The sequence below is a fragment of the Zingiber officinale genome, chromosome 6A, assembly GCF_018446385.1.
Source record: "Zingiber officinale cultivar Zhangliang chromosome 6A, Zo_v1.1, whole genome shotgun sequence".
Lineage (NCBI taxonomy): Eukaryota > Viridiplantae > Streptophyta > Magnoliopsida > Zingiberales > Zingiberaceae > Zingiber > Zingiber officinale.
Genome location: NC_055997.1, coordinates 72,269,055 through 72,340,932, shown reverse-complemented (window position 1 = coordinate 72,340,932; position 71,878 = coordinate 72,269,055). Strand labels below are relative to the sequence as shown.

Genomic DNA, 71,878 nt, shown 5'->3' with positions numbered 1-71,878 from the left:
TCCATCTTCACGTTTCGGAACAGGTTGTGGATGTTCCCACAGACGACGCTAAATTTGATCCCGTCCGGAAGCTGAGTCGGATGAAGGCAGGCCTTGATGTACTGGAAGTTGACGGAAAGTCGCCGCGGTGTCTGATCTACCTGGCACCCCTCGGAAAGGTTCGCACGGGCGGATGACGAAGGAAGATGACCGGGATGATTACACTGCGGCTCTGCGCACACTCAAACGAGTCCACGAGTCGTTAGAGACCCGAAACCAGGGAAAATTCCCCGGGTCAGGTCCTCAGACGCTCAAGTCAGGTACTTTTTCCCCAGAAAAACACAGAGAAAGGACGAAAAATAAAGACGAGTAAGAAATGACGAGTGAGCATACCTGCATAAGGGACAAAACATCCCTTTTTATACTGCACCAGATGTTTCTGGGGCCTAGCGGGTGTCAGGAAATGTCGGCTGTCAGGGTTTGTCGGGCGGTGAATGACATGCGGCACCTCCTCATACGTCGATGGCAGAATCAAAGGGGTAATGAGCCCCGATTGTTAGCATATTCCCTGACACACTGATTATTCTCTGACATTCTCTGATAAGCAGTTACGATTTCCTGACTTGTTTGTCCTGTAGTGCCTGGACGCTAGGTCTGCATTCCTCGGTCTGTACTCCGACCTGCTTCTGTATGCTGTTATCCATGGTTCGTATGTCCCGACCTGTACGCCAGACCTATATCCCGACCTGCTTTTGTCAGCGGTTATCCATGATCTGTACGTTCCGACCTGTACGCCAGGTCTGTATCCCGACTTGCTTCTGTCCGCTGTTATCCATGGTCTGTACGTTCCGACCTGTACGCCAGGTCTGTATCCCGACCTGCTTCTTTCCACTGTTATCCATGGCCTGTATGCCAGGTCTGTATCCCGACCTGCCTTTGTTGTTATCCATGACTTGTACGTCCCGACTTGTACGCCAGGTCTGTATCCCGACCTGCTTCTGTCCGCTGTTATCCATGGCCAGTACGTTTCGACCTGTACGCCAGGTCTGTATCCCGACCTGCCTCTACTGTTATTCATGGCTTGTACGTCCCGACCTACTTGCTAGATCTGCATTCCTACCCACTTCTGTCTACTGTTATCCATGACTAGTACGTTCCGACCTGTACGCCAGGTCTGTATCCCGACCTACCTCTGCTATTATCCATGGCTTGTACGTTCCGACTTGCCTCTGCTATTATCCATGGCTTGTACGTTCCGACCTGCTCACTAGATCTGTATTCCGACCCGCTTCTGTCTACTGTTATCCATGACTAGTACGTTCCGACCTGTACGCTAGGTGTGTATCCCGACCTGCCTCTACTATTATCCATGGCTTGTACGTCCCAACCTGCATCTGCTGTTATCCATGACTTGTACGTTCCGATCTGCTCGCTAGATCTGTATTCCGACCCGCTTCTGTCTACTGTAATCCATTGCTAGTACGTTCCGACCTACACGCTAGGTCTGTTCTGCGCTAGGGGCCTTCTTTTCCTTACCTTTACCTGGCCTGTGGGCTCAATCCTCAGATGTGCCTGGCCCGTGGTCCCAGTCCTTGATCGCTATCGAGGCTGGCTCTTGTCCGACTTGTAATCCTATCCTTTGACTGCCCCGTCAACTGAGACTTTGACCTTGGCCACGCAAGCTTGACTTCTAACCTCCATAGGGGTTGGACTTCTGACATCCACGTAAGCTTGACTTCCGACCAATCACGGAGGCTGGACTTCTGACCTCCACGCAAGTTTGACTTCTGACCAACCACGGAGGCTGGACTTCTGACCTCTACGTAAGCTTGACTTCTGACCATTCTGTAGTCTTGACTCCTAACCACTTCATCCTACTAACCCCACGATAATGCACCGTATCAATATATATATATATAAAATGAAACAGATTAATAATTATTTAACAAATTCCTCTCTCTTCATATAAATTTTATATTTTCAAAAGATTAATTATTAATAAGTATGATCAATAAATAGTTTTTAATTTATTAGACAAATTTAGTCAATTTAACAATGACTAAAAAATATTAAAAACTAATCAAACCTAAATTATCAACCCAAATTTAGCCATAAAAAATTATAATTTACCCTCCCAATCTAATTTAACTAATTTAAAAAATTATAATAACCAATTAAATCTAACTTTTATAACTTTTAAAAATTTACTCGTCAAATTAAGAAAATAAATATTACTGGTCAAATCCAATTTTATCTATAAAAAAATAAATATTAAATAAAAAATTACACATTAACAACTAAATAAATTTAACTGATAAATATTTAAATATTAAAACTAAATTTAATTTTAATTAATAAAAAATTAATTAGTATTAGTTAAATCTATTCTAATCATTAAAAATTAAAATAAGTACGGGTAATTTCCGTTGTGATAATTGATGAAAAATTAAAAGGAATAACTCATTAAAAGGATTCTGTTTTTTTTTTTTAAAAAAAAGTCAAATGACTTGATCATGTTTTATTTCGAAAATATAATAACATTGAAATAAAGAATATTTTTAAGTATAAAATATCTAGTGGACGTTTTTGATTTTTTCCATTTATTTATTTGTAAAATAAATTTTCTCATTTAAATAATAAGACATCATAGAAATAAAAGGGTTTTTTTATCCGCTAGTTTATTTGTGGCAGGGTTTACAGATTTCTTTAATTATCTGATTGGGCATATCAATGAAAAAAAACAGATAATATCCATCTCAGATGATCATCTCTCGATCTAATAGAAATTTTCATAGACTGTTAGAATAAATCAGAACTTACTCATCGCGAGTGATCTCAAAGCCTAGTATTTCATGGTTACATATTCTATTTTTTAAAAAAATCTTATAATTATATCGTAATTGAGATTAAATCATAAATATTTGGATGATGATTTAACGTTGATCTGTTGCACCCGTCCGGAACAGTCTTAAAGAAATGCAAGCGGTGGAAGGAAGATGATATGTCTACTCAAGACAGCAGATCCTAAGGGCGATGGATTCCTTCTCCTTCCAATTAATACTTCTATATCATCCAATTTACTGACTTTATTAGTCCATAAAGCCATAGCAATTAAACCTTTCACATATTAACGAACAATGTTGAAGGACATGTTTTTTTTTCTCGGACTGTGGTATAATAATAAGAGTGTTCAATTATCTCTATTCAATTTTTAATTCAGATATATTTATAAAAAAAATTTTCCAAATGAGATTTGTAATTAAGAGATGTTAAACTTCTGGACTGCACACCGCAAGTGCTTATCAATTTATTCTAATAACTATTAGAAAATTTCCATGGAACTAGATCAATAACCCCTAGTAACCTATTTATTTATTTACTTTTTTTTTAAGGACATGTTTACCTAAGACAATTTTGACTCACATTGTCTTAAGTTTTTATTTGAACTAAAGAAGTTGAATCATATATACACAAGTGAATTTGTGCCTCTTCTATTTATAAATATAATAATATTTAATTATGATAATAGTTAATCTAATCAAATTAAAAATATATAATCTAATATATAAGTTATAAATATATCATGTAATAATATATCTATTATAATATAGATTATATTATATATTTTATATAATTAAAATCATTAATATATTTTATTTAAAAATTAATTGTTTTTTAATGCAACTAAACAATCAAATTTTGTTTGATTAAGTCACATGACTCATTTATAACTCATCTAATCCTTTTAATTAAATTAGACATAAATGAGATAAATCATTTATAAATGCATTGTGTGTGAGTTGGAGATTTTAAATTGCTTATAAATGGATTAGGATAGAGTTTAGATTAGATGAATTATGAGTCAATGAGATACAACCTATTTATAATTTGTCTACCTAAATTGTCACTCCTATCTGTGATACTGAGACTACAAAAGTTTTTCTCGTTTACTGTGTCTTTGTTAAGCATATAAACTCAACAAGTTTTATGCATGCAAGAGATGCTATTCATTATCGGGTATGGAATAAGTTTTAATCTTGAAATTAAAATATGAAAAGTGATCATTTGATAGTGTTAATTCGTCAACCTTTGAATACGTTCTCATACAAGGTCTTTGCCTAAATTGCTTTCATGAGAGCAGAGAGATGATTTAACAGTTTTGAGGACTCCTACAAGCTAAGGTAGTAATACCCTATCACGTACTATTCATTGTGTTAGATATTGTATACTAAGACATAGACAAACAACTATTATGTTTTACACCTGATGCGGTGATAGGGAGGGGTTCATCCTGTTAGGATTTTCGAGTCGCAAAAATCACTTTTTACGTTGCGGAAACTCCGAAATCCCATGTCACTGGATCCGTGCGAAAATAAAATTTCATGTACATATTTTCTAATCTTAGATATACACTAGATCTACAAGAAAAGGGTTTATACCTTTGAAGCGAAGCCCTTTGCAAATCCCGCTCGTCCAAGTGATGCCGGATCTCGAGTGTGTTCAAGTGTACACACCTCTAGTAGTATCCACACGAACAAGAAGTGATTCTCAAACCACTCTAGATGGAGAAGAGAACACCACAAGTGTGCTAGCACTCCTAGGGCTCTCGGATGGGATTGGAAGAAGAAGATAGAGAAAAGAAAAGATAGAATGAATCTCAAACACTCTTCTTATTCTTCTATGTGACTATCACTATACCTTTCTTCTTGGAACTAAAACTCACTAACCTTCTTGCCTTGCTTGGAGCTCACAGCCAAGAGAGGAGAAGGAGCAAGATGAGAGCTAAGGAGGAAGAAGCATTCAATCACCAAAATCAATGCCACAAATGAAACTCATATTCCTTTATGTGGCCGGCCACACATGGAATGCCAAGGGTCTTTGACTCTTGACATTCCATGCCTCTTGATCTCCTTTGATGATGTGGATATGATGTGGCAAGGCTAGTCATGCCATGTAGGAAGAGTCAACCTTCATGATGTGGCATTTGGTCAAGTCAAACTTGATGTTTCAACTTCCTATTTTGGTCAAGTCAAACTTGACCACTTCTCTTCCTAGGTGAGTTAAATCCAACCTTTGATTCAAGTCAATTTCAATTCAATGAATCTCAATTTATTAATATAAATTGACTCAATGAATCAACTTTAAATTAGACTCATTCAACAATTGAATCTAACTCAATAAGTCTACTTTGGATTACTCTTAATCCAATTTTGATTCATCACATGAACCTAATCCAATTGGTTCATCATATGAACCTAATCTCTATCCACTTGTTCTTTGTGTGTGACCCAATAGGTTCTTGTAACGTTGGCAATATTTCTAAATCTTATTTAAAAACATAAACAATGAGCGACATCTAGCAATACATCATTGCTACCCAAGTTACAAGAATGTTGAGATCCAACATCACCTTGTGACAACTAATTGTGACTCTTCACAATATATGACAATGTCCTTCTATCCTTGACATCTAGATTGATCAATTTGAGGTATAGACGGTGTCATTCTCTGATCAATCTAAATCTTGAACTCCAAGTAAACTCACTATAATCAAATGAGCTCCATATCTCATATTGACTCATTTGGGCATGGCCATGCACTTAGTGGTCTCACTCTATCAAGAATAACGATGTCACTCCCGTTATATAGGAGGGATAGATCCCATCTACATCACTCACATCCCTCCGCATATTTTGTTACATACCCAGTTGATACGGTTAGTGATGGAGGGGCTCAAGAGGAAAGGATTAGAAAAGTCCAGGCTATGTGGCGGTCAAAAGTCATGAGGAGGTGACGGTCAACAGTCATGGCGACTTGGCGGTCAAAAAGGAAGGCTGACAGGGCGGTCAGGGCTCAGCATAGGCAGAAGCAGGTTGGGATCGGCAGAGCTAAGCGGAGTCAGCCCGATCCACAGGTCTGCAGTAGAGGGCCCGGAAATACAGAGCACATAGGCCGGTCAGGGTCGGCAGAGCTGAGAGGAGTCAGCCCGATCCACAGGTCTGCAGTAGAGGGCCCGGAAATACAGAGCGCATAGGTCGGTCAGGGTCGGCAGAGCTGATCAGAAATAGCCTGAGCTACAGACCTGCGGTTGAGGGCCAGGAAGTATAAAGCGCAGGATGCAAGTCGGTATCGGCAGAGCTAAGCAGAGGCCAAGAACTGGAAGCATAGGCCAATGGATCGGAGGCGGCAGAGCTGATCAGAAGTAGCCTGAGCTACAGACCTGCGGTTGAGGGCCAGGAAGTGCAAAGCGCAGGATGCAAGTCGGTATCGGCAGAGCTAAGCAGAGGCCAAGAACTGGAAGCATAGGCCAATGAGTCGGAGGCAGCAGAGCTGATCAGAAGTAGCCTGAGCTACAGACCTGCGGTTGAGGGCCAGGAAGTACAAAGCGCAGGATGCAAGTCGGTATCGGCAGAGCTAAGCAGAGGCCAAGAACTGGAAGCATAGGCCAATGGGTCGGAGGCGGCAGAGCTGATCAGAAGTAGCCTGAGCTACAGACCTGCGGTTGAGGGCCAGGAAGTACAAAGCGCAGGATGCAGGTTGAAGATCAGCGTAGCTATGTCTAGACAGTTAGGGCTGCAGGTCTGCGAGTTAGAGGCCTGGAAATGCGAACCACAGGTGCAGGCTGGTGCGGGGACACAATGAATCGGAGGAGCTAAGTAATACGGGAGCGGAGAATCTCAACGGTCCGTTAGGGGTAATCATTAGATACCAACGATGCGGGCGAAAGCGAAGGTTCCTGAAACGAAAAGATGCCCTCATAGCCAGTAGTAGCCTGCCAGCTGTCCCTCATTACAGGACAAAACCCAAGTGCGAAGGCGGAGGTTCCTAACAGAAAGATGCTTTCACAATAAATAGCAGCGCGACAGGTGTCCAGGACTAGAGGACAAAGTCGGGCGTCTAACGTTTTCTGACAGAAGGGCAGGTTCTAGCAGGAGGACGCATAAAAGGGGAGAAATCCCTTGTACGCAGGTACACGCACACACTCTCTCATCACTTTTTTCCACAACTGTTTTTCTTTCTGCTTCTCTCTGTTCTTTCTGGGGAAAAAGGACCTGACTTGAGCGTCAAAGGGCCTGATCCGGGGATTTTTTCCCTGGGTTTCGGTCTCTAACGTGGGGGGGGGGGGGGGGGGGGAGATCATCTGAGTGTGTGCAGGGTCCTGTAGCCGCATCAGCCACCCGTGGGGAGCCTGCACCGCCCGCGACCTTCCGTCAACGCCCAGTCCACTGCGACCGGCCTTCGTCCGACTCAGCTTCCGGACGGGATCAAATTTGGCGCCGTCTGTGGGAACATAACAACCTGTTCCGGAGCGTGAAGATGGAGGACTCCGGTCGAAGCTCTAGCCGGAGGATCAACGTAACTATGACTGCGGGGGAGTACGAGCTTTTCAAGGAGGTTAGGAAGCAGGCCGCCTCCGAAAGACAAGGCACAGTTTCACAACCTCGCCTAGCCCTTGAGGTATCCAAAGAACTAGCTCCCGCTTCCGACAGGAGCTCAAAGAGGAAGCAGCCGGAAGAACTTCCGTGTGCTTCATTCCGAGAGCCTCGCCGCGATTATCATCGGGCCGGACCTCGCGAGCGTAGTCCAAAGAAGGAGGAACCGCCAGCCTCAGTGGCGGAAAGCTCGCTACACCCGCCTCGGGATTCAGGAAAGGGGAAGGTCGTGGTCATGGCTGAAGATCTGCCCGAAGATCCTGACGATAAGGTACCTTTCTCCGCCCAGATCTTGAAAGAAAGCCTGCCGAGGGGTTACCGAGCCCCAAACATTGGAGAATATGATGGGAGCAAGGACCCAGAAGAGCATCTGAGAAATTTCAAGAACGCAGCTATATTGTATCAATATAGCGATGCCGTCAAATGCCGAGTCTTCCTGCACACTCTGTCTGGATCGGCGCAAAAGTGGTTCGATGGATTGCCCCCATAATCCATCAGCCGCTTCAGGGACTTCAAAACGGCCTTCCTGCGCCGTTTCGCCAGCAGTCGTAAGTACCAGAAAACCGACCACTGTCTTTTTGCTCTCAAGCAGGAGTCAACTGAGCCCCTGCGAAGCTACATCAATCGATTCAGTCAGGTAGCCAACGACGTCCCCTCTGCCACCTCTGAGATACTGATGAGCGCCTTCTCTCACGGATTGCGAGAAGGGGAATTCTTCAGAGATCTCATCAAAAACCCCGCCCGGAGTTTTGACGATATGGTGGAGAAAGCTTCGTGCTACATCAAAGTGGAGGAAGCGCAGGCCGCCAGGCGGAAAGCTGAGAAGACGATGACACCAGGCAACCGACCTGAAAGAAGAGCACCCCAGCCACCCCAGCCCTTTCAACGCGTTCAACCTAGGCCTGCCCTCCAGCCCGCTCAGGGAGCCAGACCAGCTCCGCGAGTCGCCGCCATACAAGCGCCCAGGCCTGGACCAAGGGGAGCTCCATATTGCACATATCATCGGTCCAGGACACACGATCTCAAAGAATCGCTTCCACCCGCCAGGATTCCAGTAGCATGGAGCAAGGCTTGCCCTGGCTAGCGCCCAAATGCAGAGAATGGAGGAAGAACGGCCGCACTGGACGTGTTTCGCAGCCCGCCCGACCTAGCCGTCTGCCTAGCTGGCCGCCCCTGCCAAGACCAAGAGACGCCGAGAACTTGATAATCGGGCAACGTGGTCGCGAGAGATTGGTATGATCTCGTGAGGGCCCACCGACGGGACTCGGCCGGGCCCAGTAGCACATAGCCATGACTATATGGGGGCCGGGATGCGCCCACGAGGCATCCGCCCCGCCCTCGCCTCGGCCCCAAGACTTGAGGGTTTAGAGTCGCCTACGATGACGCCCTCATAATCAGGGCCGTTATTGCTAATAGCCGAGTGGCTCGGGTCTTTGTGGATACCGGGAGCTCAGTTAACATTTTATTCAGGGCTGCATTTGAGGAGATGCAGATCGACGCCGCTGAGCTACAACCTGTAACCACTTCCTTGTACGGATTTACAGGTAATGAAGTCAAGTCCATGGGTCAGATCAAGCTGGCCATTTCCATGGGCACTGAGCCATTGGTGCGCACGCGGAGGAGCACTTTCATTGTGGTGGATTCGCCTTCCTCCTACAACGTTATCCTGGGAAGGCCAGCCCTGCATGAGTTCCGGGCTGCCGTTTCCACCTTTCACCAGAAGATCAAGTTCCCGGTCGGCGAGCAGGTCGGGGAGGTCAAGGGGGAGCAGAAAGCGTCTCGTAGCTGCTACATAGACATGGTCCGAATAGAGGCGCGCAAAAGCCGGAGGACGCAAGATGGGGGAGTACACGCTATCCAAGAGGAACCGCTACCTATTACTGAAGAACCGATCTCTTGGGAGGAGGTCCAGCTACACCCCGACAGATCGGAGAGCAGCACTCGCATCGCCAGTGACTTACCTCCGGAACTTAAAGCGGAGCTGGTACAGTGTCTGAGCCGCAACCGAGACGTCTTTGCTTGGTCGCCAGAGGAGTTGCTTGGGGTCAGACCAGAAGTAGCCGAGCATAAATTGCATATTATACCCGAGGCTAAGCCAGTCAAGCAAAAGAAGAGAAACTTCCCTGCCGAGCAGAATAAAATTATCCGAACTGAAGTAGAGCAGCTCCTGAAGGCTGGACACGTCCGAGAGGTGCAATTCCCGTCCTGGCTCTCTAACGTCGTGTTGGTGAAGAAGCCAAACAACAAGTGGAGGGTGTGCATAGACTTTCGCGACCTCAACAAAGCCACTCCCAAAGACTGTTATCCTCTCCCGCGGACGGTGGTGGACTCAACGGCTGGTTGTGAAAGGATATGCATGATGGACGCTATCGGGATATCATCAAATACCCTTAGCCTAGGAAGACCAGGAGAAAGTCGGTTTTATAACGGTCGACGGTGCTTTCGCTATACCGCCATGCCATTCGGACTCAGAACGCTGGAGCTACCTACCAAAGGATGATGGACAAAGTCTTTCGCCCGATAGGGCGGAACGAGGGTTTATGTTGATGACATCCGATCAAGTCTCAGGCCCAAATCGATAAAAGATGTAGAAGAAACCTGTGAGACTCTGAGGCAGTATGGGGTGAAGCTGAATCCCTTGAAATGTCTATTCGGGGCCAAAGGAGGGAAGTTTCTGGGCTATCTGGTGACCGAAAGGGGGATAGAGGCCAACCCTGAGAAGGTGCAAGCACTTCGGAACATGCAGATCCCTCAGAATCTGAAGGAGACGCAGAAGCTGGTCGGCAGGATAACAACCCTGTCCCGATTTATCTCCAAATCTGCAGATAGAGCGGCGCCCTTCTTCAAAGTGCTCAGGAAAGCGGTCAAGTTTCAATGGACGGAAGAATGCACACAGGCCTTTGAAGAGCTGAAGCAGTACCTGGAATCTTTGCCATCACTGTTCAAGCCTGTTGTGGGAGAGCCCCTTTGGGTTTACTTGTCGGCCACCCCCGAGGCCGTGGGGGCTGTGCTAGTTAAGGAGCAGGATAATGTACAACGACCGGTGTATTTCTTCAGTCATCTATTGAAGGGGGCCGAATCTCGGTATACGACCCTGGAAAAGTTGGTCTATGGACTTGTTCTCATGGCTCGGCGTCTCCGGCCGTATTTCTTGGCGCACCCCATTACCGTCTTGACGAACAGTACAATGGGCCGAGCTCTCACCAAGGTGGAAGTGGCGGGTCGGCTTATTAAGTAGGCAACTGAGCTAGGGGAGTATGACATACAATATCAGTCTCGAACCGCAATCAAAGCACAGGCTCTGGCAGATTTCCTGACTGAAGTATACCCAGCGGACTCAGAAGAGGTCTGGAAAATCTACGTGGACGGGTCGGCTACCCATCGGGGGAGTGGCGTAGGAGCACTGCTCATATCCCCACACGGAGATATTATGCAGTTGGTCGTGCGGTTAAATTTCAGAGCCACCAACAATGAGGTAGAATATGAAGCTCTACTAACAGGCCTGCAAGCAGCTCGGCATGTGGGGGCGAGCCGAGTCATCATATATTCCGATTCCCAGCTGGTAACGCAGCAGACAACCGGGCAATTTGGGGTGAATAGCGAGAGGATGCAAGTTTATAAGGAGGCTTATGAAAAGATGAAGGGAGAATTCAAGGAGGTCACAGTCACAAAGATTCCTAGAACTGAAAATGAAAAAGCGGATGAGTTGGCTAAAATGGCTAGTTCCCTGAGTACATGGACGCTCGACCGATTTATAGCGCAGACCTTCCTTGTAGCCCAGATAGATTTACAGAATAACGCGGGAGAGGTAATTGATTGGAGAGCGCCCATAATGAGCTTTCTTCAGCAAGGAGCCATATCCACTAATCCCGAGGAAGCGCGTATGATCAGGAGGCAAGCCCACTCTTATGCAATGATTGGGGATCAGCTGTACAAAAAGTCTTTCTCCAGACCTCTACTCAAGTGCCTGAATATGGAGGAAGCGGACCAGGCCTTGCAAGAGATACATTTGGGGTGCTGTGGTAATCACGCTGGGGGAAGAACGCTGGCTCGGAAGGTATTGCTAGCTGGTTATTTCTGGCCTACCTTGCAGAAGGACGCACAGAGGTTGGTGAATACTTGTCTATCATGCCAGAAGTACCAGAGCCTGACGCACAGACCTACAGAGCTGCTGAGAACTTCTACAGTATCCTGCCCTTTCGACCAATGGGGTATGGATATCGTGGGGCCTTTCCCGATGGCTACCGGGCAGAGGCGCTTCTTGTTGGTAGCAGTAGACTACTTCTCCAAGTGGGTAGAAGCAGAAGCCCTAGCCAGAATCACTGAAGATGCGGTGATCCAGTTCCTGTGGAAAAACATCTTTTGCAGATTTGGCTTACCCCATAAGTTAGTGTCGGACAATGCCAGGCAATTCCAGGGGCACAGGATACAGAATTGGTGCAAGGGGTTCGGCATAACTCAGGCCTTCACCTCAGTGGCTCATCCTCAAAGTAATGGTCAGACCGAGGTGGTCAATCGGGAGATAGTACGCGGGCTTAAAGTCAAGCTAGATCACATGGGAGGCAGCTGGGTGGACGAGCTCCCAGGCATTTTGTGGGCCTACCGTACGACGCCCCGAGAGAGCACAGGTCTGACACCCTTCCATCTGGTCTATGGTAATGAAGCGGTGGTTCCTTTGGAGGTCGGGATACCTTCTGTGAGAAGGATGATGTACGACGGAGAAAACACCGAGTGGCGGCTGGCGGAACTGGATTTCATCAGCGAAATTCGTGAGCAAACAGCTGCCAGGTTGGAAGCCTACAGACAGAGGATGAGACAGAACTATAATAGGAAGGTGATCCCTCGGTTCTTCGGAGAAGGCGACCTGGTCTGGAAGCAGATAAAACCCTTAGGGGAAGTGACGAAGTTGGCTCCTCAATGGGATGGGCCGTACAAGGTTATCAAGAGATTAGCATCGGGAGCCTACTATTTACAAGACGCTCAAGGAAGGAAGTTGGATCGACCTTGGAGTGCCAACTACTTGCGGCTCTATCGAGTTTAAGGGGGTTGGCTCTGTGGACGTAGGCTGGATCAGACGAGGGGCGTGGAAACAGTAGGATAGTCAAGTGAAAACTCGAAAAGACATATGTACATGTAACGATTTCCCAGTTTAAGTGTCTAGTACAGATCATTTGAAAGGAGCAAAAATCTCATCCGGAAAGCCTTGAATGATTAGGTTGTGATTCAAGAAGTCTGCTGCGGGGATGGAGCTCAAGAAGCCCTGCGCGTTCAGTTGCCTGATAACTCCCGCCGCCGTATATGGCACGGTCATAGCAAAGCGTGCCCCAGCCTGGGATAGAAATTCACAAGGCTGTAGACACTCCCGCCAGAGCCGCCTGAGACTGAGACAGTTCCTCCCTCAAGGCCTGCAGCTCTACTTCCTGGGCTGCCAACTTAGCTGCCTGAGCCTCCAGCCTATTGTCCTTCTCCTGTATCAGGGTATCTCTGGACTGAATCTCCCGAACCTGGTGGGCGAGCTGTTGCTGATATCCCGCCTCTTGTGCAGCTCTTTCTTCACGCACAGCTCGGAGCTCATCTCTGACCTGCGTCAGAGACCTTTTTTGTCGCTCAGTCTGGTTGGTTAAAGCTCGAATCTCGGCTCGCAAGGCGTGGCTGGCTTGATCGGGATCATTCAGTTGTAGCTCTAGTTTGGAGACTTTGTCCCGGAGGTCTTTGCTTTCATGATGGAGGGTGTGGAAGGATTGGTTCAGCACCAGAGACTCTGCGTGAGTCTAGAGCAAGAATAACAGCCTTCAGTTAAAACAAACTCGCATTCAGGAGAAAGAACAAGGTACTTACTTTAGCCCAAGACTTCGAGAACCTATCCATTTGAGCTAAGGGCGACAAGCTACCCATTTGATTCATGCTCTCTGCCCACAAGCTGCCAAGGCAGCCTTTCATAGCCAAGACGCTAGTAGAGATATCATGTCGTCGAGCCTGAGCTGCTTCAGAGGGGATAGTGGTCCTATAACAATGGCGTGCAGGTTGAGAAGGGCCGGCGGGTTGAGAAGGGCCTGCGTCCGAGCCGGGAGGAGCAGGAGGCGCCTTGGGAGTGGGCTCGCCTGATGCCGGGCCACGTTGCTCATCGGGGCTGTCCTCCTCCTGAGGAAGGGGGGCAGAACGAAACGCAGAGGGTCTTCCCCTGTAGGGGTTGGGGGAGGCTGCCAGGGAAATAACGCAACAATAACAAGAGGAAATGATGTTAGAGCCAGCCATGATGACGGCAAGGAGCACTGCGGTGATAAGGGAACAGCATAGAGTCTGCGAGAAGTCAGACCTGGTCTTCGGCGCCGTCTTTGAAGTTGGGGCTGACCATCAGAGCCAGAATCGTCAGAATGAGGTAGACCCTGGGAGGGGGCCGTGGCATCGCCACCCGCAGCGCCTTGGCCAGACGAGTTTCGACCCGCGCGATGAAGAGCCGCGCGACCCCTTCGGGAGGCCCGGGGGGCTCCTCGGAAGACCCGCCTAGCTCGATGGCTAGCCTGAGCATGACCCTGATCCTCGCTCGGGGCGACCTGTGAAGGAGGAGCTTCATGCGCAGTGGGGTCGGAAACGGGTCGGATTGCTGTCCCGGGGGGAGCGGGGCCGGGACAAGGGAGTAGCCGCCTCTCCAAGATTCCTCGGCCACGTCGCATTATTTCCAGATCGTCTAGGGGCAGGGGCAGAACCTCTGAGGCACGATACAGGGCCTCCGCTGTAGGCGTCGACACGGAAGGTTATCTTTGCAGATAAAACAAGCGTAAGCAGAAGAGAAGAGCCAAACGCGGATTTACCCAATGAGCGCGGCGCCCCAGAGAAGGAGGGATTCAGACGGAAAAAAGAAAGCATGTCTTCAGATAGCAGTCTCGTCAGATCCAGGCGCCAAAGCTCCATTCTTGTCGCCGCTACAGCATAGGAGAGGTCCATATGATACTCTTCCAACGCCGGGGGCGGAGGAAGTTCAGGTTGCCAACGCATAGGCCAGCCTGTCTCTTCAGGAAACCGGAGAAAAAGGAATTTTTTCCTCCAGTTGGCGTGAGGAGGCGGAAGACGGGAGAAAAAGGCAGTTTGACTGCGAGCTTGAAAGTCAAAAAGACCATCGGCACGCCGAGCAAGGGCGAAAAAGCAGTGAAAGAGGGGAGCAGACCAGGAAACTTCGCAAACCTCACAGAGTATCATGAAGCCACATAAAATCTTTATGGAGTCGGGAGTTAACTGACCTAAGGGGATGTTGAAGTAGCGGCACACTCCAGATAGGAAAGGATGTGGAGGTAGACGAAGACCAGACACAAATTGCTCAGTGAAGAAAGTACACGAACCCGGCGGAGGATCGAAGTAAAGGTTTGCGACAGTGGGGATGATAGGGCGGAAGCTGACAGGGATTTCATAAGTGTACCGTACGTCATCCCAATCTAACTCGGCGAAGTTCGAAACGCTTGGGAAATGCTCCGCCAACAGAGAGGCCCAGGAAGGAGAGGCCATGAAGGAAGATAACACCTTAGAGGGTGGAGATGACAATCGCAAAGGAGCGCCAAAGGAGAAGGGACGAATCACGGCAAGGTCTCGGAGGAAACTAGTCGGCGGCGGCGACGTTTGAGTGCTCTACTGTGATGATGAAAGAAAGAGTCAGATGATACTTATAGGTATGGTGGGTGCAGGACATTTTCGTAAGACAGCAATGGACGGTAGATGCAGGGTTTGGAGTAGACAAGAGACGCTCTGTGATGAGCTTCGAGAAGGTAACCAGGGGGCATTAAGGGAACGACAAGGGCTCGATATACGAAGCGCCTCCCTAGGAAATTGTTTCAAACAGGACAAAAGTGTACGGAGGGGTTCCCAGAAGGCGGATAAGTCAAATCAGCGAGTTGCACGGACACGCGAGGTAGCCTTTGGCCCAGGCCAGCTCAGTAGAAGGGCAGCGATGGGGAGAGAGGCTACGTAGCGAAGGAAAATAGACAAGGGAAATCTGATCATCGGAGCTCGGCCAAAATCAACGAACGACTGGCCACGGAAAACAAGCTACAAGCACGCGAAGGGGACGCGGCACAGTTGTCGGATCGCAGGGGAAATCGGAGATAAGCAGATCGAGGTCAGTACGATTACACAAATACCACCAAAGAAGAGCTGGTAGCCACGCGTCAAACGGCAAGTGGCATAACATAGTTTTAGTTACACTACATTCGGAGAAGGAGGAGACAGGTTATCAGGAGCCGACTGAGGAGAAGCTGGGTCGGTTGGTTCAGCAGGAGGAGGGGCAAGGGCTTCAGAAGCTTCGGGGAGGGCGGCAGGAAGACCCTGGGGAGACACCTCTATGGGGGTTGAAGCGGCAGCAGGGGGAGGAGCAGCCTGGAAGAAGAGCCCGTCATCCGCCTCAAAGGAGGGGAAGGTGTCCTGCGGCAATTCCCGGGCCAGGCGAGCAGTATCCAAGAAAGCGGCGGGGGGCGCTGCGCGCAAATAACCTTGCTCGAAAGCTTGTCTCACCCCGCCAGCCGCCCCGTAACTCAGCAGCAGGACCATCCAGCGCCCCAGCTTCTGAAGGAAGAAGGAAGAACGAACATAGGCCAAGCGGTAGGCCTTCAGCCGCCCGAGCTCTCCCGCCAGGTACTCTGCCATGGCGTCCTTGTCCTGGGTAGCCTCCGCGCGAGCTGCCGCCAGGTCACTCTGACCCTGAGACACTGCCTCCTGGGCCCGCGAAAGCTCCGCCTGCAAAGATTGAAGTTAGGCCTGGCAGGCTTCCCACTGAGCTCGCAGGGCGGTTTCCCGACCCACAGCGGCACTGGACACGGTTTGAGCTTCAGCCAGCCCCATCTGTAGGAGCTCCCGACCTTGCTTCAGCAAAGCCAATTCCCTGGACTGGGCAAGCAGCTCTGCCTCTCGGTTTTTCAGTTCAGAGGTCGCCGCCTGACGGCGTTCCACTTTAGAGGCCAGAGAGGACTCACTCGCCTTTAAGGCCGCCTCCAATGCCCGCAGTCTGTTGGATGCGGCGTCAGAAAGGGCCCGGGCAGAGGCCGCTGATTCCCCAGCGGTAGGCAGACAGGAGTCCAGGCCTCCCAGGGAGGGCTCAGGAGGAGCTGTGAAAGATGAAGGGGGTTCCAGTTCCCGGAGACGGGCCTTGAGCGCCACATTCTCCCGTTCTAGCTCGGCCGCTCGTTGGACTACGCTCAGACTCGCCAAGCAGGTCTGCAAGTGCCCATAGGAGGGAAAAGGAGGTTATGAAAACACACACGCACACCCAGAAAAAGGAAAGAAGAGAAGAAGGGACTCACCGCGACCAGAGAACAAGCAACCTGATCGAGCTCTCCCAGAGGGTATTCGCTTTCCCAGAACTGCCGATGAGCCGATTGCCAGGAGTTGGCCAAGGCCCCGTGGAAGTCGACCCTGCCAAAAAAAAGGGGATGAGGGAGCAGCCGGCACGTTCGCCGGGTTAGTCGCCGAAGGAAGCCTCCAGAGGGCCCTAAAAGCCCAGTCCGGGGAGTGCGGTTCAGAAGTAGGCACGGCCGAGCTCGTGGGTATCAGAGGGGAGGAGGCTGGAGGAGTCAACGAATCCAAGGGTTGGCCACCAGAAGATGGAGGCGGGGCAGGTAGCACGCTCTGGAGTGGCGCCGTAGTAAGTCGGTCTAACGGCGGGCTTGCCACCTCCAGGTCATAGGCCTGTTCCTGGCCCAAACTTGTCTCCTGAGCCGAGCTCGTGCTCGAAGACTTGGAGGGGGAAGAAAGAATCACCACGCGTTGGCGCTGTGAAGGTGGAGGAGAAGTGGCGGTGACCGGGGCCGTCCGTTTGCTATTGCGCGTCACACGCAGCCGCAGAGTAGAACGGGGAGGAGGAGCCTGTCTAGTGGGCGAGGAAGCAGTCGCCGGTTGATCGGAGGTGTGGGACAATGCTGGGTCTGCAGCGCTGGGGGAAGGTAGCGCTGAGAGCGGCAGGGCAATCACAACATCAGAGTGCGGGGGTGCTGGAAGTTGAGAGCCGAGGGCAGCAGCCAGATCAGAAGGTAGGCCCGGTGTTAGCTCCTGATGCAGGGCTTCCAGGACAGCAACTGCGGGCATCTCTTGGCAGGCGAAGGAACGGAGGATAGCAGCCGCTACAAGAATAAAAAAGAAAAGGCACCTCAGTTAGCGAAGAGCGGCGTGCAAGAATAGACAACTTACCAAAAGGAGCTCTGATTTCTGCAGAGACGGGACTAAGACCGAAGGTGTATAAGATGCCTTCTAGCATCAACACAGATAAGCGAACAAGAACACCGGTCAACTTGTCCGCAGCGGCAAAGCAAGCAGGTTCATGAACATGTGGGGGAAAGGCCGAAGCCGGGAGGGGACGCCACTGAGAGGACCCGGCTAAGGGGGAAGGCGGTTTAAGAAAGAAAAAGCGGGACCTCCAGCCCTTGTTGGAAGAAGGTAGGCCGTCAAAGAACTTAAAGCCCGGCTTGGCCTGAACGTTGAATATCCCCGCCTCGGCTCGCCGGAAAGAATAGAAGTGCTGCAATAGGTGAGGCGTCAAGGGGACTCGATAGATACAGCATAAGATGACGGTTCCACAGATAGCTCGAAATACATTGGGAGCAAACTGGGAGATGCCGATGCCGCAATACTGGCACAATCCTGAAATAAAGGGGTGCAAAGGAAAGCGAAGACCGCCCACAATCTGATCTCTAAAAACAGTGATAAAACCTTCAGGAGGAGACGAAGGATGCTCATGGGGTGATGGGAGTCGAAGCTCATAGGAGGAATCCAATTGCAGAAGAGATTGTAATACCGACAGGTCACGGTGGTCCAAATCCGAAAGATAGCAGGAATACCAGGGGAGGTCCTTACCGTCCATTGTCGCGAGGGAGGAGCAAGCGAGAAGGTTAGAGGCGAGAAGAATCACAGGCCAGGAACGATCAGAAGGGCAGAGGGGTCGCGAGCTCAGGCCGAAAGATGGCAAGTTGCACTAGCAAGGACGAGCACGGAGGAGGAGGGGAGGAGAACGAAGCGTTGGAAAGAAAGCGGCAGATGACCTTTAGGGTTTATAAAGCCCATTCATGCCTGAGAAGCATCAAGAATCGGGCCGAGTATCTTTTTGGGTAACCCGCCTCAAGCCATCTAGAGGGAAGTAAGCCCGGAGGCGTACGAAAAAGGTATGGAAACTGACGTCAGGAAGCGTGGACCATAAATGCAACGGACAGGTGTCAGCATAAGAATAAACCTATTAAAGATAGGCGCGGCGGAGTAATCATAACAAGGTGTGGCTCTAAAAAAGAGGCATCCCTCGGTAAGGTCAAGCGGGAGATTTTACAGAGCTGCAAAGGCCAGGCAATTCAGTAGGGGTCGCGCAGGGAACAGGGCTGATCAGCGGAGGTTAAGAAGGCACGGGTTGGCAGTCAGGAGAGCTGCTTACTCGAAGTAGCTAGGCAAGCATCTCGGTGGAGACAGCCCCCAAGCCGGTTCGTTACCGCACCGGCATGCAAAGGCACGCGAAGCTCCCACAAGCTAGAAGAGCGTTGCGTGCCCAGGGCCGAATAAGGTTCATGTTCCCTCTCTCCCGTCCACATCCTATACTGTTCATGATATGCTTGCAGGGAGACGAGGGATGCGATAGAACGAGCGCGAAACTGGTGAATAACGCCCAGCCCGGTAGAAGTAATGAAGGCGGTTCAGATGAGGCAGATGGAGGCTGAAGAGAGCATCACTTCTGTGCTACTAGCGAGGAGGGTCCGGCAGATCTCGGACCAGCGCCATCGCCACCGGTCTCGGACCGGAGTATCATTACTGGTCTCGGACCAGCGCCATCGCCACCGGTCTCGGATTGGAGTATCCAGACTCTCGCCCCAGTGCGAGTTATAAGTGAGCTCTGTCCTCACGCCCAACGACCTTCTTAGGTCGGCTCCCATGCGAGAATCAAAAGTGAGCCCCGGGCTCACGCCCAACGACCTTTTAGGTCGGAAGTCCCAGACTCTCGCCTCAGTGCGAGTTATAAGTGAGCTATGTCCTCACGCCCAACGACCTTCTTAGGTCGGCTCCCATGCGAGAATCAAAAGTGAGCCCCGTGCTCACGCCCAACGACCTTTTAGGTCGGTAGTCCCAGGCTCTCGCCCCAGTGCGAGTTATAAGTGAGCTCTGCTCTCACGCCCAACGACCTTCTTAGGTCGGCTCCCATGCGAGAATCAAAAGTGAGCCCCGTGCTCACGCCCAACGACCTTTTAGGTCGGTAGTCCCAGACTCTCGCCCCAGTGCGAGTTATAAGTGAGCTCTGTCCTCACGCCCAACGACCTTCTTAGGTCGGCTCCCATGCGAGAATGTGAGCCCTGGCTCACGCCCAACCACCTTTAGGTCGGAGTCCCGCACTCACCTCAAGCAGTTATAAGTGAGCTCATCCTCACGCCCAACGACCTTCTTAGGTCGGCTCCCATGCGAGAATCAAAAGTGAGCCCCGTGCTCACGCCCAACGACCTTTTAGGTCGGTAGTCCCAGGCTCTCGCCCCAGTGCGAGTTATAAGTGAGCTCTGTCCTCACGCCCAACGACCTTCTTAGGTCGGCTCCCATGCGAGAATCAAAAGTGAGCTCTGTCCTCACGACCAACGACCTTTCAGGTCGGCCCCATGCGGGAATCAAAAATCAGCCCCTCTGTGAAAATCATAAGCGAGCTCGGTGCCTATGCCTAACTACCTTGCTGAGAGATGTGCCTCACCTTGAGCAGGGCGTTTTTCATAATCAGGTCAGCTACATCTAACTTTACTTTGCGCGAATTTCAAATATGCAGCAAATACGCAGGGCAAGGGATGCGGAGCCCCATCTACCCTACTCCTACAGCGCCAATATTAACTACGAAATCAGGTTTTACACGTTCATCACAGTTGCAATTTTTAAGCACTACATTGACATTATTATCCAAGATACATGCATGAAAAGAAATCATGAAGCGACTCTAGGCTCTTACACAAGGGCCAATCTCTAAAAAAAAATGTTTGCTAGATGAAAATTGAGCAGGAGAAACTGGGCCAAAAGGGGACGGATCTACAAGCGTAGCAGCACAGTTCAGCAAGGGAGGGATACAGCCTAGGCCACAAGCAGAAGCGCCGTTTGGCAAAGGAGCCACTGAGACAACTATTCCCCAGGCCAGCTTGAACTCGGGGAAAAGATGGGCCCTGGTGAATGAGCACTCCCGCGTGAAGACCTGTCAGGAGATTCAGGCGTGCTCACGGCCCGGGCCAGCTCCGCGTGAAGGGAGTCGATGACTGTTTATTGCCGGGCGAGCGTGTCTTGTTTGTCCTCAAGAACCGCACGGAGGAGAGATAACTCTGTCTCATGCTCTCGTTGCAAACGGTCTTGGCGGCTAATTTGGTGCTGCAGATCAAACTGGTATTCGTCTTTCATCGCCTTTTCTGCATGCACGCGAGATTTTGTAAGACGATACAGGGCGTCCATGTTATGCAAGGCAGCCAACAGACGAGCCCGATCCCTGGACAGGCGCTCTAGTTCGCGTTGTTTCTCGGCAAGTTGCGAGGTGAGCTGATCTATCCGCATTTGGGAAGGTGGTTGATTAACTTCGTCAAAAGAAGGAGAATGCATTTCGGGGGAAAAAGGCAGGTAAAGCGCGGGTGAGTAAGAGGTAGTAGGGAAGCAGGAATGAAGAAGGATAGAGCGAAGAAGTGACCGTGAGGCTCTTTATAAAGAAGGCGGGGGGCCAAGTCAAAGCAAAGGCATGGGCGCGACACCCCGAGCGACTGGCGACATAATGAAGAAGGCATGGTATCCCAAGCAACACGACACAAAAGCTGATGCGTGACGCAGGAAGCAGGGTGCGCAGAGATATGCTGAGATCATAGAGATACGCTGAGGTAGATACACAGAGATCTGCTGAAGTCACAAAGATAAGCCGAAGTCACAGAAATGTGCAGAGGTCTAGTCAGTCAGACTGTCGTCCTCCTTCGACTAGACTTGTGGGGGAGGCTTGTGATACGGTTAGTGATGGAGGGGCTCAAGAGGAAAGGATTAGAAAAGTCCAGGCTATGTGGCGGTCAAAAGTCACGAGGAGGTGGCGGTCAACAGTCATGGCGACTTGGCGGTCAAAAAGGAAGGCTGACAGGGCTGTGGCTCAAGATAGGCGTATGTGTGGGATCGGCAGAGCTAAGCGAGTCACCCGATCCATGTGTCTGCAGAGAGGGGCCCGGAACAGAGCACATAGGCCGGTGGCAGAGCCGAGAGGAGTCACCGATCCACGGTCTGCAGAGAGGGCCCAACACAGAGCACATAGGCCGGGCGGCAGAGCTGATCAAGTAGCTCGAGCTACAGACTGCGGTTGAGGGCCAGAAGTACAAAGCACAGGATGCAAGTCGGACGGCAGCTAGCAGAGGCCAAGAACCGGAAGCATAGGCCAATGGGTCGGAGGCGCAGAGCCGATCGGCAGCTCGAGCTACAGACTGCGGTTGAGGGCCGTGAAGTACAAAGCGCAGGATACAAGTCGGATCGGCAGAGCTGCAGAGGCCAAGAACTGGAAGCATAGGCCAATGAGTCGGAGGCGGCAGAGCTGATCAGTAGCTCGAGCTACAGACCTGCGGTTGAGGGCCAGGAAGTACAAAGCGCAGGATGCAAGTCCAGACGGCAGAGCTAGCAGAGGCCAAGAACCGAAGCATATGCCAATGGGTCTGAGGCGTAGCTGATTAGAAGTAGCTCGAGCATGCACCGGTTGAGGGCCAAGAAGTAAAAAGCGCAGGATGCAGTGAAGATCGCGTAGCTATGTTCAGACAGCTAGGGTCGCAGGTTCGCGAGTTGAGGCCGGAAATGCGAACCACAGTGCAGTCAAAAGGGACACAATGAATCGGAGGAGCTAAGTAATACGGAGCGAGAATCTCAACGGTCCGCTGGGTAATCATTACATACCAACGATGCGGGCGGAGGTTTCCAAACGAAAAGATGCCCTCATAGCCAGTAGTAGCCTGCCAGCTGTCTCTCAGGACAAAACCCAAGTGCGAAGGCGGAGGTTCCTAATAGAAAGATGCTTTCACAACAAATAGCAGCGCGACAGGTGTCCAGGACTAGAGGACAAAGTCGGACGTCTAACGTTTTTTGACAGAAGGGCAGGTTCTAGCAGGAGGACGCATAAAAGGGGAGAAATCCCTCGTACGCAGGTACGCGCACACACTCTCTCGTCACTTTTTTCCACAACTGTTTTTCTTTCTGCTTCTCTCTGTTCTTTCTGGGGAAAAAGGACCTGACTTGAGCGTCGGAGGGCCTGATCCGGGGACTTTTTCCCTGGGTTTCGGTCTCTAACGTGGGGGGGGGGGGGGAGATCGTCTGAGTGTGTGCAGGGTCCTGCAGTCGCATCAGCCACCCGTGGGGAGCCTGCACCGCCCGCGACCTTCCGTCAACGCCCAGTCCACCGCGACCGGCCTTCGTCCGACTCAGCTTCCGGACGGGATCACCAGTAATCACCTTTATAGTCCACCCAGTTACGGGTGACGTTTGACGAAGTCAAAGTATGCAACTCCTTATGTAGGGAACCATGGTGACTTCAGGTCCAAGGACTAATAGTCATACTAATAGCCACATGAGAAAGTATATGACACTCATATAACAATCCATGATACTTTCTCATGGCGGGTCATTCAGTATACATTCTCCAATGCATACTCATGTGTCAACTTGATATCTCTATATCCATGACTTGTGAGATCAAGTCATCGAGTTGACCTACATGCTAGTCTCGTTGCATTAACATTGTCCCTGAATGTTAATACTTGACTAGGAATGATTAAGAGTAGTGTTCTCTATATCATCTCACTATCGATTCAACCAATCGATTGATATAGATAAGAACCTTCTACTCAAGGACGTTATTATACTTAGTTATTTAGCACCAATACAAGTAAGTATAATAACCAAAATAAGATGCCTTTATATACATAGGAATATGATACAATTAGTCCATACAACAATCATCATATGATTGGCTCTAGGGCTCTAACTAACACATCCTACAGGGGTTAGTTGTCACGAAGGAGGTCAATGTTAAGGCGGTCAACATTCTGGTATCATAGAGCCAAACTGATGAAAATCGTATTGGCCAGTCGGCCGATCTAGACCCCTCGACCGGGGAAGAAAGTTTCGGTCTGATCTTACCTTTGACTTGGGAAGGTGCATCAAACAACTGACGCTCAATGAGGCATTGGACGCCAAAGGGAGGAGACGGTATGCAGAATCCTGGCCGAGCAGCTAGTCCGCTCGGCATGGCGACAGGACGCGGTACAGGCGCAGCGGAGTGCTGGCCAAGCGGACAACACACAGGCGCAGCGGACTTCCGGCCGAGCAGCCGAGACACAGGCACAACGGAGTTCTAGCCGAGCGGCTAACCCGCTCGACCCAACGATGGGCCCACTGTGTTAGCTCTCGGCATCCTTTTAGGAGTTAGTGCCACTGACATTAGGCATGGTTGGCAAGGAGATCGTACGACGGAAGCTTCCACTGTCACATCAGAGATATGCTTGTCTTGTTAAGATATTATGTCAGAGACACTTTATTGAGAATTCTTTTCAAGGAAAGTTTTTTAGAAGCGTGCTTGCCTGGGGAAGCGTGCTTGCTTGGGGAAGCGTGCTTGCCTGGGGAAGCGTGCACACGTGCTATAGGAACTCTATATAAAGGGGGGTTCAAGCATCGACGGAGAAAAGGCGATATACATTACTTGCTCTACAGTGTTCATTCTTGTTGCTTTGCTTTCTATATCATCGCCGGTGACTGACTTGAGCATCGGAGGGCCAACACCGGGGACCCCTTCCCTGGCTCGGCACCGACATCATTTGTTTTGCAGGGCAGAGCGGAGTCTACGGTCAGTCAGCAGGAGCGCCACATGCCCTATTTTCCATTTCATCGACTTTTAGACAGGATCATATTTGGCGTCATCTGTGGGAACTTAACCTGCATCCTAGTTGAGAAGATGGAGGATGTTGGACGACTCACAACCGTGACGCTCACCAGGGAGAAGCTCGACATGCTCATGCAAACCCGAGCGACGAGGATGGTCGAGCAGCAGCAACAGCAAGTGTTAGCTTATCGACAAGCACAACAGCTAGCGACGTCGGCAACAGGAGGGCAAGCGAGATTCTAAGACCGATCAGAACAAGTTTCTGTTTAGGGGCAAAACAAGGGGACGATTGGCATGCAAGGGGAAGTGCCACACGCACCGATCCCCTTTCATCGTGCCTTGTTCCAAACGCCCTCAGAGCTAGCTCAGGTGTACCAAGAAAGGGGATCATCTTTGGATGATGCGCCCATTCGGGATGCGCGAAAGGGCAAGACGCCCAGAAACAACGCTTCGTTCGAACGGATCAATCTGCAGTTCTCTCAGGAGATCTTGTGTGACCCTCTACCCATGCATTATATCCCACTGGCGATAGGGGAATACAACGGAGCAACCGATCCAGATGATCATCTGGATAAATTTAAAAACGCAGCCATGCTGCACCAGTACACAAATGGGGTAAAGTGCCGAGTCTTTCTCACTACTCTCTCCGGATCAGCGCAGCGATGGTTCTGAAGACTGCCGGACGGATCAATACGTAGCTTCAAAGACTTTCTAGCTACATTCCTACATCATTTTGCCAGCAGCTGAGGCTATTAGAAGACGAGTGTCAGTCTCTTTGCCTTAAAGCATGGGCCCAAGGAAGTGCTTAGAACATACATTAGGCGCTTTAACCAAGTTGCCATGGACATTCCATCGGTCTCTTCTGAGATGCTGACGAACGCCTTCATCCAGGGGCTCATCGAGGGAGATTTTTCTTGTCACTCATTAGGAAGCCGCCTAGGGACTTCGACCACCTGCTTAAGAAGGCCAATGAATACATAAACGTGGAGGAAGCCTAAGTAGTGAGGAAAAAGGAAACACCCTAGCCCGTGGCGGCGTCCGAGCGGTGACCGTCAAATAGCCACCTGCAGCCCAAAGGGCCAAGAGCAGAGAGAGCAAGGCCACACCCGAAGGCCAGAACACATGTCGTGCGGCATGTGGCCTCCAGTCGGTAAAAGATGACAAAAGGTAAGGTATGAACGTCAATATTCTGCTCCTTTCATCAATCGGTGACGCACAACACGTGCGACTGCTGTGATCTGACATCGATCATCATCCGACCGGCATCGAGAGGATACCGTCGCCGATTTCCATCTCCCGATCGGTGACATAGACCTCGATCCACCGGACGATGAGAGGACGAAAGAAGGGCGCCCAAACGACGCCATCAACACCAACGGAGGGATAGCGTTGATCCCTCTCGAGTCTCAACTGAGCGAAACATATCCTTCACTCGGGAAGAAGAAAACAGAAGCAACGCCACTTGTAGAGAAATAGGCATGATCGCTGGAGGGCCGATCGGCGGCGACTCCAACAGAGCCAGGAAATTGTACACTCAACGACTAGAATTCCATGTTGTAGGATGCAGCAAGGAGAAGGCCGAAGGGCCCGAGATCAGCTTTGGCCCCAGAGATTTGGAGGGAGTGGAGATCCCTCACGACGACGCGTTGATCATCCGAGCGGTAATTGCTAATTATACTATTCGCCAAACTTTTATTGATACAGGAAGTTCGGTGAACATCATCTTCAAGAAGGCGTTCGATCAGTTGCAAATCGATCGAAACGAGTTGCTGCCTATGACAACCCCTCTATACGATTTCACGAGCAACTAAGTATCGCCGCTCGGACAAGCTCGACTGGCCATCTCACTCGGGGAAGAGCCATTGAGGAGAACCAAGACCACAAACTTCATAATGGTGGACGCACCGTCAGCCTACAATGTCATATTGGGACAACCGGCCCTCAACGAATTCCAGGCGGTGGTATCAACCTACTGCCAAAAGATAAAGTTCTTAGTGGACGACCGGGTGGGCGAAGTCAAAGGCGATCAATTGGCTGCTCGGCGATGCTACGTCGAGATGGTCAAAACCGAAATGAGAAGCGCTCGGAAGAATCCGTGCTTGGAGGTGAACGCTATCACCGAGAGGCCTCCTGCGTTAGTTTATGAAGAAAAGGAGAAGGTTCAAATTCTGTTGGGATCTAGCGCGCCAAAGACGCGGAAACGCAACGAAAAAATACTAGATCCTCTTATCCAGCAGATCCATGTGAAGGGAAGAAACAATTTCTAAAAACTAATCTATGCTAAGCTACATGATAGAGTTATACCCTTGAAGCGTGCACACAATCTCCAAACAGCTCGGATCACAGTACGATCTCACGTTCGCGCCTCTACGGTATCCACACGAACAAGCCTTGTCTTCGTTTGTCTCATAAACTCAACAAGATAGAGAAGAAAACACACAAGGTTGTGCTAGCAACCTCAAGATGTGTTTCGGCCAAGAGGGGAAAGGAGGAAGAATAAGAATGCCAAGGGTCTCAATTCATGAAAAATATCATCCAAATGATATTTATAACCATCCCATGGAATACCAAGAGTCTCCACCCTTTCATCTTCTAATCCAATGGCTCAAAATCAACCATTCAATCCAATGGTTCAATTTTGACCATTCAACTTCCTTGGTGAACTCAAGTTCACCCAATGAATCTAACCCATTGATTCTCATGCAATTCGACTCAATCCATCGATTGGATCCATTTGAGTCTAACTTAACAAGTCCAATTCGGATTACACTTAATCCAATGATCCATCATATGAACCTCTCTCCATATCTTCTTGTTCTTTGTGTGTGACCCTGTAGGCTCTCGTAACGTTGGCAATGTATCCAAATCAACATTTGTGATACATAAGAAATGAGTGGCATCTAGCAAGGCATCATTGCTACCCAAGTGACGAGACAGTCGTGATCCGACCTAACCTTTCCGTGGCTATCATGTTGTATGACTTGGTCCCTCTATCCTTGATATCTAATTGATCAATGAGGCATAGACCATGTCATCCTCTTATCAATCTTTGTGTTTCTTGATCTCCAAGTAGACACACTCAATCAAATAAGCTCAATATCTCATATTGACTCATTTGCGCATGACCATGCTTTCTTGTGTCCTACTAATCAAGGGGTCCATAGATATCGCTTCCGTCATATGAAAGGGATAGATCTCATCTACATCACTCACATCCCTCTGCATAATTCATTGCATACCCAGTGATCGACTTTATTGTCCACCCTGTTACGGGTGATGTTTGACGATACCAAAGTACACAACTCCTTATGTAGGGAACCGTAGTGACTTCAGGTCTAAGGACTATTCATACCAATAGTCACATGAGAATGTTTATGACACTCATATAATGATCCATGAAATATTCTTATGGCGGGTCATTCAGTATATATTTTCTAATATATACTCATGTGTCAACCTGATATCTCATATCCATGACTTGTGAGATCAAGTCATCCGTTGACCTACATGCTAGTCTCAATGTATTAATATTGTCCTTGTATATTAATGCCCGACCAGGAACAATTAAAAGTAGTGTTTTCTACAACATCTCACTATCAATTCAACCAATTGATATATTGTAGATTAGAACCTTCTACTTTAGGACATTATTATACTTATTCAATCGGCACTGAACTGAAATAAATATAATAACCATAACCTTTGCCTTTTATTAATAATGATATATGATACAACATGAGCCCTTTACAATCATCTCATAATTGGTACTAGGGCTAATACTAACAAATTCACCCAAGTCGGATGGAGGCAACCACCTTCATCGCCACCGATCTGGAAAGCAAGAAGAAAGCAGAGCTGGTAGCACGTCTCATAAATAATCACGATGTGTTCGCTTGGTCGACACATGAGCTTCCTGGTATCTCCCCGAGTGTGGCCCAGCACGAGTTTCATGTCCGACCAGACGCTCGGCCAGTGAAGCAAAGAAAGAGGAACTTCAGCACAGAATAAAATTTGATCATCCGGGCGGAAATAGAAAAACTGCTGGAGGTCGACCATATAAGGGAAGTCTAATTCTCGAGCTGGCTCGCTAACGTCGTGCTAGTCTCTAAGCTGGACAATAAATGGCGAGTCTACATCGACTTCCTTGACTTTAACAAGGTGTGTCCAAAGGACTTCTATCCGTTACCTAGGATAGACCAGATGGTGAATTCAACAGCTGGTTGCGAACTGATCTGCATGCTCGACGCGTACCAAGGATATCATCAAGTGCCGCTCGCCCGAGAAGATCAGGAGAAAGTCAGCTTCATTACGGCCGACGGGACATACTGTATAACGTCATGCCACTCGAACTGAAGAATGCCGGCGCCACATACCAGAGGCTGATAAACAAGGTGTTCAGATAGTAGATCGACCGTAATATGGAGGTATACGTCGATGACATATTAATAAAATTCCTTCGAGTTGTTGACCTATGCATAAATATCGAGGAGACCTGCCAAACTCTGAGGGCTTACGGAATAAAGCTGAACCCAAGTAAGTGTCTGTTCGGCATGAACAGCGGTCGCTTCCTGGGTTATATCGTCACCGAGCGGGGCATCGAAGCCAATCCGAGCAAGGTTAAGGCGCTACAAGACATGTCGCTGCCTCGAAGCTTGAAGGAAGCTCAACGCCTGACCGGTCGGATTACGACACTGTTTAGATTCATATCCAAGTCATCCGACCGAAGCCTGTCATTCTTCAAAGTGCTTCGCTGAGCTACAAAATTCTGGTGGGACGCCAAGTGTGATCGGGCGTTGGAAGAGCTTAAGGAATATCTAAACTCTCTATATGTATTAGCCAAGCCGATCGTTAGTGAGCCGCTCTGGATCTATCTAAAATCCAACGAGCATGCGGTTGGGTCGACTTTAGTAAGGTAGAACGGCCAAGAACAATAACCTATGTACTTTTTAAGTCATATATTGAAGGATGCAGAGTCTCGTTATACCGGTCTGGAAAAATTAACTTATACATTGATACTCGCCGCTCGGAGGCTTCGTTTATACTTTCTAGCACACTCAATTATCATGCTGACTAACAGTGCCTTGGGGCGAGTCAAGCGTCGGAAGGCTAATCAAATGGACGATCAAGCTAAGCGAATTCGACATACAATATCAACTCCGAAAGGCAATCAAGGCTCAGGCCTTGATGAATTTCATCACAGAGGTCCGGAATATTGAGCCAGAGGCAACGTGGAAGATATATGTTGATGGCTCATCCACTCGACAAGGTAGTGGGATGGGCATCTTGCTCATTTTACCACGAGAGGATCGGATTCAGCTTTTCGTTTGGCTTGACTACTGCACCACCAACAATAAAGCTGAATATGAAGCATTGATAACCGGCTTACAAGCAGCCTGGTGTATGGGAGCCGTTAAAGTCCTCACTCACTCAGACTCTCAGTTGCCCGCGTAGCAGCTATCTGGGACGTTCGAGATAAGCAATGCCCGACTCAGGCTCTATGCGAAAGCCTTCGAGAAATTGAAGACCAACTTTTAGGAGGTCATTATACAAAAAATCCCTCGATCGAAAAACCAGGCGGCGGATGAGTTGGCAAAATTAGTCAGTTCGTTATCACCAATCGTTATAGGGCAGTCAATCGATCAGATCTCGTTCGTGGTGCATATTGACAGAATAGAAGGGTTAACCTTCCTAAATGACTGGAGGATGGCTCTGATAGAGTTCCTGCGATCGGGAGTGACACCTGCCGATTAGGAAGAATCTCGCTTACTAAAGAAGAGGGTCGGATGGTTCACCTTGGTCGGAGAGCAGCTTTGTAAGAGAGCCTTCTCTAGGTCTCTACTCAAGTGCGTCAGATTAGAAGATGCCGAATACATTCTGTGGGAAGTGCACCAAGGCTCCTGTGAAGGCCATCCGAGCGGCCATTCATTGGCCCGAAAGATACTCCTAGCCGAATATTTTTGGCCGACCCTCCAAGAAGATGTCTCTCGGACGATAGCCACCTTCCTGTCATGTCAAAAGTATCACAACCTTCCGCACCGGCCGACCAAAGAAATGAAGGCGTCCACAGTATCTTGCCCATTCGACTAATGGGGCATGGACATTGTTGGGTCATTCCCCATGGCGACAGGTCAGTGGAGATTTCTGCTCGTCACGGTGGACTACTTCTCGAAGTGGGTGGAAGCCGAGCCGCTTGCAAGAATAACCGAGCATATGGTCATTAAGTTTGTTTGGCAGAACATCATCTGCTGGTTCAGCATCCCACGCCGGCTCGTATCAGATAACGGGAGATAATTCGCTGATCAGAGACTTAGAGAGTGGTGCGAGAACTATGACATCTAGTAGGCCTTCACCTCGGTGGCCTAACCCCCAGGGGGACAGGCAAGCAGAAGTCGCCAATAGGGAAATCCTCAGAGGGCTATGGGCTCGGCTCGACCACGCCGGAGGCAGCTGGGTCGACGAGCTCCCCAGTGTGCTATAGGCCCTTAACATGACCCCGAAGGAGGGGACCGGCATAACTCCTTTCCACTTGGTGTACTACTGTGAAGCAGTCGTCCCTGTAGAGGTTGGAGTAGAATCTGATCGGTGCAATACTATGATGAAGGAAACGCCGAACGGAGGCTAATGGAACTCAACTTGGTGGACGAAACGCGGGCTAAAGCAGTCGTTAATCTAATTGTGTACCGGCAACGGATGAAGCAGAACTACAACTGGAGGGTGATCCCGAGGTCCTTCCAGGTCGGGGATCTCGTGTGGAAGAAAGTGAAACCGGTCAGTGACATCACTAAGCTCGAAGCCCCATGGGCGGGACCTTTTAAGGTCGTGCAGAAGCTCTGCTCAGGCGCCTACTACATGGAGGATGAGGGGGGGAAGGCAGCTCGATCAATCGTGGAGCGCAAATCATCTCCAACCCTACAGGGTCGGATAAGAGGTGCACGAGTGAATACATGTATTTTTGTATGTTTCCTGAATGCAGGACAAATATGAATAGAAGCGACGTACGCCACTCTTAAGTTGAGTCTTTGTCAACGGTTGAGTGACGACCTTAAACCCTAGTTTTCACCAACGGTCGAGTGACGACCATAAACCCATGTCGTCATCAGCGGTCGAGCGACGACCTTAAACCCTCGTCTTCATCAACGGCCGAGCGGCGACCTTAAACCTTAGTCTTCACCAACGGTCGAGTGACGACCATAAACTCATGTCGTCATCTGCGATCGAGTGGCGACCTTAAATCCTCGTCTTCACCAACGGTCAAGCGGCGACCTTAAACCCTAGTCTTCATCAACGGTCGAGCGGCGACCTTAAAACCTAGTACTCATCAACGGTCGAGCGACGACCTTAAACCCTCATCTTCACCAACGATCGAGCGACGACCTTAAAACCTCGTCTACACTAACGGTCGAACAACGACCTTAAACCCCTGTCTACATCAACGGTCGAGCGACGGTCTTAAACCCTTGTCTATATCAATAGTCGAACGACGATCTTAAACCCTCGTCTTCGTCAACAATCGAGTGACGACCTTAAACCCTGATCCTAATAAGGGGTCTAGAGCTGGTCTTATAACTCAAGAACGATGAATGACCGACTAAAAATACACGCTACTCAAAAGCTCTAAGTCTTCAAAATATGGTGGTCGTTCGGAATTATTCTGCTATGACTTCTCGTCACCGATCGGAAGGCCACCAAGTTGTAGTAAGCAACTCACAATCTCGCTCGGAGCTTTACGCGACAACACGAACTAAAATGCGAGTCAAATCGAGAGGCCGAATGGCGGCAAAGGGATGAACGAATAAGAAAAGACCACTGAACGGCGATCATTCATTAATACTTAGAAGGGTTACAAAACATCTTGCATAAGGATTACAAATAGACAGGTGAGTACAAAATCACTCGAGCAAGGATCACTCCAGATAATCCAAAACATCATCGGACAACGATTCAGTCAGCTTATCCAGACTGATGACCTTACTCGATAGAGCAGCGGAGAGGTAGTCGTCTTCCTTGAGTTGGCCGAACGTCCCTTCGATCGCTAGGTCAAATAGACGCAGTGATTGGTCGGTGACCTTGTCATTAAAAATAACTGAGTGGATGTAGGCTTGCTTCATGAGTTCAAACCTACTCGACTCGGCTCCCTGATATGTCTCTAGGGCCCCTCGGGAGGCCTCAACTTCTTCCTTCAACTGGGCCAATTCTTCGTCTTTGGCGTCGAGCTGGGTCTTCGTTGAAGTTTGCTCGGCCAATCATCCATCCCTCTTCGCCTTCAGCGCAGCCTCAGTATCCTTCAAGTTTTAAGCCAATACCCGAAACTCTTTATTCTTGATCTCCAGATCTTCAATAGGCCGGAGTTTCCTGGTTTTGGCAGAATGCACTACAAGAAATTTTGGATTTAACCACACCTAATAGACAACAGTTTTTCAAGAAATTGTTATCTTTTTTCCATTTAACAGCAGTTTTATTGAAAATTATTGTTGTTCACCATAATGTTTTTTAAATAACAACAGTTTTTCAAAAAACTGTTGTCTAATGTGTGTCAAAGACAACAGTTTTAAAAAACTATTGTCTTTTAGTGTTGCTTATGTGATAATATATAACAGTTTTATTAAACTATTGTCTATTGAATGTTGTTGAATCCTAAAAATACAACAATTTTTTTTAACTTCATGAAAAAAAACCTAAAACCCACTTCTCTGTGACTCTTCAACGAACAAAAACCTATCTCCGACTCCTCTTTCGCGACTCCTCCGTGAAAGATGCTCCTCGTCGCTCTCGCTGCTTTGCCTTTAAAGTGTTAGCGCATCGACTTTTCGGCGCTTCCTTGGGAGGTAGAATTTTTTAAAAAATTTTAGAAATTTTTTAGAATATAAACGGAGTCGGCATAACACATTTAATAGGGTAAATCGATTAAACTTAGAGAAAGCCTATTTCGAGTACCAATAAAGTGGGAGTTTATTTATTTAATAACCTACATATATAAATCTAAACAATCTCATTTTTTTTCCCCATTCCTCCTCTTCTCCTGCCGATCTCACCGTCACCGCGATCTCCTCTTCATTGCTGACCTCCGACGCAGCCGGCGCTGCCCTCATGTTCCCGATTACTCCCAATCACCGCCGCCCTTTCCCCTCTCCCCGTGCCCTAGTTTCCTATTGCAGTCGCACCACCACCCTTTCCCCTCTCCCGTGCCCTAGTTTCCCCTCTCTCGATCTTGCCGATGTCGAGCTCCTCTGTGAGATATCGGAAAATTAATTAAATAGGGTTATTTAATTAATAGCCTTATAGAATTTTTTTAAGAATTTTTAGAAATTTTCTGAGAATTTTTCGAAGCTCATGCGACGTGTTTTGAGGGGACGAAATTACGGGTACGAATAAGGCCTGTTTGGAATAGCCGTTTAAATGAGGAAATGTTTAATTATTTATATTCCTTTTCTTATTATTTCTCCATAACGCCTATCCCGATCCGAGTTCCTCACCTCTCCCGAACCTTTTCCTTTCTTCCCTTCTTCCTCTGTTCTTTCTCGCGGACAACACTAAGGCGACGGGCAACAGAGTTCTACCTCCGATGATCGTCGACTGGTAGCATGTCGCCGGAGCTTGCTAGAGATCGAAGCCCGGATCATCCTGATCTCTTCTTCTTCTCAACTCTTTCCACCCGAGCCCTAGGTTTTTCCGTCGTCGAGTCCTCCCTCTCCTCTCTTACGCGACGCCGACACTGCCGAGCTCTCCCTTCCTTCGCAAAGCCGTCATCGCCTTGGCTTGAGGACAGATCGACAATGCCGTTGATCGAGGGAGTGCGTAGGTTCCCTGTGCTCCGATTTCCCCTGGATCGTCGCCGGCGTCTGAGGTATAGCCGTGCCCTAATTTTTGTTCTGGTGCCGTGGGATCAAGCTAAAGCCATCCGATCGCCGGCGTGAGGTTGCCTTAGGGCTTCGAAGGTAAGCAACCAGCCCTAATATCTGAAGAGAATCACCATTGAATTTCGTTTTAATACTCTTTTTATATTTTGGATGATAATTTGCTTCATTTTGATTCAGATTCTGTGATTTTGCATAGGACAAAAAGTCATTGCAATTAGGGCCTGAGGACAACCTTTATGTGGAGGGTTTTGCATCAAATCTTTTTGCAAAGGAAGATAAGCAAGATCGTGCTGGTCGTGCAGATCTGTATGTGAAGGAACATGTTTCTTTATCATTTTCTTATCTATCTAGGCATATCTATTAAGACATTTCATTGGCTTTTCTTAGTGTCACAATGGTTGGGAAATTAAGTACTAGTAATATTACAGGAATATTGCAAAAACTTTTTATGCTGCAAGTATCTTTTTTGAGATACTATATCAATTTGGTGAACTTCAACCTGAAGTAAGTTTTGCACTTTGCCATTTTATAAAGAACTATTTTTTTGGTTCAATATGAGCAAGCAGACTAATTTTGATCATACTCTACTTTCCAGATTGAGCAAAAATAGAAGTATGCAGTTTGGAAAGCTGCAGATATAAGGAAAGCTCTTAAAGAAGGCCGGAAACCTGAACCAGGTCCTCCAGGTGGTGATCCTGATCAATCAATTTCCTCAGGCCTCTCGAGTTACACTTATGTATGCTCTATCACCTGTATTTCATAGCCAAATAAAAAAAAGACAGAATGTTTCTTTTTTATGAACCATAACATAATGTTGTGGAGAGGCTTTTCTTTTGCTTGGTTGGCCTAATAATGTCATGCTTTTTTTTATCTTTTGTTAGGGCACACAACCAAGCGATGGATTGTCAGCTAGTCAACAATTTGACAATGCATCGCCTCAGCATATACACAAGGTCAATTTGAATGTGTAATTTGTGCATCGCTTGCTACATATTTCTTGCCACAGAATTGTTGAACCTCGTCTATTTTGTTTTTCTTTTTCTTTTCCTGTACGGAATTCAGAAGGAAGTGAGCATTTTGTGGATAATTATAGAAATGCTGATTTACCCCCTAAAAATGCTGGTGAGCCACAGGGTTTTAGTCAGGCACCACAGGATTTAAATCTAGAATTAAATCGTAAGTTAGATTAAATTACAGTTACTTTATCATTTCTTAGTTTTTTTTCTAACTTACATTTGCAATATTTGCATCTCGATTCATTCGATTATGTTCACTTCGTATTCAACATGAAGCTAAAAGGTGTTTTGTACATATTAAAGACTCTTTGGTGGTTTTTTTTATGTTCAATCTACTGCTCTTTTTAGCATCTTTATCCTGCTATAATGTTATTCTTTAAGATTGCGTTGCATTGATTTCTAAAAGTTGCATGACATCTCTCTACTCTGCCTTCAAAACTAACGATTTATGTTGTTTCAGGTAATTACTGCAGTCATTCCTACTATTGTTTCAAGAGGTTACCATTTATGTTACATAGATAACGCTTTTTGCACTTCTGTTAGATGACTATATCAAATGGTTTTTATGGTTATGTAACATTTATGCAGTGCAATTAGAATCACGCGTACAGTTTAGTTTCTAATTTGTAATATATATCTTTATTCGAATAGGTGTCCTCAAGAGTATTGGGAAGAATGTCGACAAGCTAAAAAAATGGAGAGACTTTAACAAATTAAGGAGCACTAGGAGCTGCAATCCCTCCTCTTCACCGACATCTAAGTAGAAAATCTCATGTTATATTGTTCTACCTTTGTTTTAATAGTGTTATCATTTTGTTGGTTGCTTATGAAATTTTGTTGGTTGCTTATGAAATTTCTTCAGAATGTTATAGATATTATTTTTGAATGTTAAAAAATTATATATTAAATTTTATTTTGAAATTTAGTATTTTGAATGATTTATAATATTAGAAAATTGTGTATTAATTTTTTTTTATTTTTTATCTAAAAAAGACAACGATTTTTCACCGTTGTCGTAGATAGTTTAAAACTGTTGTTGAAGACCCTGTTATTAAAGGTAGATGCTCAAACACAACGGTGAAAAACTGTTGTCTTTGAAGGAAAAGACAACAGTTTTTCACCGTTGTAAAAATGTTGTCTTTGCCTTCAAAGACAATGATTAAAAATTGTTGTCTTTGGGCACCCCTTTTAACAACACGACCTTTAACAACAGTTCAAAATGGGCTACGACAACGGTGAAAAACCGTTGTTGTTAGGCTTTTTTCTTGTAGTGATGGATTTTAGCTTCAACAGTGTTGGCCTGTTTATTAAGCCGAGCTATTTGAGTGGCCTGCTAAGCGTTTTTTCCTTTCTCCGCCTCCAGCAGCTCGACGCCCTTAGCCAGATCGGCCCTTAGCTGAGCCATCTCAGTATTCATCTGCTCCAACTGCTCTTGAGAGGCAGATGACTAGTCGCTCGATGTCTTCAGCCACTTAATCTCCTGCTCCAAAAAAGTAAGCCTTTAGCACATGGCCAGACTCTCTACCAAATACTGCGAGTAACCAAGAAAATATGAGCACCGATCGGAGATAAATTGAGAAAATACAGCACTTACTCCAGTGGACATTTGGGTGTGGCTGTCCGCAAGCACCCCCGGGGGCATGAGCACTGCACGGGCTTAGGAGTCAGCCCAGATCTGTGCGAGCGGTCCCTGATTGATTATCTGGTGCTCGAGTGCTCGGGATTTAGCATCTTCCGACTCACGCCATTCCTTGGAAGATGAATAACCGTTGTTATGTGGCACTGGCCACTCGAGGCTGATTAGGCCAAGGTCGCTCGATGGGACGACCTAGACGTTGATGGTGGTCGGATGCCTGACTTTTGAACTTTTGGCGACGGCGGCATGAAGTCAGCTGGAAGTGCACAAATGGTTCCTTGTGGCAGATTGGACAAGGATGGTGTCCGATCAGACAACGTAGGGGGAATAGTTGTCGGGGCTGGAGTTGGGGTCGAGGTTTCAACCCGCTCGGCGGAAGGGCGCGGGCTAGTTCTTGTGGGGGTCCGCACCACCGAGGAAGCGGATCGCGAGGAAGTCTTCGCCCGACGCCTCCTGCGCCTTATCAGTGGCTTTCCAGAGGAGGCCGAATCCGACGCCCGCTCATCCCGAATCACCGGAGGTCGTTCCGTGGGACGTTGCGACCTACCAACCTCTCTAGCGTTGGGCGTCCGGCTGGCTCTCCCTTCACTAGCTAAGGCTGGAGCCCCCTCACTCTCGCCATGTGGGTCTTCTTGTGAGCCGATCGGCGGCAGCCTACAACTCTCCAACTCAGCAGCAGCCGCTGCATTGATCACAACGTTTGCAAACTTAGCCTTTCCGGCCAAACGCGCACGTAGTATGATGTCAAATGCGAAAGAGGAAGAGAAATCAGTTATAATCAAAGAAAGAAGTGAAGAAGCTGCATACCTAGGTTGGAGGAACCCTTGTGCGGATCGGACTCAAGCCAAAAACATAGAGGACACCCTCCAACAGCAACTTGTGGATGTCATATTTCTGATCGGCCAGCATTAAAGCTACATTGAGGTAATCCGATCTGCTCTTGTACTTCTTTAGTAGAGGCTGACTCGCCACTTCGAGCTGCTAATTGGTAGGGAAGTCTGGCCGCTCGGGAAGTCGCACAAAAAAGAAGTATTCCCTCCAATGTTTGTTGGAGGTCAGCATTTTATCGAAGAAAACTAAATCCACTCGGGCTTGGAAAAGAAAAGTCCCCAGCTCAGACAATTTGGGATAATAAAAATAATGGAAAAACCGGGGAGTGAGAGGAATGACGTGCATGCGGAACAGAACCACTACCCCGTACAGCAGCCGAAAGGAGTTTGACACTAGTTAATGAAGAGATATGTGAAAATATTTACAAATGGCAGGAAAGAAGGGGTGGATTGGAAATCGCAGACCGGTGGTGAACTGATCCCTAAAGAAATAAAGACAGCCGGGCGGCAGAGCATTTGGCCGATCGGAAGGAGAAGGAAGAAGAACTTGGTAATCAGAAGGAAACTCGTAGGCAGCTGTCAAGCTCTCAGCGTCGCCGGCGTCAAATCTGGACTCAGTATGGGTGTACCAAGGCCCAGGGACGGCGACGGGAGGCTGTGAAGCACTCTCCATCACAATAAAGTAAAGGAGGTAGCGAAAAGATGTGATTGGGGAGAAGGAAAGCTTACTGGAATGTCGCCGGAGGAGCAGGAAAGGAAGAATATCGTCGGGACGCAAAGTCGGAGAAACGCCGAAGAGCTTGAAGACGGAGATGTGCAAAGGAAAAAGGTGACACGACGGGTTTATAAACCCCAGGGCCGGACGATCGTGGTCGTATGATCTAGGGCAGAGACCAAGGCAGAAATCTGGCCATCGAATTCAAAGCGCCAAACGTCACATCACCATAGGATATCCGCCTGTCACGTCCAGTGTGTGGTGGCAGCAGATAGGACACGTGGCGCTTCGCCACAGGATGACATTTAATGAAGGCAATTAAGAGGCATGGAGGCGTGTTCAGCCATGATGGGCAGGGATTTGCACGATCTCCCAGAAATATGGATGACTTAAGCACTGATCGCGCCCGCCCAAGGAAGCACAAAGAAAATTGCTTGTGCTGATCGGCATAAGGAAGTAGACGTACCACCGAATGACAGTCTTCAATAGGTCGATCGACCATACAAGTTGTTAACACATTCACTTGGTTATATAGGAGCGGTCACATAGTCGACTGTCGGACTATGTGTGGCCGATCAGAAGCTAAGGAGTGTCATAAGCCGATCAGGTGAAAAGCTTCATAGAAAATTTGTCCAATCAGTCGGACTTGCAGCTTTCTTCGACTAGACTTGAGGGGGAGACATGTGATGCGGTGATAAGAAGGAGCCCACCCTACAGGGGTTAGTTGCCACAAGGGATGTTAAAGTCAAGGTAGTCAACGGTCTGGTATCATAGGGCCAAACGCATGAGAATTGTATTGGTCGGTCAACCGATATAGGCCCCCCAACCGGGGGAGAAAGTTCCGGTTGGATCCTACCTTTGACTCGGGAAGGTGCGTCAAATAGTCGACGCTTAATGAGGTATTGGACGCCAAAGGGAGGAGACGGTATGCAGAATCCCGATCGAGCAGCTACCCCCACTCAACCTGGCGACAGGACGTGGTACAGGCGCAGCGGAGTGCTGGCTGAGCAGACGACACACAGGCGTAGCGGAGTTCCGGTCGAGCGGCCGAGACATAGGCACAGCGGAGTTCTGGCCGAGCGGCTAACCCGCTCGGCCTAGCAACGGACCCACTGTGTTAGCTCTCGGCATCCTTTTGAGAGTTAGTGTCACTGACACCAGGCATGGTCGGTAAGGAGATTGTACGACGGAAGCTTCCACTGTCACATCAGAGATATGCTCGGCTTGTTAAGGTATTGTGTTAGGGGCACTTATTGAGAAGTCTTTTCAGGGAAAGCTTTAGAAAGCGTGCTCACCTAGGGAAGCGTGCACGCGCGTTACAGGAACTCTATATAAAGGGGGGTCCAATTATCGGCGGAGGTAAGTGATATACATTACTTGCGCTACAATGTTCATTCTTATTGCTCCGCCTTCTACATCATCGCCGGTGACCGACTTGAGCGTCGGAGGGCCAACGCCGGGGACCCCTTCCCTGGCTCAGCACTGTCGTCATTTGTTTTACAGGGCAGAGTGGAGTCTACGGTCAGTCAGCAGGAGCATCACATTCCCAACTTTCCATCTCATCGACTTTCGGGTATAGGATCAACACCAGACATGGAATCTCATAATATAGTGAGTATACTTCTACATTTTCTTAGTTTTACTTTGGTATAATATTTCTATAATCATTTAGGGACCATTGGGTTTGCTTACAATGACTTAAGCAAGGATCACATCTATAATCTTTTGATTAATTATTTAATAGTTTAAATGATGTTTAATCAGAAAATAATTTAAATAGAAAATGAATAAAAGATAATTAAATTTAAATATTATTAATAGGCATTTTAAGATATTGTCAATTTAATTTTTTATATAGAGACATAGATATATATGTCAACAAATATACTTTTTTTATTTTTATTTTTTTTTAAAAAAAACTGAAATGATGTGGAATCTTCTGGACCAAAGGAGGCCCTGCATGTTCATTGGTGGGATGAACTGGACCCCATCTATTTAACAGGTGGGGTACAGTCCATCCTTCCAATGAATATATAAGGGTCCAGACTGGTCTAGGAATCCTGGACCAGAGGATCCCTGCCGGTCAACAATCACTCTATTTCTAATGAAAAAATGTTATATTATCAAAATTTATATATAGAAACTCTTCAAAACTAAGAGAAAAATATATCACAGAGAGGAATCTATAATGTATTAAGTTATATCATAATTTTTTTATATGTAAATCCTAAACATATATTCCAATTAAAATAAAAAAATGATTGAAAAAAAAATGGATCCTGACGATATATAAGAATCCCTTCTCAATATTAAGAATCATCCTTCTATGTTGCTACCATTATGCTCTTTGTCATCCTTATGATCATTCATCCATGACCATGTTATCATCAACCCTCTTGTCATCCACTTCCTCAATCCAATCGTCGGTATTTGCATACTGTTTGACTCCATAATCTCTTCTATCTTCATCATCCTTCTATGTTGCTGCCATTGTGCTCTGTCATCCTTGTGATCATTCATCCAAGTTATCATCATCGTTGTTGTCATCCTCTCAATCATTCCAAAGTCGTAACTCCAGATCTATCTCCATGTCCTCTTCCTCTCCCTTGACATCATCGACACACAAAATGAAAGACAATGATGCATGTGAATAACTTTATGTTTTACCAAAATAAGTATTTGTGTGTTGAAAACAGAGAGAACGTATGATTTTCATACCTCATTGCGCATATCCTCTCCACCATCATTGTTGTCATCCTCTTCAGCAATCCAAAGTAGAAAATCCAGAAGATTTTCTATCTCCTCCTCTTCCTCTCCCTTGACATCATCGACATACAAATTGAAAGACAATGATGCATGTGAATAACTTTATGATTTGCCAAAATAAGTATTTGTGTATTGAAAACAGAGAGAGCATATGCTTTTCATACCAAGACATTGCGCATATGCTTTTGTTCTTTGAACCCTTTCTTGAACAAACGACACCTGTAGAGCTGCACTTGTGCGAGGGTGGCTGGCAACTCCTCAAACTCAAGATTAGGGCATTCTTCTATAATTAAAGAATTCAAGGAGGTGAGATTCTTTAACCCTGTAACGACCCTCAATTCTTTAGAATCATGAATCTTTAAAGTCTTCAGTGAAGGTAGTCGTCTCTGTGATAAATGAATAGATTCCACTTTGCTATATGATAATATCAAGTGTTGGAGCGTTGGAAAGTAACACTTGGACATCACCTCACTATATTCTTGAGTTCTGACTATAATTTCTAAATGTTTCAGTGAAGGGAAACATGAAACATCAGGTACACCACCACTATCCAATGTCATTTTTTTCACGGAAGACATAAAGGGCCACTGGGGAAACTTGATCAGCCTAGGACATCCATAAAGTTTAATAGAATGGATACTGGGGAAATCACCAATCTCCACTCCATCCCACTCTTCCCAATTTGTCATATCTCTGAATATCAAGTCTTTTAGAGAGGGAAATGCAATTTTGTTTTGGGAAGAAGATGGAGATGCCATTAGAATGGAGCAAAATTCACGTCCCACATGTCGAATGCCATCCATCCTAGATATCTCAAGCTCTTCCAGAGAAGGAAGTTGACCCAACGGTGGAAGTTTATTGCAATTGTTACAACTATTTAGACTCAAAGAGGTCAACTTAATGAAGGATGAAGAGCCCACCCATCCAACAAAACTGACACCCGGATAGAAGAATATTTGAAGGGTCTTGAGATTGACATGCGGTTCTAAGTACTGGAGCTGCCACTCTGCATTCTTTTCATCTTTTTTGGAACAGTCAAAAGCAAACCAACGTAACTCCAAAGAATCAATATACATTTTTGTCTTCAGAGGGGGTTTTGAGTTTGAAAATATGTTCACGGATGCTACATTATAAATGGAGATATGCCCTCCAAGTTTCATCAAACTATTCAATTCTCCTATGTCGCAATGCTCTTTTTCACAACTGACGTTGAAGCGTCTGAGTGTCTGCAAGTTGGTCATGTTTCCAATTCCAGATGGAAAAAAGGCACCTTTATAATGGTAAGGAAGCAAAAGATGACGTAGGCTTATTAAATTTCCAATCTTCCTTGGGAATTCATGAACATTTGTCGCTATCAGATCTAGAGTTTGCAAGTAGTAAAGGTTGCATATGGACTCTGGAAGCATCCTTATTTTAGCACTCCGTATGGAAAGGTAACGAAGCAGTTTGAGATTGCCCAATGAATCTGGTAGCTTTGTGATGTCGATCTTGCTTAAATGGAGTGCTCGTATGTATTTCAATTTTTGAAAAAGATCGTCAAGGACTTTAAAAAAATTGTATTGTCTTATCATAAAATATGGCCACCCAGGTCCTGTAATAAAAAGTGTCCGCATGAGTTTTAGTTGTTGAAGATCTTTTATTGTCTCCAGGGGTTTTAGTAGATGAGGATATTTTACGCTCACCGACAAGTGTCGAATTTTTTGTAATTTCTTTGCGTCGAATTTGTTATCCATCACACAGAGGCATTCATCTTGAGTTATATATTGTGCAAGGTCGTGAACAAGATCATGCATCACAAAAGAGGAGTCTACATTGATCTCTACAGAATTTAACATTGACCTCTCAACCAATCTTTTTATGTAATTTCTGCTTATGTCCTCAGCTCTCATATCTCCATCAAGAGGAAGAAGACCTTGTGACATCCATAATCGGACTATTTCTTCTGAATCTAAACTTGTGTCTTTGGGAAATATGGACAGGTATTGGAAGCATCTTTTAAGTTGTATCGGCATACAATCATATGATATTTTAAGTGCTGGTAAAACTCCATTATTTGTTTCTTCTAATTCCCACATCTCATTCTCTAGTATCTTCTCCCATGAATCTATATCTTCGTTGTTTCTGAGAGCACCTCCTAGCACTTTCACAGCCAAAGGTAAGCCTTTGCACTTGTCTACTATCTTCCTACCAAGTTCTTCAAGATGTGGTTGTAGTCTCTTATATGCTCCTTCCAAAGTGACTCTCTTGAACAATTGCCAGCATACATCAAATGATAAGCACTTCAAGTCAAGAGGACTTCTTGTCCCCATAATTCCAGCAACTCGATGATTTCTAGTGGTCACTATAACTTTACTCACTTGAGCTGATACTAAGGGCTTTCTTAATTCATCCCAGAGAGTGAATTCTTCATTCCAAACGTCATCTAATATCAACAAAAACCTTTTTCCCTGCAGTTTCTCTTGTAGTGCATGTTGGAGCCCATCAAGTTCTTTATGAACTTCCACTTTTGTAAATGATTCTAGAATCTTCTCTGTCAAACTAACAACATGAAAATTTTCAGATACACAGACCCATCCTGTTAAATCGAAATAGCTTTTCACTCTTTGATCATTATAGACAAGCTGAGCCAGTGTTGTTTTACCCAGTCCCCCCATCCCAATTACAGCAATTACAGAAACTTTATTCACTGATGTATCATCCTCTGACAGGAGCCATTTAACCAACATATACTTTTCCTCTTCTCTTCCAAGAACATCTGATTCAACCACTAAAGAGCCTGTTTCTCGGTTCATATCTAAGAGCATGGGGTTTCTCTTTCTTTTTCCAGTGTTCTTAGGCAACTTTAGGAGTTTCCACTCCTTGGTGATCTCATCAAACCTTTTCCTTATCTCTGCGGCTTTATTTGCTAGTTCATCCTGTTGGGTTCATAATAATGAATCGAAACATCGAAATTATAGATTACAGTATGAATTCTAAAAGATTCATGCATATGATCTTGTTAGTTATCCAGTTTACAGCATATAAAAGTAAACTGAAAACAACGGAAAAATAAAAAATGTAATTGAGGTATAATTCACAAAATTAATCACTCTTCAGAATCGCGTACCTCATGTGTATCGCTGTTGTTCTCATGCAATTGTTTGGAATGCAACACCTCGTACTCGTACTCTTCTACTACGTCTTCGGCGTCATAGGCAACATCTTTGAGCTCGCTTAGCCAAAGCTTCTCCGAGTGACTTTTTGCATGATTCTCCTCCTCTGAGTCAGCAAGTTTGGCTTGGATTCTCCTCATCGTCTCTGTCAGCTTACTCATCTCTTGTTCAATAGTGTTGTGTGGCGACGAAGAAGAAGATGATGTTGTTGACGGTGAAGCCAAGCTATGCAGCTTGGTTACCATCGTGGTGAACATGGAAGACAGGAAGCCTCCTCCTCCGGCCATTGTTCTTCCCTGTTTCTTCTTGGAAATTAATTTTAGGTAGGCGCTAGGCAGACAAGGAAGGAGCGGAATTATGGTAAAGCACAACTCCTCTTTGAAATAATTACATAAATTACTATAGAATGAATGCCCAACCACTCTTGGCAATAATTACATAAATTACTATAGAATGAATGCCCAACCACTCTTTGGACTAATGATAAATGCGTGCGTGCTCATTACGCACCGCTGTTTTGTTTATTTTTATTTTTTCAAAAAAAAAAAAGTAATTTCATTGCCAACTCTGCGCCCTCTTTTTTATGAATAATTATTTCCTATAAATTTAAAATAATTTCTTAACGAGAATAAAACTATTTTTTCCATCAAATATGAGAGTAATTACTTTATGTGTATTTATGCCCGATGTGATTTATCTATCTGTATTTTACTATGAGGCCGATGATACTAACTGTTTAAGGTGAGTGATATCACTTTTTACTCCAAAAAATTAGAGATTGAACTTAGATGATGAATATCATGGATCGATTGAGAAGCTAGGAAGGACTTAAGCCTCATGGGTAGTCATAGAGTTTCAAGAAGAACCGAAGATGATGTGTAAATCCTATATTGGATTGCAATGGTTGTAATCTTGATTTTGTTGTTAAATTAGAATTCTTTAATTTTATAAATTTTTTTAGGTAAATGTTAGACTCTAATTAGGTTAGGATGTCCCCAAGTAGTAATTATTGAGAGGCTGAAATCTATAACTTTATGATGAGTTTATGTAAAATTATACCATGAGTAAGGAAAACTTCCTAGGCAATGTTATAAGTAATCTAGAATAGTGTTTCTAGTTGAGTGGGGTCAATTGATTATCTAGGATTGATAGTTGATTAGCTGTCGAATTTAAGTGATAGAATATTTTATTTGAGTAAAAATCAACTAAAATAGTTTTCTAATCAAGTAGAAGAATGATGAATTGATTAGATAGATACTTTAATTGATTGGAGCTGTCTAATCGGTCAATACTGAAATGTTTGGTCTAATATTTATATTTGGGGTTGTGTCAATACTAGCAATTTAGACTTGGAAGTAAACATTGGAGCTAATGTCATATAAGCTTTTGAAGAACTTTTGGGTACTCTAACACTTCAATCTTACATATATGTGCTATGCTTCATTTCTATAAGTGCCAAAAGTATATCCAAGAGTTTCAATAAGTTTGAAATTAAGACAAACTCTATCAAATTTTCCTCAGGTGTTCATTTCTATCTTTTAGAAATTTGTTAAGAAAGATTTCAATTAATATCAAACTTGTGAAGCATATGAAATATCATTGGTATGGGTGTTTTGCCGTAATGGTGTTATCCTCATTTAAAGAAGTTTATCTCATTGCCTTTTGTAAAAGGTATATTATATTCGTAGCATTCCTTCTATTAGTGGCACACCAAAAGTATTTTAGGCTATAAATTAGAAGAGTTCTTCTAATCATATTATCTTTTGTGTTAACATTATTAGATGATTCATTTAGCCTTTGTTTCTACATGAACATTTTCTTTGCTTTGACTATCATAATTATAAGTTATCATACACCCATGCGCTTTGGACTAGTGTTAGAATTTCAATGTGTTTTGAACAAGATATTTGTATACTTTAATTCAACCATATGAATATAAAATAAAATAATATAATATAAATTATATTATATATTTATATAAAATTAAAATAATGAATATATTTTATTTTTTAATGGAACTAAACAATGAAATTTTGTTAGACTACATATATGCATGACCCATTTATAACTCATCTAGTTTTGATTAAATGAGTTTTGAGTCAATGAGATACAACTTATTTATAACTCATTTACCTAAATTATCACCCCTAGTTGTGGTATTGATACTACACAAGTTTATCTCGTTCACTTTGTGTTCGTTAAGCATAGAATTAAGCTCCACAAGCTGTTTTATTCATGTGAATGATGTGATTCGTTATTGGATAAGGAATAAGTTTTAATCTTGAAGTTAAAATATGGAAAGTCATTTGATAGTATTAATTAGTTAACCTTTGAATAGGTTCTCATAAAAGGTCACTACCTTGATGGATTTCATGAGTGATTTACATATATAGATGATTCAGCTGTTTTGAGGGCTCTTAAAAGGTAATTAATTCTTCATCATCATTCATTCTATTAATTAGCTATTTGTTACTTGATGTTTCATAATATATACTAACACGTACGTGGACAAATAATGTCATATTTTACAATATTATTTGGACGGGATTATTTGTTTTACTTATGGCTCATGTTTTGGATCTATAATAACTTATGATCTTGTCCGAGTGCTGAGTCGATGGTCACTGGGGACGTGGCGCTCTCATTGACTCCGCATGGCTTTCCGATTGACGTAAACCTCCGGCGAGAACCTGCAAGCACAAAACCGGGCCGAGAAGGGGTTTCCGGCGATGACCCTCTAACGCTCAAGTCAGATCCTAGCGGCAAGAAATCGAAAGAGAGTGACGAGAACTGTAGCTACAATGATGAATAGCGCATACCTCCGTTGGAGTCTGAAGGCCCTTATATAGGGTTTTCTCAGGGGCACGGGCACGCTCATCGAGATGTGCACGACCCTCAAAGCATACCTGGAATGGGCATGTCAGAAAAGCGTGTCTGTCTCCATACCTCAACAGTACAAGTATATCTCTGACGTGACAATAGAAGCTTCCACCGTACGATTCTCTGTCTGACCATGCCATGGACTCTGCTGCTGACCATGCCTCCTATCGACGGAACGTCTCTAGGAAGATATTGCTAACCACTCTTTGTCCTTTACCAGTCTGCGCGGACGGGCCGTTCGGCCAACACCCTCCCTGGGCCGAGTGGTGGTCACCTCGGCTAGTGCCCTTCCGAGGGATGTCTGCTCGGCCGATTGTTTTATGTCTGAGTTCACCATTTCGGGCGAGTGATCTCTAACTGCAGGACTAATGCCTCGTCTACCGTCAACCGAGCAGGATAACCGCTCAGCCATTATTCTTTCGCGTTTTGCTTTGAGAGAGTCGGAAGCTCGGCGTCGAGCCGAGCTATTGAGATGCCGGGTTGGCTCTCCTCTAACCGATCGGGGGGTAATTCGCCCGACCGGGCGCCTGCAGGGCGTTGACCACCTTGACCTCCCGCTGGACGAGCCCCCTACCATCGGATCACATGCCTTCCCTTTAAGTCTAGTCGAAGGAGGCTGAAAGTCCGACTGACTGGACCAACAGTCTAGTACGGGGTTGGTCAGTTGACATGGACGCTAAAAGATGCTCCGATCGGCTCATTCCAAAGTGGCGAACATCCCGGACCGTGCTCCCATATGCCAAGCGACGACTCACACGCTGGCACTTGATACTATTGTTACTTCGTGTCCTGGTCCGCAGGTGGTCAAAGTTGACGTCATCCAAATTACCTCCAAATTCATGCAAATCCTTGCCATTAAGGCCGAGCACGCGGGTTATGACGCTCATTAAATGCGCCCAATGGACGGATGCCACGTATCACTGCCGCTTTTGCCTTACGATCGAAGGGTTTGTGGTGACGTGACAGGCGACCGTTCAAAATCAACGGCCAGATGCGCGCGTTGGTCTCCGCGACCTAGATCGGATGGCCCCGATCGGCCGCGCCCATCTTTATAAAGCTTCAGCGCCACCGCTTCTTCTTCTGCGTTTTGTTCTTTCTCCGGTGACCTTGTTTGCTTCCAGTGTTCCGTTCCAGCGTTCCGGCGACTCCCAGCTTTCTCCTCCAGCGATCTGTTTCCCTGTAAGCTCTAACTTCTATTTCCTTGTCTTTTCTTCTGGCTTTTACCGCTTTCCGGTGTTCCATCGTTTCGTTTAGTGAGCTCCTTATCAATCCTTCTTTGCTTCTCCGTCGACCCCCTTAGCAAATCCTTCTGTTTCTCTTATTTTCTGACCATGGCCAGTTCCTCTCAGCCAGTCGACTCGGCCCCTGGTCCCTGGTATACAACCATGGAGACCAGGTTCGACGCGGGTGATGCCGCACACCTTATCAATGCCTTTGACCTCCCGTCCGACCACGAGATCGTCCTGGCTAGACCGTCCGATCGGCGACACAACCAGTTGACCGACGCTATCTATTTCTTTCGAGACTAGTTTGTGGCTGGTCTTCAGTTTCCCATCCATCCATTCATAACCGAAGTCTATAATTTCTTTCGCATCTCGCTCGCCCAGCTCGTCCCTAATTCTTTTTGCCTGTTGTGCAGCGTGGTGGTGTTGTTCCGAGTGCACAACATCCCACTGACCCCTCAGGTCTTCCATTATTTTTACTATCCTAAACAATCCGAGCTGGGCATGTATCTCTTCCAATCCCGGATCGGCTTAGTGTTTTTCGATAGGATGCCTTCTTCCAATAAGCACTGGAAGGAGTATTTCTTTTACGTCAAATTCCTCGAGCGACCATGCTTTCGCACCCGATGGCAGATCGCTCTGCCACCTCCGCCCGAACTGAAGAGGTACAAGACCCAGCCAGATTACTTCCACGCTGCTAACATGTTAGCCGGTCTGAAGTTCGACATTCACAAATTGCTTCCAGAGGGAGTAATGTACATCTTCGGGCTGAGTCCGAGCTGCGTAAAGCTTCCGAGCAGCCTAGGTAAAAAATTCCTTAAACCTTCTTCCTTTAAGTCTAACTGATTCTGTTTTTCTTTTGCAGCTGACATTACGATACGAGCTCGAGCTGCCAGTATAATGAAGGCCAAGCAGACCGAGATTGAGGTAGCTGCAGCCAAGGAGATGGAACGGCTTGGCTTGACCCCGGTCGGCTCGCAGGAGGTCACAGCTAGAGAAACTGCCATTGCAGGCGATGGGACCACCGAACAGACGCCAAGCGTGGGCGGGACCACTGACCCAGGGGTGGCCCAAGAGGTGCCCCCTATCATTCAAGCTGAGGGATCAGGGTCCTCGGGTGACGATGTGCCGCTCACCCGCAAGAGACACCGAGCCGACATGCCCTCCCGATCCGCCACGTCGGTCGTGCAAACTTCTGCAGGAGGCGTCCCATCTACAGCTCCCACAACAGTGGAGGCTACCTCCTCCGATCGGACCCCATCTGTGGCTGAGCTGCAGGAGCCACTTCCCGTGCAGCCACTCACCTCCCTTCCTCCGGCTTGGAGGAGGATAACTCGCTCAACCATCCATCCTGTTCGTCTAGACCAGTCCGGTCCGTCTGCCTCTGCCCAATCAATGCCGGGCGGGAGGCAATTCATCACCGCCACCCTTTGTCTGTCGACCAAGGATCTTCGCTCGCCAGGCGACCAGCCCGAATCTCCTCAACTCCAAGTCTACATCCGAGGTCAGCTCGGCCGCGTCTGGGAGGAGGCGAGGGCATGAGTAGCTATGAAGTCCCCGGGCGCGCTGGCAGACAGTCATCTGGAAATGTCCACTGGGGTTAGTTCTCTTATCTCGCTTTATAAATTGTCTTCGATCGACACTAATGTCTGTTTGCAGTATTGGGTGGAGGGCATCGCCATGTGCCAACGGCTGGCGCAGGTGGAGGACGAGCTGAAGAAGCTCAAACTTTCTAAGGAGGCTTCTTCTTCTCAGGGACCATCGGTTGGTCGTCTGAAAGCCGACCTAGAAAGGTCTCAACATCTCTTCGTCGAGGAGCAGCAGAAGTCGACCGAGCAGGCTAGCAGAATGAGCTAGATCGAGGTCAACTGAAGACCTATGATAGGAAGCTGGAGTTGGCCTCCACGAGGAAGCAACGGACCATCGCCGACCTAAAAGAAAAGAACAAGAAAATTAGGCGATTGGCCGAGAAGCTGAAGGAAGCAGAGAACTTCCTGGTTGTTGAGCGGGAGAGCCGCTCGGCCAAGGAGAGTGAACTACAAGGCCATGTGAAGCGCCTTGAAGATGAGCTGATGGCGTCGCGTGCTGCTTTGAAGACCTACCAGGAGGCTGAGCCAGCTTACTTTGCCGCCATGAAGCATCAATACCTCCGCTCGGAGCCCTTTCTGGAGAAGGCAACGGACCGTATTATCCATTTGTTCGAGCTGGCCATTACCGCCACGCTTGCCCAACTGCAGGTGAACGGCCACCTCCCTAAAGGTTTCTCCGACTGAGATGTCAACCGAGTCCAGCTCCTAGAGGGTATTCCCAACGAGGCCTTTGAATATATCGAGTGAGCGAGGAGCCGCTAATTTTTTTGAAAGCCTTGTCTTTTGTAAGCCTTAATGGCCTTCCTGCCATTCGGCAATGTCTATGAATGAAATCTTTTTGTCTCTTTCATATGCTGTCGGTTGGCTGTGTATGTAGTCGTGTAGTCCCGATCGGTAATGACACCCATGTTATTATTGAGATATTCGCTTAGGATCATACTTTTAAGGTTTACAACCGTCGTTCGACTTCAGCTTGCTTGCTTGTGTTAGATGATTTTCATTGGCCAGGGTTTAATGTCACCACTCGACGGTATTCCGAGCGGATATTTATAGTCTCCGCGTCGACTCTAGGGTTTAACGTCGCCGCTCGACGGTCTTCCGAGCGGGGTATTTATGGTCGTCGCTTCGATCCTGAGATTTATAATCACCGCTCGACAGTCTTCCGAGGGGGGTATTTATGGTCGCTGCTTTGACCCTGAGGTTTATAGTCGTCGCTCAACTCTTGGGTTTAACGTCGCCGGTCTTCCGAGCGGGGTATTTATGGTCACCGTTTCGACCCTGGGGTTTATAATCGCCGCTCGACTCATGGGTTTAACGTTGCAGCTCGACGATCTTTCGAGCGAGGTATTTATGGTCACCGCTTCGACCCTGGGGTTTATAGTCGCCACTCCCTCTTATGTTTAACGTCGCCGCTTGACGGTCTTTCGAGCAGGGTATTTATGGTCACCGCTTCGACCCTAGGGTTTAACGTCGCTACTCCACGATCTTCCGAGCGGGGTATTTATAGTCGCCGCTTCGACTCTAGGGTTTATAGTCGCTGCTCGACTCTTGGGTTTAACGTCGCCTCTCGACTGTCTTCCGAGCGGGGTATTTATGGTCGTCGCTTCGACCCTAGGATTTAACGTCGCTGCTCGACGGTCTTCCGAGCGGGGTATTTATAGTCGTCGCTTCGACTCTGGGGTTTATAATCGCCGCTCGACTCTAGGGTTTAACGTCGCCGCTCAATGGTCTTCCGAGCGGGGTATTTATGATCACCGCTTTGACCCTAGGAGTTAACGTCGCCGCTCGACAGTCTTCCGAGTGTGGTATTTATAGTCGTCGCTTCGACCCTGAGGTTTATAGTCGCCGCTCAACTCTTGGGTTTAGCGTCACTGCTGACGGTCTTTCGAGCGGGGTATTTATGATCACCGCTTCGACCCTAGGATTTAACGTCGCCGCTCGACAGTCTTCCAAGCGGGGTATTTATAGTCGCCGCTTCGACCTTGGGGTTTATAGTCGCCGCTCGACTCTTGGGTTTAACGTCGCCGCTCGACGGTTTTTCGAGTGGGGTATTTATGGTCGCCGCTTCGACCCTAGGGTTTAACATCGCCGCTCGACGGTCTTCTGAGCGGGGTATTTATAGTCGCCGCTTTGACCCTGGGGTTTATAGTCGCCGCTCAATTCTTGGATTTAACATCGCCGCTCGACGGTCTTCCGAGAGGGATATTTATGGTCGCCGCTTCGACCCTAGGGTTTAACGTCGCCGCTCGACGGTCTGGTGAGGTCTTGAGGACTGGTCGTTCGGCGATAAATTCAGCGAACATTGCACTTTTGGTTTTCAGCCTGTAATGAAAAGGCACAGGAAAATGCAAAGGTACAGGATATTAGTTACATTATCGCACCTTTCATCCAACTCGGTATGGCTGCAGGTGGTTAGCACTCTACGGGCGCTCTAATCGCCACCCGTTCTCATCTTCAAAGTAATATGCCCCCGAGCAGAGCTTTTCCACAACCTGGGATGGTCAAGCCCATGGGGCCTCCAGCTTGGTGATGTCGCTGACCGGTTTGACTTTCTTCCAAACGAAGTCCCTGACCTGAAATGATCTGGGTACCACTCGCCTATTATAGTTCTGCTTCATTCTTTGTCAATATGCCATCAGCCGGACGACTGCCTTGGCTCGCATCCCGTCCACCAGGTCTAGCTCCAATTGCCTCCGTTCGACGTTGTCCTCGCTGTAGCGTTGGATCCGGTCGGACTCTATTCCGACCTCGACCGGAATGACGGCTTCTCCCTCGTATACCAAGTGGAATGGGGTGACCCCCATCCCTTCCTTAGTCGTTGTGCAGATTGCCCATAATACACCTGGCAGCTCGTCCACCTAGCTTCCCCCTTCATGATCGAGCCGAGCTCGAAGGATCCGTAAGATTTCATGATTCGTTACCTCGGCTTGCCCGTTACTTTGCAGGTATGCTACAGAGGTGAAGGCCTGTTGGATGTCGTACCCCTCGCACCATTCCTTTAGCTGCTGACTTGAGAACTGCCTCCCATTGTCAGAAATGAGCCGACGGGAAATGTCAAACCGATAGATAATATGCTGCCAGATGAACTTCATGACTATCTGTTCAGTTATTTTTGCTAACGGCTCAGCTTCGACCCACTTGGAGAAATAGTCGACTGCCACCAGTAAGAATTTTCGTTGCCCGGGTGCCATAGGAAATAACCCTACGATGTCCATGCTCCATTGGTCGAACGGGCAGGACACGATGGAGGACTTCATCTCTTCCGTCGGTCGATGCGAAAAGCTATGGTATTTTTAGCAGGACAGACACATGCTGACTATCCGAGTGGCGTCTTCTTGGAGTGCTGGCCAAAAGTACCTGGCTAAAATTACCTTTCTTGCTAATGAGTGGCCGCCTGAATGTCCTCCGCAGGACCCTTGATGCACCTCTTGTAGTATATAGTCGATATCTTCTGGACCGACACACTTAAGTAAAGGCCTGGAGAATGCTTTCTTATAAAGTTGTTCTCCGATCAGGACAAAATGACCAGCCCTCCTTCGAAGTAGATGCGCTTCCTCCCGATCGGAGGGTGTGGCCCCGGACTTCAAGAATTTCGTTATGCCCGTCCGCCAGTCATAGGGAAAGGTGAGCCCTTCCATCCTGTCTACATGAGCTACTAGAGCTACCTGTTTGATCGGTTGCTGAATGACGACCGACGATATGGAACTAGCGAGCTTGGCTAAATCATCAGCAGCTTGATTTTCTAATCGGGGAATCTTCTGTATGACCACTTCCTCGAAGTTGCTCTTTAGCCTCTCAAATGCCTCGGTGTAGAGTCTGAGCCTTGGGTTGCTTATCTCGAAGTTTCCAGCAAGTTGCTGAGCGGCTAGCTGAGAATCTGAGTGGATCAACACCTTGATGGCTCCCATATGTCGAGCAGCCTGTAAGCCGGCTATAAGGGCCTCATACTTGGCCTCATTATTTGTTGCCCGATAGTCTAGCCGGACGGCCAGATGGATCCGTTCATCCCGAGGAGAAACTAGCAGTACACCAATTCCTCCTCCTCGCCGTGTGGACGACCCGTCCACATATAATCCACCACGTGGCCTCAGGCTCGAGGCTTTGCACTTCGATGACAAAATCTGCCAATGACTGTGCCTTAATAGTTGTTTGGGGTTGATACTGGATGTCGAATTCACTAAGCTCTGTCGTCCACTTGATCAACCGTCCGGACGCTTATGGGTTGAGGAGGACTCGTCCAACAGGACTGTTGGTCCTTAATATGATAGTGTGTGCGAGGAAGTATGAGCGAAGCCTCCGAGCGGCTAGTATTAATGTGAATGCGAGCTTTTCGAGACCGGTGTAGCGAGATTCAGTGTCTTTCAATATATGCCTCAAGAAGTATACAGGCTGCTCCTCACCGTTCGGCCTTACAAGAGCCGAGTCGATCGCATGCTCGGTTGAGGATAGGTAAATCCTTAGGGGCTCACCAGCAACCGGCTTGGCGAGCACAGGCAGAGAATTGAGATAAGACTTGAGTTCTTCAAACGCCCGATCACATTCTTTGCCCCATTGAAACTTTGTGGCTCGGCGAAGGATTTTAAAAAAGGGTAGGCTCCGGTCGACCGATTTTGAGATGAACCTTGATAAAGATGTTATCCGTCCGATAAGGTGTTGGGCTTCTTTCAGATTTCTTGGAGGCAGCATATCTTGGAGCGCTTTTACTTTGCTGGGGTTGGCCTCAATCCCCCGCTCTGTGACTATATATCCCAAGAAACACTCGCTCCTCGCGCTGAACAGACACTTTTGGGGATTCAGTTTTATTCCATACGTTCGGAAGGTCTGATAGGTCTCCTTGATATCTTTGCAAAGATCAGTAGCTCGGAGGGATTTAATTAGCATATCATCAACGTATACCTCTATATTGCGATCGATCTGCCTCCTGAACACTTTGTTTATAAGCCGCTGGTAGGTAGCTCCCGCATTTTTCAATTCGAACAGCATAACGTTATAACAATAGGTGTCATCGCCGTGATGAAGCTCACCTTCTCCTGATCTTCCCGGGCGAGCGGCACCTGATGATATCCTTGGTATGCATCTAGCATGCATATCAGCTTGCACCCAACGGTCGAGTCCACCATCTGATCGATTCTCGGTAGTGGATAAAAGTCCTTCGGGCATGCTTTGTTCAGGTCCCAAAAGTCGATGCAGACCCTTCACTTGTTGTTCAGCTTGGAGACGAGTACTACGTTCGCTAGCCAGCTCGGGAATTGGACCTCCCATATGTGGTCGGCCTCCAACAGCTTCTCGACGTCTGCCCGGATAATCTGATTCTGCTCGGCGCTGAAATCTCTTTTTCTTTGCTTTACCGACCGAGCATCTGGTCGGACATAAAGCTCATGTTGCGCGACGCTAGGAGAAATGTCGGGTAGCTCATGCGTTGACCACGTGAAGACATCATGGTTCTGCTGGAGGCAGCTGATCAGCTCGACTTTCTGCTCGATTCCCAGATCAGATGCTATGAAAGTCATCACCTCTGGCTGGCAGAGATGTATCTACACTTCCTCCTTTTCTTTATAAACTAAGGTAGGGGACTTCTCAGTTATGGCCTTTACCTCGATTCGCGGGGTCTTCCGAGAAGACCTAGCCTCCGTCCTGACCATCTCGACGTAGCATCGCTGAGCCATCAGCTGGTCCCCCTTCACTTCTCCTACGCGATCCTCGACCGGGAATTTGATCTTCTGGTAAAAGTTGAAACGACCGTGCGGAACTCATTGAGGGTCGGCCGACCCAAAATGACGTTATATGCTGAGAGGGTCTCTACTACGATGAAGTTAGTTACTCTTGTCCTCCGGAGGGGCTCCTCTTCGAGCGACACGGCCAATTTGATCTGGCCGAGGGCTGGACTTCGTTGCCCGTGAACCCATATAGGGGGGTTGTCAGTGGTAGCCGCCCCGCGCGATCGATCTGAAGTTGGTCGAATGCCTTCTTGAAGATAATGTTGACCGAACTCCCTGTGTCAATGAAGATGCGATGAATAGTATAATTCGCTATTACCTCTCGGATGATGAGGGCATCGTCGTGCGACACTTCGACTCCCTCGAGATCCCTTGGGCCGAAACTGATCTCGGGCCCGCTTGCCTTTTCCTTGCTGTAACCGATGGCGTGGATCTTTAGCCGCTGGGCGTGTGACTTGCAGGCTCGGTTAGAGTCTTCGTCGGTCGGTCTTCCCGCTATGATGTTGATCTCCCCCCGAGCGATGTTGCTCCTATTTTCTTCTTCCCGAGCGGAGGGCCTAGCTAGCTCGTGTGAGTCCTGGGGCTGATCGCCACTTCTAGCGAACGATGGTGCTTCCGATCGGGCGACCGTCTGATCGATCACCGCTCGGTATCTTGGTGTCGTTGCTCGGGCGAGGGCGATCGGCGACGATAGTTCCTCGGGGCTGGCTGGATGCCCGGGGCAAATCCCCGACAGTCTCGTGTATTGTGGCTGGCATACTAGTGGAAAAAAAAACATGGGAGTCTATACCTTTCCCCTCAGCTTTGGTCACTCCGAAGCCACATGCTGAACGGCGTGCGACCTGACTTCTTGATGGGGCCTCATCCCTTCTGTTCGGGGTCCTCTGGGTGGTTGATGATTAACCGGCTGCCTTCGCTCGGTCGGTGCAGCAGGTTCGGTCGGAGCCTCCTTCCTTTGGGTTGCCTGGGCCTCCTCTACATTGATATACTCGCTTGCCTTCTTCAGTATATGATCATAATCGCGAGGTGGCTTTCGGATGAGCGAGCGGAAGAAATCACCATCGATAAGCCCTTGGGTGAAGGCATGCATCATGGTTTCGGAGGAGACCGTGGGGATGTCCATTGCCGCTTGGTTGAAGCGTTGGATGTAGGCTCGGAGGGTCTCTCTCGGCCCCTGTTTCATAGAAAATAGGCTGACATTTGTCTTCTGATAACGTCTGCTGCTAGCGAAGTGGTGGAGAAAAGCCATTCGGAAGTCCTTGAAGCTTTTGATCGACCCGTCCGGTAGCCTCCGGAACCAGTGTTGTGCCAAGCCCGATAACGTCGTGAGAAAGACTCTGCATTTGACTCCATCCGTATATTGATGAAGAGTTGCAGCATTGTCAAACTTGCCCAGGTGGTCGTCCGGGTCCATTGATCCATTATACTCCCCGATCGTCAGAGGAGCATAATGCCTGGGTAGCGGATCCTGCAAAATTACCTTGGAGAATTGGCGGTTGATTCGTTCGGGCGACAATTCGGCTCGAGGGGCTTTCCTCTTCCTTGCATCCCGAGCTGGAGCTTCATCCGACGAAGATCCCTGGTCTTGATGAACTTGTGCAATTTCTGAGGGCGTCAGGAACAAAGCTCGATGGAATGGGATTGGGGCGGGCGGCGCTTCTGCTTGGGTATTGGTCAGACCTTTGTTCTATCCCCATATGGAGAGTTGCTCTGGCTGGTCTTCGTGCGCCGCTCGGCCTCCCGACACTGAAGTCACTTGCTGCCCCATTCGTTCGGCTAATGCCTTTTGCTGCTGCTACTCCACGATTTTTGCTGCCCGCGCCTGGATGAGCGCATCGAGCTCCTCTGGAGAGAGCGTCACGGTGTGAGGTCTTCCAGCTTCCTCCATCTTCAACTAGACTAGACGACACCAATTTGATCTTGTCCGAGTGCTGAGTCGATGGTCGTTGGGGACGTGGCGCTCTCGTTGACTCCGCATGGCTCTCCGATTGACGTAGACCTTTGGCGAGAACCTGCAAGCACAAAATTGGGCCAGGAAGGGGTTCCCGGCGACGACCCTCCGACGCTCAAGTCAGCTCCTGGCGATAAGAAATCGAAAGAGAGTGATGAGAACTATAGCTACAGTGATGAATAGCGCATACCTCCGTTGGAGTATGAAGTTCCTTATATAGGGTTTCTCAGGGGCACGGACACGCTCATCGAGGCGTGCATGACCCTCAAAGTATACCTGAAATGGGCGTGTCAGAAAAGCGTGTCTGTCTCCATACCTCAACAGTACAAGCATATCTCTGACGTAACAGTGGAAGCTTCCACCGTACGATTCTTTGTCTGACCATGCCACGGACTCTGCTGCTGACCATGCCTCCTGTTGACGGAATGAGTCTCTAGGAAGATATTGCTAACCACTCTTTGTCCTTTACCAGTCTGCGCGGATGGGCCGTTCGGCCAATGCCCTCCCTGGGCCGAGCGGCGGTCACCTCGACTAGTGCCCTTCCGAGGGATGTCTGCTCGGCCGGTTGTTTTATGTCTGAGTTCACCATTTCGGGCGAGTGATCTCTAACTGCAGGACTAATGCCTCATCTACCGTCAGCTGAGCGGGATAACCGCTCGGCCATTATTCTTTCGCGTTTTGCTTTAAGAGCGTCGGAAACTCAGCGTCGAGCCGAGCTATTGAGATGTCGGGTTGGCTCTCCTCCAGCCGATTGGGGGGTAATTTGCTCGACCGGGCGCCTGCAGGGCGTTGACCACCTTGACCTCCTGCTGGACGCCCCCCCCCCACCCTTTTACCACCGGATCAACTTACATTATCCATATTAATTTTTCTATAATATTTTTAAAATTTAAGGTAAATCATCAACTTTATTAAATCTAGATAATTATTTTTCACTACACTATATCGGCTATCTTAAAATTTTTATTATCTTTATTTTTTATTATTTTCTTCTCACTTTTATTTTTTTATTATTTTTCTTTCTCCTATATGTGAGGGATCGGTGGCCGGCTTGAAGGGAGGTTGGATAGACGACACCCCTAAATAATCGCTTCCTACACTTGTTAGTTTACGCAGCGGAAATGCAAACTAATATGAATACAAAGAAAGCTAAAGACAAGAAAGAAATCAAACCAAGCTACCCGATCATTTAATATGGTTCGGAGATTACTTGCTCCTACTCCACGGCGTGTCCTTGAGGTGGACGATCCCTATCCGTTGGTGGATTAGCCCCCGACAAACTCCGGCTATCTCAAGTCGTTCCTTGTGGGTGGAGAAACCTCACCACAACACCAACCAAGACTCTTGAGACTAGTAGACTACTAATTAGGGTTTACCATCACTAATTTCGTCAGAGATAACCAAGCTTCCAAGCCTTGGTTATATAGGCCGCAGGTTGAAAACCCCGCATACCAGTCAACTGCCAAAACATGCAGTCGACTACCTTCTGTGGAAATTCGACCGTTACATCCAACGGTTTGATACCAGTCGACTGCTAAAACTAGCAGTCGACTGCTCCACACTGACCAAACGAACAGAAGCATTATGTTCGCTCCCAGTAGATTGACCGGTCGACTACACCAGTCGACTGCTAAAACATGCAGTCGACTGCTACAGTAGCGCTACAGTAACGCTACAATACTGCTACAGTAACACTATAGTAAAATCCTAAAACTAGGATTTTACTCCGAGTACAATCTCTCGTGCACTCGTACCCTCGCCTTTATGACTCACTTGACACTTCTTTGCACCATTGATCTCTTACCTTCAAGCCTACTTCATTTGGCTCTCGTCCCTCGGATGCATTCAAGCTCGTGGCTCGTCCCCAGTGCCATCCTTCGTGTATGCCTCGAAGTCACTTCCCTCTGCCCTTGTCCTCCCTGTATTGTCCACGGTCCCTCGGATGCTCCATCCTTCACCGGACCCGAAGCCATTAACCTGAGTCACATGTGTATCCTGCAAACCTGCACAACTCAAATACACATATCAAATACAAGGATGAACTTAACTTAAACCTTTTGCCCAAACACCAAAACACATGGTCGCACGGACCATTGAGATTACTCCAACACTATGATCTACTTTTCATTATCTAATTCATTCCTTTTATTTTTTCTCTCTCCCAAAATAAGTAATATTTTAATGTTTAGGAAGATTTCATTTTCTAAATTTAAATAATTACTATTTATAAAATCTAAATTTAGAGAAAGAATAGGGTAATTGATGTAAAGATTTTTTAAATAAAATTTAAAATTTAAGATAAATCAGGGCTCATATCTATAAATTTGTTTTCATATATGTATTTATAATTATTTAATATTTTGAATGATGTTTAATGAGAAAATTTAAATGGAAAATGAATAAAATAGAATCAAATTTAAATATCCTTAAAGGGCATTTTAAAATATTTTCAATAATTAGTTTATATATATATATATATATATTTATAAATCAACAAATATATTTTTTTAGTTATTAGAAAAGTAAAAAAAAAAGATACTTCAACAATCTCCATTTCTAATAGAAAAATATTATCACAATTTATGTGAAAACTAAGAGAAATAATTACAACGAGGAATAACTGTGTAATAAGTTATATCATAATTTATTAAAAAAAATAATTTACAGAGGAAAAAATCTTCTCAAAGGAAAAGTTAGATTTTTTCCCTCTACGTATCATTACTCGTTTGTTTACATATTCATCCAAAACATATATTACAATTAAAATAATATAATTGTGACAAAAAAAAATAAATCCTCGCGATAAGAATCTCTTCTCAATGTTAAGAATCATCCTTCTATGTTGCTACCATTATCATCCGACTTTTGTCATCTTTATCATCTAATCCATGTTATAATCATTGTTGTCATCATCATCTCCATCCATCTCCTCTTCCTCTTCCTCTTCATTATCTCCATCCATCTCCTCTTCCTCTTCCTCTTCATCATCGGAATTGTGTGCCTCTATCATCTATATATAGACAAAGCACACACAAAAGGAAAGGCAATGATGCATATAAATAACTTGCTGATTTATCAAAAAAAGGTATTTGTATATTGAAAACAGAGGGCGTATGTTTTCCATACCAAGACATTTGGCATATGTTGTTGTTCATTGTACCCCTTCTTAAACAAACGACACATGTAGAGCTTCACTTGTTCGAGGGTGGCTGGTAACCCCTGAACTCAAGATTAGGGCATGCTTTTATAATTAAAGAATCTCAATGTTGGAGAGTTTACAATCTCTAAAGTCTTCAGTCAAGGTATTCGTTTCTGCGACAGACGAACTGATTCCACTTCTTCAATAGATAATATCAAGTGTTGAAGCATTGGAAAGCAAGACTTGGACATCCACTCACTATGTTCCTGACTACTGATGTCAATTTTTAAATTTGTCAGTGAAACCCAATATGAAACGTCAAGTGCACCACAACCAAGTAAACTCATTTCTTTCACCGAAGGCAACAAGAAGGGCCACTTTGGAAAGTTGATCAACTTTGAACATTCATAAATTTCAATAAAATGGAGATTAGGGAAATCTCCACTCTCTATTCCATCCCATGCTTTCCAATTTTTCATTCTGCTAAATAGCAAGCGTTTTAGAGAGGGAAATGCAATTTTGTAGAGATGGAAATGGCTCTAGCATGGAGGAAATTCCAGAACGCACATGTTGAACGCCATCCATCTGCCATATATTAAGCTCTACCTGAGAAGATGGAGATGGTATTAGCATGGAGCAAAATTCACGTCCCACATGTTGAACGCCATCCATCCCATCTATCTCAAGCTCTTCTAGAGAAGGAAATTGACCAAACGGTGGAAGTTTACTGCAATTCTTACAATCTTTTAGAACCAACTTGGTCAACTTAGTGAAGGATGAAGCACCCACCCATCCAACAAATTTGACACCTCGATATTCGGTTATTTTAAGGGTCTTGAGATTGACATGTGGTTCCAGATACTCGAGCTGCCACTCTGCCTTTTGATATTTTTTGGAACACTTAAAAGCATCGTCATACCAATCAGGCCAACTTAAATTCAAAGAATCAAGATACTTTTTTGTCTTCAGAGAGAATCTTGAGTTTGAAAAATTGTTCACATGACCTATATTATCAATGGAGATGCTTCCTCCAAGTTTCATCAAACTATTCAATTCTCATATGTTGCAATGCTCTTCTTCATGACTAAAGTGGCTGAGTGTCTGCAAGTTAGTCAAGTTTCCAATTCCAGATGGAAGAAAGGCAACTTGGTGAGAAAACCAAAGATGACGTAGGTTTATCAAATTTCCAATGTGACTTGGGAGTTTATAAACACATCCAGCATGGAGAATTTGTAAGTTGTAAAGGTTGCATATGGACTCTGGAAGACTCCTGACATCAGAATATTCTATAGAAAGGTAACACAGTAGTTTGAGGTTGCCCAATGAATCCGGTAGCACTGCGATGCCGGTGTAGTTTAAATAAAGTGCTCGTATGTATTTTAATTTTTCAAAAAGATCCTCAAGGACTCCAAAATTTATGACTTGCATTATACTAGGAAACATCTCCTCGAAGCGGTTTTTAATAAGAAGTATCCGCAGAAGTTTTATTTGTTGAAGATTAATATCTTTGATCACTTTAATGTTTTCACCATTGACCGATAAGTGTCGAATCTCTTGTAATTTCTTTCTGTCGAAATTGTTATCAATCACACAGAGGCATTCATCCTGTGCTACATGTTGTGCAAGATCGTGAGCAAGATCATGCATCGAAAAATAATGTTGTGCAAGATCGTGAACAAGATCATGCATCGAAAAATAAGACCCTGTTTTAGGATTTAACATTGACCTCTCAACCAATCTTTTTATGTAATCACTGCCAATGTCCTCAGCTCTCTATCTCCATCAAGAGGAAAAATACCTTGTGGCATCCATAATTGGACTATTCTTTTTGAAGATAAACTTGTGTCTTTGGGAAATAAGGACAAGTATTGGAAGCATCTTTTAAGTTGTATCGGCATGCAATCATATGATATTTGAAGTGCAAGTAAAACTTCAATATTTCTGTCATCTAACTTCCATATCTCACTTTCTATGATGTCCGTCCATGATTCTTTATCTTCTTCATTTCTTAAAGCACCCCCGATCAACTTGGCAGCCATGGGGCAAGCCTTTGCACTTCTCTACTATCCTCCGACCGATGTCTTCAAGATCTGGACGTAAGCTTCTATCCGCTCCTTCCAAAGTGACTTTCTTGAACAATGACCAGCACACATCAAAAGGTAAGACATTCAAGTTCAGACTGTCTCTTGTTGTCTGCATAATACGAGCAACAGAATGATTCCGAGTAGTTACTATAACTTTACCTGCAATAGCCGATAGCAGCGGCTTTTTTAATTGTTCCCAAAGACAAAAGTTATCATTCCAAACATCATCTAATACCAGTAAGAACCTTTTCCCCTGCAGTTTCTCTTGTAGTGCATCGTTGGAGCTCATCTAGTTCTTCATGAACTTTCACTTTTGTGAATGATTGAAGAATTTTCTCAGTCAAACTAACAACATGAAAATTTTCAGATACACAAACCCATCCTGTTAAATCGAAATAGCTTTTCACTCTTTGATCATTATAGACAAGCTGAGCCAGTGTTGTTTTACCCAGTCCCCCCATCCCAATTACAGCAATTACAGAGACTCCATTTCCTGTTGTATCATCCTCTGACAGCAGCCATTTAACCAGCACATCTTTTTCCTCTTCTCTTCCAAGAACATCTGATTCAACCACTAAAGAGCCTGTTTCTCGGTTCATATCTGAGAGCATGGGGCTTCTCTTTCTTTTTCCAGCCTTCTTAGGCAACTTTAGGAGTTTCCACTCCTTGGTGATCTCATCAAACCTTTTCCTTATCACTGCGGCTTTATTTGCTAGTTCATCCTGTTGGGTTCATAATAATGTATCGAAACATCGAATAGAAATCATGAATCCAAACATCGAAATTATAGATTACAGTATGAATTCTAAAGATTCATGCACAGGATCTTGTTAATTATCCAGTTTACAGCATATAAAATTAAACTGAAAACAACGGAAAAATCAAAAAAGTAATTGAGGTATAATTCACAAAATTAATCACTCTTCAGAATCGCGTACCTCATGTGCCCCGCTGTTGTTCTCATGCAATTGTTTGGAACGCAACACCTCGTACTCGTACTCTTCTACTACGTCTTCGGCATCATAGGCAACATCTTTGAGCTCGCTAAGCCAAAGCTTCTCCGAGTGACTTTTTGCATGATTCTCCTCCTCTGACTCTGAGTCAGCAAGTTTGGCTTGGATTCTCCTCATCGTCTCTGTCAGCTTACTCATCTCTTGTTCAATATTGTTGTGTGGCGACGAAGAAGAAGATGATGCTGACGGTGAAGCCAAGCCATGTAGCTTGGCTACCATCGTGGTGAACATGGAAGACAGGAATACGCCTCCTCCTCCGGCCATTGTTCTTCCCTGTTTCTCGTTGGAAATTAATTTTAGGCAGGCGCTAGGCAGACTAGGAAGGAGCGGACTTATGGTCAATCAAGGGATGTATAAAATACATAAAATACCATAGGCAATGCATCAAGTCTCCCATGAGGTAGAATGCACAACCACTCCTTGGACTAATTGGCATCTATGCGTGTTCATTACGCACCTCTGTTTTATTTTTTAAAAGGTAATTTCATTGCAAACTCCGCCCCCTCTTTTTTTATGAATAATTATTTCTTATAAATTTAAAATAATTTCTTAACGAGAATAAAACTATTTTTACCATCAAATATGAAAGTAATTATTTATGTGAATTTATAAAAACTGATTCGGCAGAACATAAATCTAAGCTTAATGGGTTGGCAGAGCTTAAATCTAACGTTGATGGATTGTCAGAGTTTAAATCTAATATTAATTAAGATTTTTTTACTTAGCTTATTAGTTAGTATCACAATGAATTTATCAGGCAGGGTATTAATCATAATAAATATATCATTTTTATTCTAATTAAGTTAATTTGTTATACCGTAAAGCAACAATATTAATTCAATAATAATATGTTAAGCATTTTCCATGATTTGTTTTGACCATACTAATTTTAAGGTTGGGTAATATGATTTAAATTAGATGTGTATTTGATGTTAGTGCATAAAGTGTAGAAGATTTTTAATTATATCGATCAACGAATAGAGATCGGAGATTGAATGCGCTAGAGTAAAATGTCCTATGTGATTTTTCTATCTGTATCTTATCATGAGACCAATGATACTCATCGCTTAGGATCAATGATATTATTTTTTACTCTAATTGGAGATTGAACTTAAATGTTGAATATCATGGATGGATTGAGAAGCTAGGAAGGACTTAAGCCTCATGGGTAGGATGTGTAATTCCTATATTGGATTGCAATGATTGTAATCTTGATTTTGTTGTTAAATTAGAATTCTTTAATTTTATAAATTTTTTAGGTAGATGTCAGACTCTAATTAGGTTAGGATGCCCCCAAGTAGTGATTGTTGAGAGGATCAAATCTATGAGCTTAATTATGATGGGTTTATGCAAAATTATACCATGAGTAAGAGAAACTTCCTAGGCAATGTTAGTAATCTAGAATAGGGTTTTTAGTTGAGTGGGGTAGGTCAATTGATTATCTAGGATTGATAGTCAATTAGATGTCGAGTTTAAGTGACAAAATATTTTTATTTGAGTAAAAATCAACTAAAATAGTTTTCAAATCAACTTGAAGAATGATGAATTGATTGAATGGATACTTTAATTGATTGGAATTATCTAATTGGTCAATACTAAAATGTTTGGTCTAACAGTTATATTTGGGGTTGTGTCATTACTAGCAATTTAGACTTGGAAGTAACATTGGAGCTAATGTCATATAAGCTTTTGAAGAACTTTTGGGTACTCTAACACTTCAATCTTACATATATCTGCTATGCTTCATTTCTATAAGTGCCAAAAGCATATCTAAGAGCTTCAATAAATTTGAAAGACTTTAACTCTATCAAATTTTCCTTAGATGTTCATTTCTAGATTTTTGAAATTTGTTAATAAAAATCTCAATTAATATCAAACTTGTAAAGCATATGAAATCTCATTGGTATGGGTGTTTTGCCTTAATGGTATTATCCTCATTTAAAGAAGTTTATATCATTGCCTTTTGTAAAAGGTATATTATATTAGTAGCATTCCTTCTACTTAGTGGCACACCAAAAGTGTTTTAGGCTATGAATTAGAAGAGTTTTTCTAATCATATTATCTTTTCTGTTAACATTATTGTTGAAAATTTAATGTAAATGAGAAATTAAATCTTGATCGTTGGATCAAGATTGACAAATCTTGTTCATTCAACTTGAAAGGTTTAAGTGCCCTTTAGATGGTTAAATCTCATTCATTGATTTCTAAAATGCGACATCTAATGAAGAGGTAGTGTGTCTCTTAAGAAAGGATGTGATCTACACCATCTAATTTAAAATGGATGGATGAGATCTAATTGAACCAAGAGGTTCTTATACCCTTTCATTTAGTATAAATAAGGTCTCTCACATCCTCATTTCAATCACTAAATTCCTTCCAAGTAAAGTAAGCATTGCATTCCATACTTACATTGAAGAGTTCGAGAACCTTCTTTTGTTCGTAGGTCTTATGATTTGCAGTGCTGCTATCGCAAGATAAAATCGTTGTATATTGGAAGATGATTGCTATGTTCAGTGAGCACCGTGTGCTAGACAAATTAGTCTTAAAGAGATAGAGTCTAACTTTAACCTCGACTTCGCCAAAACGATGATATACCGTTATTCTATTTGTGCTCAAATTGCACCACTACAAGTTCTTCTAATCATATTATCTTTTGTGTTAACATTATTAGATGATTCATTTAGCCTTTGCTTCTACATGAACATTTTCTTTACTTTGACTATCATAATTATAAGTTATCATACACCCATGCTTTGGACTAGTGTTATAATTTCAATGTGTTTTGAACAAGATATTTGTATACTTTAACTCAACCACACAAAAAAAGTCTAACATGAACAATTGATCAATTTTAAAAATTCAAGTTTTGTGCTTAAATAATACTATTCCTCTAAATCAATTCCATAATTTCGATTCCATTTTTACAAAGGAATATATTTGACATATCTTACCTTCAAATTACATATTTGAAAATCTCATAATTAATTCAACATCATGAAACAAATTATTAATATTGTTCCGATTGCTATAAAGTCGCTTCAGTGTAAAGTTTGATAGCAGCACGAAACGAATGTCCCTATGCTCAGCCCACTGACAGTCTGACACCCGTCCATTCCTCTCGACTCTGTCTAGATCTAATCAGGATTGAAAACGACGGTCCAAAACCGTATATTTAAACATCGACTTTAATCATTCAAATCGATTATGGTTTACTGTTCAGGGCTGCTGATTTATAATTTGTAAGGGTTCAAGAAGATTCAAAATTATTATTATTTTTAAAAAAACATTTAAAAATATAAATTTATATAAAAAATCCAAGGAACAACCGTTGGAATGGGAGTCAGATCTAAATATATATACCATAAAAATTATATCTTTTAATAAATTTTATATGTCCCTTATAACTTTTACCGTATATATATAATTAACAAATTTTATTCTTTAATAAATTTATTATTGGATATATAATACTATAAATTTAATATTAAATAAAAACTAAAACTATTGAGTAATTAATATTAAGAAAGTTAAATAGATTAATAAATTTAACGAGGAAAAAGATTGAATAGTTGCATATACAAAAAACTTAAGATAAATAGGTTGTAAATTAACTTTAATAATAGATGGGTAGAATAGTTGACATAAAAAAATCAAGATAAATAGGTTAAAAAAATAACTTTAATAGAAAATTAAAATATAATATAATTCAAGACAAATAAATAAAAAAATTAATATTAATAGAAACCTAAAATATGTTAATTAATATTATTAAAATATTATTAAATAAAACAATTAGATTTAAAAAATCTAAATAAAAAATTAATTTATTTTATTGAGCATACTTTAAACTTGCAATTTTTACCGATTTATTGGGGGACTAACCGGTAACCAACCTGCCTAGAGATGGGTCAATTATGGGTTGGTCTCAATGAACCGAGTCAATGGATAACTGGTTCATTGACCCAATTATGGATCCAAGATTCAGCCTACGATAAAGTCTAGCTATGTATCTCTATCGTCACTTGTATCTATAAATTTGATTCCCAGAGAGGCGGCATCGACCGAAGCCTCATGCAAAAGCCAAAGTACTTGCTTCGACCAACCATAGCAATGCTCTCCTTCTTCCCCTCCTCTTTGTCTCGTTCTCTTCTGATCTCCTTCCTTCCGCCTCATATTTTACATGTCTCATCCCTATTTCTCCCTCCTCACCCTCACTTTTCTTCTCCCCAACCCTTTCTCCCTCTCCCTCTTCACTTTTCATTTCCCCAACCCTCGACATCTTGGACTCCTTCCCACCTAGAGGTGAGCAATCAGTTAATAACTGAACAATTTAAACTAGAATCTAACAAATTGATTTTTTTTTTACTTAACCGAACCGATCAAACTTTTGCCAAAAAATTTAAACAAATTGAATCGATAAAACATCGTTTAAATCAATCAAATATTGAAATAATTAAACTTTCGATTAAATAAAGACTCGGGAGAGGAGGGGAATCACGAAATATGGAATTAGGAATTTTAAACACTCGGTTCTAGTTTAGATATATCTGAATTTGGTTTAATTGATTTAATCAAATTTGAATTTTTAAAAATGAGAGTGAATCGATTTGATCAAAATTACTGATATTTTAAGAAACATAAATAAATTTTTAAATTAATCGAACTAAACTTTTTTTTTACTTCAATCAGTTCAGTCTATTAATCCAGTTTAACCGATCTTTTGCTCACTCCTATTCCCATCTACCACGTCGCAGGGCTCAGACCCAAGGTCCACATGGAGGCCCCTAGGAGGATTGGAACAGATTCAATGATTTTGGGTTCGGTAATTTACCAAAGGACACACGTGGAAATCTAAATTTACCAAAAGGTGTACACTACTTTGGTATTTACCAAATAGCGTACTTTTTTAAAAGCATTTCCTATTTTACCCTCCTGATAATTTGACTTTTTCTACTATTTTTCTTTCGACAATTTACCAAAGGGCGCACGTGAAAATCTAAATTTACCAAAAGGCGTACACTACATTGGTATTTACCAAAGAGCGCACTTTTTTAAAAGCATTTCCTATTTTACCCTCCTGACAATTTGACTTTTTCTATTGTTTTTCTTTTCTTCACTATATTTCTCTCTCTTCTCTGTCGACAGAAGATAGGAATAACATTAGTTAATTTTTAATCACATTTTAATACATTTGAAGAAGCCAAAATAAATAATGGACATCATATTTAGACTCCTTGTAATTTTAGAAATCCACAGGAACTGAAATAGGTGTAATCAGAGCTTTCTAGGTCGATCAGTGGATTTCGATCAAAATCCACTAATGGACCTAGAGAGCTCCGATTGCACTCATTTCAGTTTCTATGGATTTCTAAAATTACAAGGAGTTCAAATATGGTGTACATTATTTATTTTGACTTTTTATAGATGTTAACAAGCAAAATTAAAGAATCAGCATAAAAGCCCACGTTGGGCTTGATATAGAATCAGATCAGGCCCAGCGTGGGCCTGATATCATTCCATATCAGGCCCACGTTGGGCCTTATTTGAGTCCATATCAGGCCCAATGTGGGTTTTTTTGCCGATTCTTTGATTTTACTTGTTAACATCTATAAAAAGCCAAAATAAATAATGGACACCATATTTGAACTCCTTGCAATTTTAGAAATCCATAGAAACTGAAATGGGTGCAATCGGAGCTCTCTAGGTCCATCAGTGGGTTTTGACCGAAACCCACTGACTCATTTCAGTTTCTATGAATTTCTAAAATTACAAGGAGTTAAAATATGGTGTCCATTATTATTTTTGGCACTCCTAGTGGTAGACCAGAGGTTTTGAAAATCCTAAATCTCTCTTTATTTCTTTTTTTTATTTTTTTTATTTTTTGTTGTTACTAGGCCTGATATCTCCCATATCAGGCCCACATTGGGCCTGATATGAAGAGATATCAGGCCCAACGTGGGCATGATATCTCTTCATATCAGGCCTAAACAAAAAAAAAGGAAAAAAAAAAGAAAGAGAGATTTAGGATTTTTCAAAACCTCTGGTCCATCACTAGAAGTATCAAAAATAATAATGGACACCATATTTTCACTCCTTGTAATTTTAGAAATTCATAGAAACTGAAATAGGTGCAATCGGAGCTCTCTAGGTCCATCAGTGGGTTTTGACTTTTTATAGATGTTAACAAGTAAAATCAAAGAATCGGTAAAAAGGCCCACATTGGGCCTGATATGGACTCAAATCAGGCTCAGCGTGGGCCTGATATGGAATGATATCAGACCCACGTTGGGCCTGATATGATTCCATATCAGGCCCAACGTGGGCTTTTATGTCGATTCTTTGATTTTGCTTGTTAACATCTATAAAAAGCCAAAATAAATAATGTACACCATATTTGAACTCCTTGCAATTTTAGAAATCCATAGAAACTGAAATGAGTACAATCGGAGCTCTCTAGGTCCATCAGTGGATTTTGACCGAACTCATTCATCGACCTAGAAAGCTCTGATTGCACCCATTTCAATTCCTGTGGATTTCTAAAATTACAAGGAGTCTAAATATGGTGTCCATTATTTATTTTGACTTCTTTAAATGTATTAAAATGTGATTAAAAATTGATTAATGTTATTCCTATCTTCTTCCGACAGAGAAGAGAGAGAAGAGAGAGAAATATAGTGAAGAAAAGAAAAATAGTAGAAAAAGTCAAATTATCAGGAGGATAAAATAGGAAATGCTTTTAAAAAAGTGCACTCTTTGGTAAATACCAAAGTAGCGTACACCTTTTGATAAATTTAAATTTCCACGTGCGCTTTTTGATAAATTGCCGTTTTGGGTTTAATTTTGCTGTGGCTGGTTTGTTATTTCCCTATCATCTTGGAGTGGCTAAGTTCCTTCTCAAGAAAGGATACATCAAGGTGATTTTATCTCTTTGTGATTTATGAATTTTTAGTTAGTTGAATAATCTTTGATAAGTTAAGTATTTCTTTGAATGTAAGAAAAATCTACATTTAGGAAGCGGCAGATCTAGTTTTGCCATCTATCGTATCTATGAATTCAACTCCCGGAGAGACGGCATGGATATACTCACCTTGGCCTACCGTGGTGATACTCTTCTTCTTCCCCTCCTCTTTATCTTGTCATTTTCTCATTTGATCTCCTTCCCTCCACCTTATATTCTACAACACGTCTGATCACTCCCATTTCTCCACCTTCAGCTTCAACTTTTGTCTCCCTGACCCTTTCTCCCCCTCCACCCTCACCAAATCAATTTTTTTTTTTTTTTTTGACTTTACCAAATGATCAATCTTTCCTATAAAAATCAAACAAACATGAACAAATAAAACATGACTAAATCCATAGAAACCCGAAATAATTGCACTTTCGGTTAAATCAAGATTTGGGAGGAGAGGTGGGTCACAAATAATGGAATTAAGAATTTTAAACTACCAATTCTGTTTGAGCATAGTCAAATTCGATTTAATTGGTTTAATTGAATTTATAATTTTAAAATAAGGCCAAACCGATTTGACAAAAAACTAATATTTTAAGAAAAAAAAATTAATTTCTGAGTTAACCAAACTAAACTTTTAACTTCAATCGTTTAGTTAATTTTTCTATTATCATCTCGGAGTGGCTCAGTTCCTTTCCGAGAAAGAATACATCGATTTGTCATTTTGTAAGTTTTTGAATTTTTAGTTAATTGAATAATTTTTTATGAATTAAGCATTTCTCCGTTGGTATGAAAAGACTACATTATTCTTTAGTTAGTTTATGATGTCAGGAATTATTCTTTTGTTGATCATACAGGAGAAGGAGAAAGACTTATAAATAAATATATTGAAATAACTTTTTTTTAATGTCTCATTTTCTCTCGCACAACATCATGGTTAGAATCCTGGGAATATATGTCACTTTCCAATTTGTCCTCATTTATAATGAAGGCAATATTACGAGGGGCAAGAAAAAAATATAAAAAATTTGATATATCATACATGCAGAATTAAAATATATTAAATTATATTAATATTATCGATATATCTAAAA

At 45.0% G+C, this 71,878-nt stretch overlaps 3 protein-coding genes across 3 annotated transcripts; 1 reads left to right on the top strand and 2 right to left on the bottom strand.

Moving 5' to 3' along the window:
• Positions 1–12,754: 12,754 nt before the first annotated feature.
• LOC121994918 lies at positions 12,755–13,667 on the bottom strand. The gene is made up of 2 exons (XM_042548797.1): positions 13,251–13,667; positions 12,755–13,183 (listed from the first exon to the last, which is right to left on the bottom strand). The coding sequence occupies exons 1-2, from the start codon at positions 13,665–13,667 to the stop codon at positions 12,755–12,757; spliced, it is 846 nt and encodes a 281-aa protein (XP_042404731.1).
• Positions 13,668–26,159: 12,492 nt separating this feature from the next.
• Positions 26,160–35,095, top strand: LOC121994916 (protein HOMOLOG OF MAMMALIAN LYST-INTERACTING PROTEIN 5-like). The gene is made up of 5 exons (XM_042548796.1): positions 26,160–26,426; positions 34,321–34,430; positions 34,553–34,628; positions 34,735–34,860; positions 35,006–35,095. Exons 1-5 carry the CDS (start codon positions 26,160–26,162, stop codon positions 35,093–35,095), a joined length of 669 nt encoding a protein of 222 aa, XP_042404730.1.
• A 5,415-nt stretch (positions 35,096–40,510) lies between these two features.
• On the bottom strand, positions 40,511–64,277 carry LOC121996547 (putative disease resistance protein RGA3). The gene is made up of 4 exons (XM_042550546.1): positions 63,761–64,277; positions 41,252–44,002; positions 41,040–41,138; positions 40,511–40,926 (listed from the first exon to the last, which is right to left on the bottom strand). Exons 1-4 carry the CDS (start codon positions 64,097–64,099, stop codon positions 40,873–40,875), a joined length of 3,243 nt encoding a protein of 1,080 aa, XP_042406480.1. The 5' UTR covers positions 64,100–64,277; the 3' UTR covers positions 40,511–40,872.
• Between the last annotated feature and the right edge of the window lie 7,601 nt (positions 64,278–71,878).

Bases quoted from the DNA above. Each gene is read 5' to 3' on its own strand.
- LOC121994918 (XM_042548797.1), bottom strand. From the start codon at position 13,667: ATGGCTGGCTCTAACATCATTTCCTCTTGTTATTGTTGCGTTATTTCC. The intron at 13,184-13,250 runs GTAAGTACCTTG...TTCTTGCTCTAG, and splicing joins TCTCGAAGTCTTGGGCTAAA to ACTCACGCAGAGTCTCTGGT.
- LOC121996547 (XM_042550546.1), bottom strand. From the start codon at position 64,099: ATGGCCGGAGGAGGAGGCGTATTCCTGTCTTCCATGTTCACCACGATG. The intron at 44,003-63,760 runs GTACGCGATTCT...TGAACCCAACAG, and splicing joins ACAACAGCGGGGCACATGAG to GATGAACTAGCAAATAAAGC. The intron at 40,927-41,039 runs GTATGAAAATCA...GATGATGTCAAG, and splicing joins GAGAGGATATGCGCAATGAG to GGAGAGGAAGAGGACATGGA.
- LOC121994916 (XM_042548796.1), top strand. From the start codon at position 26,160: ATGGTGGACGCACCGTCAGCCTACAATGTCATATTGGGACAACCGGCC. The intron at 34,431-34,552 runs GTATGTGAAGGA...GTAATATTACAG, and splicing joins CGTGCTGGTCGTGCAGATCT to GAATATTGCAAAAACTTTTT. The intron at 34,629-34,734 runs GTAAGTTTTGCA...GAGCAAAAATAG, and splicing joins TTGGTGAACTTCAACCTGAA to AAGTATGCAGTTTGGAAAGC.